At 27.9% G+C, this 63,638-nt stretch overlaps 8 protein-coding genes across 11 annotated transcripts in view; 5 read left to right on the top strand and 3 right to left on the bottom strand.

Annotated features, from left to right (window-relative positions):
* The first annotated feature begins 3,801 nt into the window (after positions 1-3,801).
* LOC113866966 (heavy metal-associated isoprenylated plant protein 39-like) lies at positions 3,802-4,928 on the top strand. 2 transcript variants are annotated; one of them, XM_027501815.1, is made up of 3 exons: positions 3,802-3,944; positions 4,305-4,380; positions 4,612-4,928. In XM_027501815.1, exons 1-3 carry the CDS (start codon positions 3,939-3,941, stop codon positions 4,926-4,928), a joined length of 399 nt encoding a protein of 132 aa, XP_027357616.1. In that variant the 5' UTR covers positions 3,802-3,938. The 2 variants fall into 2 exon arrangements, with proteins under 2 accessions (XP_027357616.1, XP_027357615.1); XM_027501814.1 differs by lacking the exon at positions 3,802-3,944 and having other exon boundaries at positions 4,296-4,380.
* Positions 4,929-10,813: 5,885 nt separating this feature from the next.
* On the top strand, positions 10,814-11,877 carry LOC113866968 (heavy metal-associated isoprenylated plant protein 39-like). Its single transcript, XM_027501817.1, has 3 exons — positions 10,814-10,887; positions 11,178-11,253; positions 11,356-11,877. The coding sequence occupies exons 1-3, from the start codon at positions 10,882-10,884 to the stop codon at positions 11,628-11,630; spliced, it is 357 nt and encodes a 118-aa protein (XP_027357618.1). The 5' UTR covers positions 10,814-10,881; the 3' UTR covers positions 11,631-11,877.
* A 5,464-nt stretch (positions 11,878-17,341) lies between these two features.
* On the top strand, positions 17,342-18,665 carry LOC113866967 (heavy metal-associated isoprenylated plant protein 39-like). The gene is made up of 3 exons (XM_027501816.1): positions 17,342-17,597; positions 17,888-17,963; positions 18,086-18,665. Exons 1-3 carry the CDS (start codon positions 17,592-17,594, stop codon positions 18,394-18,396), a joined length of 393 nt encoding a protein of 130 aa, XP_027357617.1. The 5' UTR covers positions 17,342-17,591; the 3' UTR covers positions 18,397-18,665.
* A 12,266-nt stretch (positions 18,666-30,931) lies between these two features.
* Positions 30,932-31,703, bottom strand: LOC113867774 (uncharacterized protein PAM68-like). The gene has a single exon (XM_027503238.1). It carries the CDS (start codon positions 31,566-31,568, stop codon positions 31,038-31,040), a length of 531 nt encoding a protein of 176 aa, XP_027359039.1. The 5' UTR covers positions 31,569-31,703; the 3' UTR covers positions 30,932-31,037.
* A 1,370-nt stretch (positions 31,704-33,073) lies between these two features.
* Positions 33,074-40,718, bottom strand: LOC113866626 (DUF21 domain-containing protein At5g52790-like). Its single transcript, XM_027501443.1, has 12 exons — positions 40,538-40,718; positions 40,378-40,454; positions 39,876-39,959; positions 39,677-39,790; positions 35,513-35,599; positions 35,296-35,435; positions 35,104-35,191; positions 34,781-34,854; positions 34,508-34,646; positions 33,839-34,066; positions 33,263-33,309; positions 33,074-33,152 (listed from the first exon to the last, which is right to left on the bottom strand). The coding sequence occupies exons 1-12, from the start codon at positions 40,716-40,718 to the stop codon at positions 33,074-33,076; spliced, it is 1,338 nt and encodes a 445-aa protein (XP_027357244.1).
* A 2,474-nt stretch (positions 40,719-43,192) lies between these two features.
* On the top strand, positions 43,193-43,900 carry LOC113866625. Its single transcript, XM_027501442.1, has one exon. The coding sequence runs from the start codon at positions 43,193-43,195 to the stop codon at positions 43,898-43,900; it is 708 nt and encodes a 235-aa protein (XP_027357243.1).
* A 3,963-nt stretch (positions 43,901-47,863) lies between these two features.
* Positions 47,864-52,775, top strand: LOC113866624 (DUF21 domain-containing protein At2g14520-like). Its single transcript, XM_027501441.1, has 12 exons — positions 47,864-48,053; positions 48,817-48,893; positions 49,175-49,258; positions 49,410-49,523; positions 50,150-50,236; positions 50,302-50,441; positions 50,513-50,600; positions 50,919-50,992; positions 51,211-51,341; positions 51,948-52,180; positions 52,482-52,528; positions 52,619-52,775. The coding sequence occupies exons 1-12, from the start codon at positions 47,864-47,866 to the stop codon at positions 52,773-52,775; spliced, it is 1,422 nt and encodes a 473-aa protein (XP_027357242.1).
* A 6,908-nt stretch (positions 52,776-59,683) lies between these two features.
* Positions 59,684-63,638, bottom strand: part of LOC113867530 (pentatricopeptide repeat-containing protein At4g21190) — a 4,676-nt gene continuing 721 nt past the window's right edge. Inside the window, exons 3-8 of one of the 3 annotated variants that reach the window (XM_027502912.1) lie at positions 62,611-62,670; positions 61,705-61,807; positions 61,474-61,572; positions 61,139-61,282; positions 60,658-60,870; positions 59,684-60,521 (exon numbers count right to left, since the gene is read on the bottom strand). In XM_027502912.1, the coding sequence (XP_027358713.1) occupies positions 60,183-60,521; positions 60,658-60,870; positions 61,139-61,282; positions 61,474-61,572; positions 61,705-61,788 (879 nt within the window). In that variant the 5' untranslated portion in view covers positions 61,789-61,807; positions 62,611-62,670 and the 3' untranslated portion in view covers positions 59,684-60,182. The remainder of the gene's footprint in view (positions 60,522-60,657; positions 60,871-61,138; positions 61,283-61,473; positions 61,573-61,704; positions 61,808-62,610; positions 62,671-63,638) is intronic. The other 2 variants (XM_027502913.1, XM_027502911.1) reach the window with 2 other exon arrangements.

The following is a 63,638-nucleotide window of genomic DNA, read 5'->3' as shown; positions in this document are numbered from 1 at the left end:
TAGAGCACATCTCTTTATAACTCGACAACATGCATATTCTACAATCTTTACAAATACAAACAGTCCTACAGCAAACAATATTCAGGTTTGAGGAAAGACCTTTACACCCATCTCCTAGTCATACAATCTCCAATCTTAGAAATCATAAGTTTCTATTCTACATCAAAAATTAAAAAAAACTAAACCGATTAAAAGTTAGAATATCATACCAGGAATACAATAGTACAATTCGTTTTCCAAATGCTCCAACCACTCGTAATGAGAAAAGAACTAAAGATGGTAGAGAGAGAGAGGGAGATGAGGGAGATAGGGAAAAATAGAAACTGAGGAGGAAGAAGAAGGGAAGGCACGATTTTGATCTATTTCGCATGTTTGTAACTGGTTTAATGAAACATACTGTTTAAAAACCTCAATTATAGACGAATTTTTTTGTTTGTAACTCCATTAAATGCAATTATAGATGAATTTTTCAGTTTGTAAGTCCTGCTCAATATTTTGTACTTTAGTTTCAAATTATAGATAAATTTTTCCCTCTTTAACGTTTGTCTGTGAGGTTACGCACTAAATGGTGGGCCATTTATAGACAAATTTTTTTGTCAGTAAATAGTTATATAAAAGGTCATAAATATGTTTTAAAATATAAACATAATTTTTTATCTGTAATGTTAGTTTGGGATGTTATGCGCTAGAAGGTAGACTTTTTACAAACAAATTTTATCTATTTGTAATATAGACAGATTTACAGATAAATTTTACAAAAATGAAAAAAAATTAACTTATAGTCTATAAATTTGTTTGTAATCAACGTGTTTCTAATAGTGGCAATTATTTTACACTCATTAGATAGTGGTAACAATCAATTAAATGATTAATAATTACTTTAACACAGTTAAATATAATTGAATTCACATGCATATAGACAATTATAAAAAAAAATTGAAGTTCTCAAGCTTTCATCCATATTATAATCTAACTTAATGATTCCTTCACATTTTACTTTCTTCAATTTTCTAAATCATTTAAATTCTTCTTATCAATCCAAAATTATTGTTGAATTTATTTAATATTCAAGTAATATTAGTGGTAGGTGTGCTTCCAATAATAGTCTCTGTAAGAATAATAGTAGAAGAGTTTAAAACACATCCTCGATGAGTGCACTTGCTTGTAGGTTTAAAACTTTTAAGAATACTAAAATCCGCAACACTAAATTATTACAAGCCAATTGATGCTAAAAGATGCATATATGTGGGAGATGCAAACTCGGTAAATGTGGAAGCAATTGGTATTTTAGACATGGTTAGACATTGGTTATTATTTGGATTTAATAGATATACTTTTATTGTATTGTCACTTAGATAAAATTTGGTTTCTAGTTCTTTATTCGACAGATTATATTAGTCTTGCTCATTTAAAAATAATAAGTTTCTATTATTTATGAATTCAATATTATTGGTACTAGTTTTCCAATATATTATGATAATTTACATTCTCTTGACATAATTGCATCTTATCAAGAAACTTTGCATGAGTCATCATGCAGTACTAATTGTAAAATTATTAAGAAAATTCAAGATCATTATAGTATAAGGATTAGGTTATTTTTCTAAATCAAAAATAGAGTGACTTGTATCTAATAGTATTTTGAATAATACAGACTATATAAACTTTAATATTTGTATAATTGTATTAATGAAAAACAAACCAAAACTAAGAAAACAAATGCATGTAGAAGCTCAAACGTCTTAAAATTAATACAAATGAATATTTGGGAATGATTTTGAATGATATAGACTATATAGGCTTTAATGTTTGTATCAACTGTATCAAAGAAAAGCAAACAAAAACTAAGAAAATAGACGCATGTAGAAGTTCAAACGTATTTTGAATGATATAGATTATAAAGACTTTAATGTTTATATCAATGAAAACAAACTAAAACTAGAAAAATTAATAAGCTTTTGATAAAGTGGTGAATAATAACATATATCATTCATCGATGACTATTCTAGGTATAAGTATCTTAATTTGATTAAGGACAAGTCAAAGATATTTTACCAAAAGAATTATATGTGTTAGATCTTCGAAATGTAGTAGGAGTATAATAAGTTATTTTATATTACTAGAGTCTCTAAGAGAAACATTAAAGATAACAACCTATATTTTGAATAGTATCAATTAAAGCAAATGCAAAAACACTTTATGAGTTTTAAATAAGGGGAAGCACGACCTTATGAACTCAAGAAAATAAATTGAACTTTAAAACTATTAATAGTTATTTTATTGGTTATTGGAAATGTTTCAAAGCTATAATTTTATGAACCTACAATTAAGACTATATTTCAGACAACAACTACACAATTTTTTTTGAGAATGTTAAGTTTTGGGAAGGGGGAAGAAAATATGGTTGGAGACAATATTTTTCAGAAAAAAATTGATTTATATTTCTAAATCGATTTGTGTTATTGCTTTTCATAATGTGCACATTAGGACACCTATTGTTAAACAAGAAAAAAATATAGAAATTCAACAAGGTAATATTGAATAAACCTTCTCTCAAGATGAGATAATTGTTACTCTTATGGAAGAAATTTAAAAACCTTAACAATCAATGTTATTATGTAGGTTCACTGTAGAGACAAAAATTACATGAAAAGTTACATAAAACAGAGAACCAAAATCAAATTAACATTATTGTACTTGTTTTCGATTTTGACCAAAGAAAGCATGAAGAGTTTCTCTAAGACATTAAGGACACAGTGGTACATGGTACAGATGGATGTTGATTATTAGTCCATGTAAAACAAATATTTATCATATGACAATAATGTGTTGGACTTTCTTTATTTAATTATCACTTAACAAGTTCAAAAAGTTACAGATTATATACTACCAAATCGCTTTTCTATAAAGACTAAGCCTAAAATCAAATAGCATTTGAAATAAGTCTATAAACTAATAAAATTAGCTTTCTTATAAAACATTTTTATTTAAATCAAATAAATTATAAGTTAATTAAAATAGTCACATAAAAGACTTAAGTATGTTTTTAGTCCTAGCATTTTAATGACTTTTTAGTTTTAATTCTTTAAAATAATTTTTTTGATTTAATTTTTTATTAATATTCTTTTAGTCCATATTACTGATTTAGTCTACTAAAATGTTGTCATGAGAGACTTAAAATAATAATTTGTTAAAAAATAAAGATAAAAAATTAAAAAAATTTGAAGAGAACAAAAATAAAAGTTGTAGAGACTAAAAATATATTCAAACTTATATCAAATTTGTTCACGTTGCAAAAGAAGTTAAGATGACAACTCACTTTATATTTTTCACTGGATAATATATTTATCTTTTAATTACTTAAAATATTAATTTATAATATTATATACATACTTATATATATATATATATATATATATATATATATATATATACTCTTTCATTAATTTAAAAACATGTTAACAATAAACTAAAAATAAACAACTAATAATAATAAAATTTTATTGAAAAATAAAGTATTTATTAAACTTTTACAACTTTAATAATAATTTTTTTTCTTAAAAACTTTCCTTGAGTGATTCATGAATCATGAATAAACAATGATGTGCCAGCGAAACAAAAAGCAACCAAGGCTCATGGAAGATTCCCAACCCCCATAATTATTACTATGGATCCATCCACGAAGGAAGAACACAACACGTTTTGGTTTGACCATGTTGACTCTCTCCACTGTTTATCTTTACCTTCTACTATATATTCTACCTCAACCTCACCTTTTCTTCACATCTTCATTTCAACTGCAAACATAGCTATCACTTTCACACTTCCTCTTCAACTCTTTCCTCTTCTTAGTCCCCAAGCTCCTCTTTGCCTTCCTTTCCAGTTATCACCAACGCTTATTGCTTAGCTCCTGGAATTTTAATTCATTCGCGAGGACAATGAAGGTTAGAAAATAGACCCTTAAGCCCATCCCCTTTATCTCCTCTATTTCATCAACTAAAATGTGTTTGGTTAAGTATATTTTAAGGAAATAATCGCTTATTTTTATGGGTTTTGTCTGAGAAAGATTTTAAAAAATAAATGGTTATATTTTTAAAATTCAAGCGATTCTAAATTTCCTACTAATAATTACATGGCTCCTTCGTTCAATTTTTAATAAGAATTGTAATTTTGTTCTGTTTCCATGCATGATTGATGAATTTTCTTTCTTTTTTCCCGGGTTTGTGTGTGATGATTTCCATTCGATTTGGACTTGGAAGTAATTGTTGGGTCCTTAATGCTCTTTGGTTTGTTCAATGATACAGAAAGTGGTATTGAAGGTAGACTTGTATGATGACAAGATCAAGCAAAAGGCTATGAAAGCAGTCTCTGGCATTTCAGGTATTGAATTTCGATTTCTTAAGCTTCCTCTTCTGCTTTGCCTCTTTGTTTTTAGATGGTGGAAAGAGAAAGAAAACAAAGAAGAAAACATAGCAAAAAAGAAATACCTTGTATTCATTTATGGGTAGCAAAGTGCCGTAAATGTAAAACATTTCTTTTTCCTTTGATTTATGTTAGTTGAATGGCTTTACATTATCCTCACTTAACCAAAATTATGTTAACATTTTGCAGGGGTTGAATCAGTGTCTGTGGACATGAAAGACAAGAAATTGACCTTAGTGGGAGACATTGATCCAGTTCATGTAGTGGGAAAGTTAAGGAAATGGTGTCATACTGAAATAGTGTCTGTTGGACCTGCCAAGGAAGAAAAAAAGAAAGAAGAACCTAAGAAGGTAAATGAGAAGGACTCAACAAAACCACCAGAACCTGTCAAACTTTATGAAGCCTATCCCCTTTATTATCACCAAATGAAACCATTGCAATATAACCAATATCATCAATATGTCACAAGCTCCCAAGAGGACCCTAATGGTTGTGTCATATGCTAAATTTTAGGATATCTAAGACTTAAATGTAAAACAAATGCAAAAGAAATGGCATCGTGGAAATTTTTGAGGGTTTTTTCCAAGTTTCAGATTGAAGGGTGAAGTGTGTCCAAGTGTACTATTATTCTGTATAAGAATTTGTTGGGTGAGGTTGTACAAAATTATGGGTTGTTATTAAAAAATAATAGAATTTGTTTGATTGAATTTATATTCAATGATGGTTCACAATTTTGAAAATTTTCTTGCTTCTACTGCTTTCAGTAATTAGATATACGAATAATATTGACTAAGCTTGAATACTTTATTTTTGTCAAATTAATGTACCTATACTCAGTATGTATCAAGTATCAATCAGTACACGTTGAGTACACTTGAATACATAAGTAATAGATTATTATTCTTTAATTTGACAATATTTCTGATAAATTTATAAATTATTTTACCCTTTTCTTAATTTTTTATATATTTATTTTTCTATTTAATCAAATCCATTCACACTTATGACATATGTGATATGAGTAGTTAAATTCTTATATCACAGATGTTTTCACAATAATTTACAATTATTTTATTCTTCATTTGTATTATTTAAAAATTAAATTAGATTACCCATACCTTTAATTCTTAAAATTTATTGTATCTCGAACCCGAATGTGTACTCATGCAACATAGAATATAGCTTATTGACTAGTTGGAGATTTTAAATAAATAACCTGTGCCTTTGTGGGTATGAAATTTGGAGACTGTAATGAATAAAAACATTTGGTTGGTTGTGTTCAAACAAGACTTACCCTCTTAATATCAAAGTAAGGCTAAAGACAATTAAAAATCCCTTTTCTGGTGTTAATTTGTAGTATGATATTCTGTTGGCATTAAGATTTTTCTCTTCTTGTGTTGAGATAAATAAATTTTTATCACTGGACTCTTCATCACATAGCTGTGTTTATATAATGGAAACAAGTAATGTAGGTTTAGATGGATCTGTAAATTCAAAACTAGTTACTATGGGGATGAATAAACTTTTATTCATTAGTTATTTGTGATCACCCTTTAGAAGATGTATTTTAGATAAAAGTAGTCAACATTCGTTGACAAATATTTTCAGAAGTCAAACAAAATTGCATCATCATCCCACAGATCAATTGAATAAGTAACTAAATCTATGGCTAATGTGTTGGAAAATAAAAGTTTCAGATTGGTTGAAAATAAAAGATGTTAAAAAATATAATTAAGTTGTGTACAAGTACAAATTACCTTAGGCATTTTTAACGAAGTAGTAAAAACGAAGTGAATCCCACAACATGAGGACTACCCCTAGGAATGTTATATTTGGAACCACACAACTTTGATTTCGCCACTTTGCATTTGGGTGAGATGAACATAACTTCAAATATAACACAACTTTGTTCTCCTTTTTTTCTTTTTAAGAGGGTAAGGTATGTGGATTTTGCTTTTTAAATTTTAAGATTCTTTTCTTTGGAAATTTGTTTTTCAATTTCTCTATTTTCTCAATTTATATGAGATTCAAGTGAGATACTTTAGACAAAAAGATTAAACCTCAATGGAAGGTATTTCCTTGATATTTCTTTTTTATTCAAATTTTTTGTATTTTTATTTACTATGTATTGCTGAATTTCTAAGTTAGGATAAGATGTATAATCTGTATTCAAGCTTATGTAATCTTTATTTTTGTGAATTTAATTTAATTTTTTTTATGATTGTATTGTTTTTCTTCTAAACTTGAATTAGTCATTTGATTATATGAATGTAAAATATTTTTAGACAATGAACACATTTACAGGCATACTTACATATTACAATTTATCTAAATAAAAAAATTTGAGATTGATGTGATTGTTATTAATTTACGTTTGTAAATATTGCTCTTAGTTGAATCTAGTTAAGATATTAAGATATTTATCTAAGAATTAATTTAAAATATAAAAAAATTAGTTAGATAATGTAATAACATATATATAAAACTCAGTTACAATTTGCAAATTTTTTTACATTACTGATGATCCATATAAACTTTGAATCTTAACCACACTTGTCAATGTGATTTTACATTGATTTGTGTTCATTTATTTATATAGTTATGTTTTTTTTCCTGTATTAATTTTTTTTTTGTTGCATATTTTCATGAAAAATTCAAATTCTTTTACATAATCTCGTTTGTTTTACATTATTTTATAATAAAAGAACTAATTTTATATTATTTTAAATATTAAAAGACTTAATTTATTCAAACAAAACTTAAAATCGATAAGATTATGTTCTCTGAAAGAAAAAAAAATTATTTTATATTTTAACTTAAATTTGATGTTTAGATCGGGTTGTTTTAAGACGTTTAAAATAGCTTCACTGTTTTAGTTTATTAAAATTCTGAATAAAGAATAATAATTTGAGAATTTGAAGTAAAACATTAATAAATAGATTAAATCTGCACATTTTAAAAGTTAATGGACTTTACTAACTTTAAAAAATTAATAAATTATATATATACTGAATTAAAGAGATAAAGAAAAACAATTAAACTTAAATTTTAAGGAATTCAACACCTTTTTACTGTTACAGATCATTAAAGCACATCGACAAATAAATGAATATTATAATATAAATTCGACTTTTTATGGAGTAAGTTTTTTCCTCTGAAAGTTCCCTGCTTCAGTATTTTCGTGGGATCCATCGTCGAAGGAAGGTGATAGTTTCCGACTTGTGATTGGCCAATTATTCGAATACTTTTCTCTTCAAAAATAATGTATAGCAACTTTAAAATTATACAAATATTTATGAATATAATGTTAGGGAAGACTCTTCTTACAGCGATGTAGATATAAAAAATTTTACATTGATTTAAAATTTTTATTTTACTTATATTTAATGATAATAATAAATTATAATCTATTATAAAAAAATTTAAACTTATTTTTGTGTAGAAAAATTCTGTAACTATGATATTAACGTGTCTTTAAATTGATCTCCGATTTATTGATTTGGTTTGCTTTCAAATTTTTCAGAATAGATAAATATTAATTTGGCTTGACGTGACTCTGAAAATTAATAAAAATAACCACATGCCAGCTATGATATCATTTACTAGACCTTTTAAATATTTCAATGGAGAAAATTTAGATAATGTTGTATAGGTACCTTTAGGATTATTGATTAATAGAAATTAGAGTTTTATCACGTATAATAAAAATTTATATTTAATGTTATTGTATATTGTTTTGAATAAAATTTTAATTAGTGAACATTATTTATAAAACTGTACTTAAGTTTTATTTTATTTCAATTAATTCATTGTTATTTCACGAGTCTTATAATATTTGTGAGACTAATAAAAAAAATATCTTAATTTGATTATAATTAATATGCATTATAATTTATATTTATTTATAAATTAATTTTAGATTGAAAAATTTTATTTTAATTTTTACATGAGTGCTTCGTTATGCTTTATCTCTGTCATTAACATTAATAAAAAAAATACTGATGTGACTTTGTATTAATAACTTAATAAATTGTATTTTTTACTAATAATATTACGATGAATACTAAATTGGAATAAATGTTAATTATAAGAATTAAATATGGATTTTGATCAACGATCTGATATTAGATTAATTTTCTTTAATATAATATTAATCTAAAAATAACTAAATATTGCTATTATAAACATTGTCATAATATACCACCCTAAAAAATAATTACATTTATATATAAAACTATTACAATGATTTATAACAGGATACAGAAAATTGTTCAATGATTATTGATGGTGTCACTTTCTTAGAAGGATCGGGATGAGCAAGAAGCAAGAACAATAATGATTCAAACATGGTTCCTCATTTAGAAAACAAGCAAATTAAAGAAAGTGTATGATTGCTTTGTGTGAGCTTCCAAGGCCAATAAATCAGAGTCACATTCAGATACCTTTTAATAAAACTTATAAAATAATATTTAATTAAGTGTGGCAAGCAAACTCAGAAAGTGCTGTCATATTGAAATACTTTCAGAAGAAATCAAATTCAGATGTTTTATTTATATTTAAAAGTCTATTTTTAGGAATCAAAATTTAGTTATTTAAATAACAAGAAGGAATGAGATATGACGGAGAAAGTTTTCATTTTCTTACTTAAATGCTCCACTGAATGATCATACTTCTAGAAAATTTATAACATCTTATTCATGAAATTCATATGACTAAATATCTACAAGTAATATCCTTAGTCAAGATATAATATATATTCAAGCTGATATTTACAAATAATAACTAAAAAATGTAGAGTAAATAATATTATTTTCAAACAGCATGCAAAATTTTGATCTTCAATTGGTATTGATTCTCTAGTTAGTAAAAAGTGTATTACATAGGTAAAGAATTAACTATAGTATCTAGTTTATTAAAAGTGTATCTTTAATTTAATAATACTATACAAGAAATTAACTTTAGTATTATAAAATATATTAACTTTCTTGATTATAAAGTTTTAAAGATATTTTATATCTAAAGTTAATCATATATGTTCAAATATTTGGATAAAAAGATAATAATTTAAAGATTTAAAAAATCAATAAAGAAAATAAATTTATTTAATATTTAAAATTTTAAAAAATTAATCGACTTAAGAAATAAAAATTTAAGTTACACACAATCTAAATTAAAAAAATCTAAAAGTATCATTAAATCCAATTATTTTTAGAATATATTGGCTTCATTTTTGTCTGGTTATTACTCCTAGTTCAAAATAATAGTCACTTTAGCAACTTTTTAAAAAAAATTGTCACTTTAAAATTTCAATGGTATCTTAATTTTTTTTTTCAATTTTACTCTTATATAATTATCACAAAAGTTTTAATAATTTGTAATAGTTTTATTTTCTCAACAACCACTTACTCGTCTTCTATCGTTCATTTATTGTTATCATCATTTCTAAAAAATTCTACAAAGGACATAATAAAAAATTAATAATAAATTTTTATAAAAATAAGATTATTAAATCTATTTTTTTAGTTCTTGTGTTATAACCTTTCTATTCTTTTTATTATTAATCTTTTATTTTTCTTTTTCCCCTTATTTCACTCCATCTAAATATTGAAAATTATATATTTACATATTAAAAATTAAATAATAAAAACTACTAACTCAATTTTTAAATATTCTCATCTATTAATCAGTAATTTTTATTATTCAACATATAAATTTAATAAAAATAATACAGTATTTAAAAAGAAGATAGCAGTGGTGAATTTTAGTAACCCCTCAATTATTTTTCTTATCAAGCATGTATTACTTTTATGAATAATTTCTTCAATAAAATTATATTATAATACAGAGAAATACTACTTAGAATTTTAAAACATTTATTAAGGAATTACAATAAAAAATTATTAATACAGTAATTTTTATTGTGATTTGAATACACCATTATAATTTTTAAAAATTATTTATTAATTTCTTAACTAATATTGTTAAATAGTAAACAGTATACTTATAATGCATACAAACATGTTAATACTTTGCTTCCCTCAAAATAATTGGCAAGTTTTAATTAATTCTATAGAAAGAAGATGAATTATTTTTTCGGTGAACAAAAGGGGGAAAAAGTTAGTTAAGTGGACTCCTACTTTATATGCTTGAAAGGTAAAAAATGCCTTCAATGATTGCTCTCTTTATAAGCTATCATCCATCACTTTCTATGAACTGTACGGTTGGTAGAGGTTGCAGAATTTAAAGATTACACGGTTTTTGCCGCGTAAAATCTAACACATACTGCACTTAGTCTTGAAGACCATGCTTTGTTAGTTGACTTGGGTTGACTTCAGAAGACCGTGTTCCTCACCACCTAGTATAAATCCTACTCAATCTCATCCAAACATATATCACAACTTCATTTGCGATAGATAAGCCAAACAATTTTAACTTAGCTCTCAATAAGCTTTAACAACAATGAAGGTCAGAACTACACTCTCATGTCGTGAAACCAATCTCTTTTACATCTGCTCTCCTTCACCTTAATCCATGCATGAAACCCATTTCTTGAGTTCCCATATGGGGCTTTCTTTACTATGTTCTATTTCCATGCATGGCTAATTCATGTCGTTGTTCATTCACTTTGTTTTTTTCTTGCTTTGATCTATTCTATAGTTTGAATCGAAGTACTTAACTGTTTACTTAATTTTATGTAAATTAGAACAAGAAGTAATTGCTGAGTCCTAATACAGCTTTGATTTGTTATGAAACAGAAAGTAGTGTTGAAGGTGGAGTTACATGATGGTAGAATCAAGCAAAAAGCTATGAAGACAGCATCTGGCCTTTCAGGTATTGAATTTCAATGCCCTCTTCCATAATTTATAATCACAATTGCAATCGCAAAATTACAATTTTATGAGAATTCATTGACTAACTGTAATAATTTTGCAGGGGTTAAATCAGTTTCGATAGACATGAAAGACAAGCAATTGATCTTATCCGGGGACATTGACCCAGTAAATGCAGTGTCCAAGCTACGAAAGTGGTGTCACACTGAAATAGTTTCAGTTGGACCAGCAAAAGAGGAGGACTCGCCAAAAGTAACTGTTCCTTCCCAGCCCTATGAAGTTTATCCCTTTATTTATCAGATGACACCGCCACAATATAGTCAAAGTTACTATGTTAGAAGTGTCGAAGAGGATCCTAGTGGCTGTGTCATATGCTAATTTGGATAATATTAGCAAGTTTGATAAAAAAAGACATCGTAGTGCCTTTGGTTGATCTTTTTTTGTTATGATCTAGATTGAATACTATAGTGTGTAGTATTTCAATTGGTATTGTATGTTTGGTTAAACTTTGTATGTCATCATTTTGTAAAATGTAGACGAAATTTGAGTGAAAAGAGTTCTTTTAGTTCTTCCTTCGATTATTAGAAATTTGTCAATTTACTACGAATATAAATTTAATGGAATTAAAGATCAAATCCATTATTCAAATCGAAACATGAACGTGGCTACATATGTTGTCAACAAACTATCAAGTATTGCAGAACAAGCTCAACATGAACAGTAGAAGAAATCCACCCCAAAGGAGAAATAAGATACCATTTTGTGCTAATTTGAAGTATTTTATGAGAAATAACATAACATTGATATCTGTGTGATTAACATGAAAAGTATATGATAAAATGAGTAATCACCGTCTCTACAATAGCCATGAGAGATTTGGCTAATTCCCTTGAACTTTACAAGCCACTATAGCCTCCTAACAAGTAATGGTAACCTCATGAGAGCTCAAAGTAGATAGATACCCATGACTCCTGAATCAATGATTTGGCACTTCGTTAAAGATTCAAAGGCAAATCCTCAGTGCCATGAACTCAATCGCGAGCGTTGTCCCTAGTGTATAATAGACTCTCAGATATTTGAATTCACGCTAGTTTATCACGTTGACAATGAAGCTCAGTGAGAATGTCATTTTTAAACGATTATAAAAATAGTAAATGTACATCTTAGAATTATCTATAAATGAGCAAAATCAGAAGTTAATTAATTTTATATGATCAATTTTAAAAGTATGTGGCATGACCTATTTTTTAATATATTTTCGTACTCATTTTCATATAAATAAACCACTATCATTTAATATATTCCCATACCAAAAATATAACTACATATATCAAAGTCTATTTATTTTTAGCTCATCCCTTGGTTAGTTTCTGAATTCTTCCCTAGTTAGGAAATTTTATCATGATCCTCGTATTTAAGTGAACCAAAAGTTCAAGAGATAATTTACTTGCAAAATTTCACAAGCTGATTGTTTGACATATTTATTAACCTAACGATGAGAATGGCTAAATCGTATGTAGCAATGGCTATACTTCAATAAAATTGTCATCCTTGTCAGAACGCATAAAGTGTAGCAGACCCATCAATTTCAAAGATAAAAAAAAAATACTTTGAAAAAAATAAGCTAAAATTCATAGTGGTCTAAGTTTTCAGTGAGAGAATATTGTAAATTATTAAAGAATAAAGGTTTATTTTATATCTAGATTTTTCCACTCAAGCGTTTAAATATTCTTTAAGTATCCACTTGGCGTGCAGAATTAAATATGAAATTGAAAGTAAAAATTAAAATTAGATTTCAAAATTTTAATTATTATATTTGGATATTTATTTAGAATTAGGATTATAATTCTATTAAATTCTATAATAACTAAATTTGACCCACTTCAATTTCTAATTTGTATTCTAGGAATTTAAATTTCTAAATATCATAATTTATAAATACATTATCTTTCTTATCTTTCTGAATACTTTATTTCCTAAATACTTTCTTCCTCTCTCTTACACAGTAAAAAGTATACTTTGAAGCACTTGTATTTAATTTATATTCTTAATTTTGAGAATTAAATTATATTTGTGAACATTTGTATGCTTTTATCTAATTTATGAAAAAGATAATTCATAACATAATATGAAATTTTAATGATAAACTAAACATAAAAATAAATTTAATTTCATAATTTTTGAAAAAGAAATACTAAGTTATCATTTTTAATAATTTATTTAATAATAATTTTTTATTTTTAATTAATATATTATTTTTGAAAAAGTTATTAAATAAAATTTTAATACAAAATTAAATTATATTTTAAAAATTTTAATTTTACATCACATTATAAAATTTGATTTGAACTTAAAATTATAATTTTAAATTTTAATTCTTTAAGTATGTCAAGCACAAAATTATAATTTTGAATCAATTCTAATTAGAATTAAAATTAAAATTATAATTCTAAATGTCAATTCTAATTTCATATATCGATATATAGTAACATTAAATATAAATTTTTATTAAATATAAGAACTATTTTTATTAATAATAAATGTAAAATAAGAAAGAAGAGAATAAAGAAAAATAAGAAAACATAACAGAAAAGAAGTAGTAATAATAATTAATATTATGAAATTATAAGGAGAAAAAAATATAAAAAAATATAAAAGAATATAAAAAAAGAAAAAAAATATATAGAAAAGAGAGAGAACAAAGAGAGAAGAAGAAAGAATTACAATATTATAAATTCAAATTTTTTAATGTGTATTAAAAATTGTTAAGAATTGAAGTGAGTTTAGTTGACATATAATTTCATAAAATTAGTCTACGTAATTATAATTTTAATTCTAAGTATATAATTATAATTATAATTTTAAATAGATATTTAAATAAGATAATTAAAATGATGAAACATAATTTCAATTTCAACATCCAATTCCTTGCACAGGCCTGAGTGCATATCCTTTACTGCATCTCCTAAGAGCTAATCGATGACGGAATGGACCACACACCTTTTTTTTTGAGGATGCGTAAAGGCTGGATTCCTAGGCAGTATCTTCTTCCCTCGCTTTCTGTGGAAAATGCAGCCCTCTAATTCAATAGCCTATATTTCACAGTGGTTACTGATCTATCGTTCATACTCAGAAGAAGCAATTGCATATAAAGTTGCACCAATAGAGGAGATGAGGTGGCTATCATACATAAGAAACCAAAGGAAGTAATGCATCCACCAATATATATGAGCCCAAAATCTGAGGATAAATTGAGTGTACATTTGAGTGTACACCTTCAATATTTAGAAATTTGGAAGACTCAAATGTAAAACTCAATAATTTTTACTCATTCTAATTTTAATTACTTGTATTTATTTCTTGTAATTCTTTAATTTTTCAAATCGATTCTCTCACTCTAAAATTTTATCTAAAAATTAATAAAAATATAATATATCATTGATTTATATAAATTTATAACTATTAATAGATAAAAAGAATTTATTATATTTTATTTAAATATTTTATATTTTTTAATAATTTATACAAATCATTAATATGTCATACTTTTATTATATTTTATTAAATATTGAATAATTTGAAGTGATAAAATTAATTTGAACAATAAAAATACTAGAAAAGTTAAACACAAATAATTAAAATTAAAAATATTAAAATAACATTTAAATTAAAATATTAAGAAAAAAATATAAATATACTTGATCTCAAGTGACCAAGAAACACTTGAGTAGGAGTGTAAAAGTGAGTTGGGTTTGATAGCTCACTTAATTCGCTAAAAATATTAGATCAAACTGAATATTTTGCACCTATTACTTGGTTGAATTTATCTCATTTTTGTCCACTAAAATGCATGCCAATGAAAGTTAGAGGCACATTAACCTGTTGGATCCATTTTTAATTTTAAAAAAAAATATTTATTGATATAAATTTTAAAAAAAAAATTTTTATAAATTTTTTAATACTTTTTATTTTTATGTTAATTTTAGATAGACTAATTCATTAGTTCATTGACTTTTTTATTTTATTTTTTTATTTTTTGAATAGACTCAAGAGAGCAGCCCACCTAGTTCACTAAAAATGGTAAACCAAACTAAATGTTTTATATCTATCGACTCACTAAAATCATTCTATTTTAGTCAACTAAAATACATGCTAATGAAAATTAGAAACAAGTTAAGGTGTTAATCTTTTTTAATTTAAAAAAATTATTATGATAAAATTTTTTAAATTTTTTTATAATTTTTATAACATTTTTATTTTTATGTTAATTTTAAGTGGACTAACTTATTAGTCCATTAATTTTTTTTTTATCTTTAGTGGACTAGTATGTGAACTCACCAACTCACCTTTATACAAGATTTTGGTCCCTCCTTTGTACCTCGCTTGGTTATAATCTGGAACATTTATGTTTTTTAAAGCAAATTTCATATACTGTATGAACAAAATTAGCTGAAACATTGTTAATTGTCATAATTTTTTAAATTTCATCTTGACAATATATGAAATTTAAAAAAAATAATTATTTTTTAAGTAAATAAAACTTTTAAAAAATAATAAAAATTATATTTTATATTTATAAAGTGTGAAACTAACGATTATGTGATAAAAAAAATCTAAAATAATAGTAATTATTTTATTTTAATAATTAGTTTTTAAAAATTATTACAAAAAATCAGTAAGTTCTGCGTGAGTCGGGACACCGTTGATCAGGTCAAGAAGCTTCTAACGCGGGTTTGGAGCGTGGACTGGTGGAGAAAGAATACAAATGGTATAATAAAGCAAAAAGCGACAAAATAATAAGGCGATAAAGTAAAAAAATGAAGACTAAAAATAAAAGGAGAAAAAATAAATATGAACTAAAAAATGAGTAAAAAATAAGAACTAGAAAAATAATAAACTAAAAAATTATTTAAACCATCTACAAAAACTTTCCTCCTTTCTTTATCTCCCTAAAATTTTGTTGTCAAACAGAGCCTTTGAGATTGAACACACGCAATAACAAGTTTAGAACTGTCAAGGATTTTTGTCAGTAGTTTGAATTGAACCATTCTAATTTTTATGTGCGAACTGCAAACAAAGACAGCAACCTTTTCATGATTTCAAACAACCACATGACGACATCATTTGGCTTAGAAGTGGCGTGGAGGTGTCAAAATGCTTTTCGCAGCTAAAGTTAAAAGAGATGTGGAGTAGGATCATCTGTAGCAATCTTGGTTTTTAAAATGATTTATGTTTATTTAAAAATAATAAATATTAAAATCATTAGATGGGATTAAAAAAATCAAGGGAATCTCTACTTCAAGATAAGTATTGATTCTGACGGAGGGTATTTAGAAGAAAAAATTAAAAATAAATAAAAATGATGTGATTATTTTCTTAAAAAGTTAATCAAAGTATAAATTAAATTAGAGTTTTGTTAATCTCTTAGAGTTGAGTTTGAGCATCTATAAATAAAAAATTTTATAAAAAAATTACAATGTTATTGTATTGAGTTATTGTATTAAAATTATAAAAATATAATAAATATTCTTTTAATAAAAATTTACTATTATTAAATGAATTAATGAAATCTATTAAATTATTTTTAAAATAATATATTTGAATTTAATGTGGAGATAATTTACAAAAGATGTGGCCAAAGAAATTGACACACGATTTGGCAGATTGAGAGCTTAAGAGAAATGGACTCATGGGGTGCAGGGACAAATGATGTGATTATTTTCTTAAAAAGTTTAATAAAAGAGTTTTGTTAATTTTTAAGTATTCATAAATAAAAAAATTTATAAAAAATTACACTGTTATTATATTAAATTATTATATTAAATTTATAACAATATAATAAATATTTATCTTTAATATTAAAGATTAAAATTAATAAAATTTATTAAATTAATTTTAAAATAATATATTTGAATTTAATATGGAGATAATTTACGAAAGATGTGGCCAAAGAAATTGACCCGATTTGGCAGATTGAGAGCTTCAGAGAAATGAAGGACTCAAGGGTTGTAGGGACACATCATTCTTGAAGGCATCCGTGATATTTCTTTGGTAGCAAATAGCAAAGCCAAAAGTGAAGACTTCACTCAAAAATTGGCTTTTGGGGTCTTACACGGCTGTATAATGCTGACTAAGTGACCCAAGAATAGACTTTATAATTGGCCTTGACTTCAGTTGACTTTGTCTCTATCGTAGCTATTCTTGTTTTAGTATATAATATAAGAGACCTTCGATTTTAACATATGAATTAGAACCAACTCTTAACCCTCTCAAACTCCTCCATTATCCCCCTTCCCCTTCCTTTGGATTTCCATACAAAGTACCCAATTTCAAATCAATATGAAGGTAACAATTTGTACCCTTTCTCAAGTTTTCTTTCCTTCAAAACCATTTCTAAAAATTTGTGAATTTTGCTGTTTCCATGCTTGAATTCTAGTTAAGAAGTATCATTTGATACTCAAAAGTTTGAGATCAGAGTTCTAGTGTCCAATTACAATATTGGCTATCTTTTAACTTTTTCCTTTTCCTTGTTTTTCCTTTTTATTATTTATATGATAATTGGTTTTGGAGTTTTCTTGCATAGACATGATTACAATCACAAGATTCTAAAAGTTCTCGAATTTTGTCTGTGACAGAAAGTGGTGCTAAAGGTGGAACTCTATGATGACAAGATCAAGAAAAAGGCCATGAAGGCAGTATCTGGTCTTTCTGGTATGCCATTTAAACATCCAATCATCTTTCTGTTGTTGATTATTTGTCTTTTTATGTTTATGAAATCAAGGGAAAAACCATATGGTACCCAATATTGAATGCTTTTGGGGTGAAATATTCAGGGGTTGAGTCAGTCTCTGTGGATATGAAGGACCAGAAAATGACCATAATTGGGGATGTTGATCCTGTTGTTGTAGTGGGCAAACTTAGAAAATTTTGTCATGCTGAAATTCTTTCAGTTGGACCAGCCAAAGAGGAAAAAAAGGAAGAAGCTAAGAAAGAGGACAAGAAAGATGAGAAGAAAGATCCAAAGGTGGAATATGCTGAACTTTTGAAGGTCTATGAAGCGTATTATAATCAAACTAGACAGCCATATCCATATTATTATTACAAAACTGTAGAAGACTATCCTAGTGGCTGTGTTATTTGCTAAGTCTTTATGGAGTTTCACAGAGATAATAAATGAGATCAAGAAAAGAAGACTGTAGTTGGAGTTGGAGAGTTATGGTTCATTTGAATTTTCCTTTTCCTTCTTTTCCTAGTTAAATTTTGGCCTTTCCTCTTGTTTTAGCTCAGAAAAAAGAAGAAAGTGGTGTATAAGCAGAGAAATATAATTTGTACATTATTTTGTGGTGTAATACAGCATATTCAAGATTCTGGTTTCCTTATCATAGAAATAACAATTGAGAGATGGGTTTTAATCATTCAGGTGTACAATTTTCAGTCTGCTGTTGAAGTTTTTCTTTTCTTTTCTTCTTTTAGAGTTAGACGTGCCATGGTGGCACTACAGAAAAAAATGTTGATACGACAAAATAAGGAACTTTTTTAGGGAAATAATTATACAATAAATAAAACTAAAAACAGTTTTAAAGGTGTAGTTGTATTTGAATACTCAGTTTATTTACCTATTAATTAATAAATTATTTTTAAATAATAATTTATGTTTAATATATATAATATAAATTGCTAAATAATAAATAATAAAAATAGTTCAATAATTTTAAGAATGGCTCTATTCTTGGTTGTTTGGTTCTTTAATTTGAATATAATAATGCCTTTCTTAATCTGAACAACATGGATCCACAGCAACAAAGAAAACCAAGATACAACCTGTAAGAATAATCACCACGCAGCTGAATCCGATGACGATAAAAATTGACGAGGATGATTATGATAATAGGGATTTTAGTGGTACCAAAAATTGGGGCATTGTATGTACCCATTTAATGCCGTAAATGTTATAATAAAAGCGATGTATAGCCCATAGAGTGACACTGGGTCTACTAGCTACAGAACAAGCCATTGGTGTGCTTCCCACAATTTTTTATTTCTTATCAAAGTATAGGAACATGTGATGCTTTATGTTTTTGAATTATATACCATTTGTACAAATTATGAAGTGTCAATATTTGCTATATTGCATTAATAAGTTTTAATTTTGGGTTAGCATATTAAATGGGACTAGACAACATTATCAAAATTTAGATTCCATGACATCAAGAAAAAGAAGGACCTTTTTATTTGACAATATCATGCAGAATATCCCACCATCGGTTTTTCTTTATAATGTCATCTCCATGGGTCCATACTTTATATATTGATTAAACAGCTGAAAAGAGTAAAAATCCTCTTAATTAAACTAAAAATACTATTTGGACGTTAATCAAAGTGCCTATAAAATAGGAGTTGTACCAAAAAGTTTATGTAAATTTAATTTAAATTTTTGCGAATTAAAGTAAATCCGAATATTCTGTTTGGTGTACGTATGGCCGTGGTGGTTATTAAAACCCTTATATATGAATAACTATTAGGTGGGTATTATGGATCTTTGTAATTAGTGTCCTCTTTTTTGGGTAGAATTGAGGTGACTTTAATGCGTGAAGTAGGGGAGACATGTAAGTGAATACGGTAAGGATGAGTTTTAACAAGCTAATTATAATTTTTAAATTATATTATTTTAAAATAATTTTATTTAAAAAATTCTCAAAGTGTCATTTTGATATCAAATTAAACTATTTCAATTGTTAATCAATTTAATTTTTTAAATAGTAATCCCATTAAAAATATATTTATTTGGTCAAGTGGTTTTATATTAAATATGATTTAACAGGTCTAGTAGCAAAATTTTATATCAGAATATTAATTGGAGGTGAATTTGATGTCTTCTTGTGTAGAAATAATTAAATTGAGTTTGACTTATTTGTTGTGATATTATTCTCACAAATTACTTAAGTTATCATAAAAAATTGACACATTCACACATTTGTCCGAGATATCATATTTACATTGAGAATACTCTCATCCTATAGCTAAAGAAATTTAGGTTTGTGTGAATTTATAAAATGAAGGATTTGCAACTTCCTTTAATGTTAAACAATTGGACTATGACTTAATATAAAAGTAATCATCCTTTATTTTTACCTTATGGTGGATATGGAGGGTTAAGAATGTTGATTGCATTGCTAAAAAAATTATCACAATTTATAAAATCATACTTGATGTAATGAATCTTACCAGCTAGTTTCATTTATATAAACAAGTGCAATGATTTCAAGCTCGCTTGAAGTATTAAGTTTATTGGGAGGCTGATCAAAATTTTGAATCCATCTTTAATATTGCTGGAAGTGTTTGGGAAGGTTTAAAAGAGTTAGTTTTAGTATTCTTATTAAAAATACTGAAATTTCTAACAATAGCTAAACCAATAATCGTGCTTCAGAAGTTGAAAATGACTTAGAATCTAAATACAAGACATCACTTATGTCACTTTGACACAACAAATGTCATAATTAAATCTCATGATGGAAATTGTTTCACATTTTCACAAGTATGCTAATGTCATTTGAGATATAAAAAAGTAACTGTGAAAAAACTGAAAAATTACCATAAGACACACTCTGCATGAAGGTAACACATCTGCAGATTTTTTTAACTAAGCTGGGGGCTTCTTTAGATGTTTTAAAGATTGAGTCTCACTTTTTATAAATTTGAGATTACTTCTTTACTCTAATGATAAGAGAGTTTCACATTTGATATTGTAATTTTTTCTATTTTTTATTTGTTTTTTTGTTTTTTTCTACCAAAAAATTACTTATATTTGTAAAAAGTATATTCTATTTAACAAAATTAATAAAAAAATATAAAATTTAAATTATTAAGTAAAAAATCACTAGATAAAAATATGAATAGAATATACAATAAATGAAAAAATTAATTTCAAAATTTCACTCTTTTGTTAAGATTTATAATTCTTTGATTTAATTCTATTAAAAATCTTTACTAAAATTTTTAGAATTTTAAAATTTAATATCCAAACAAAAAATTTAACCCATAAAATTATAATTCTTTTTTTTTAAATTATACTTAAAATATTTTATCTAAATATACTCAATTTTCATTCAATAATTAAACTCCTAGTTAGATTGAAAAATTATTTAGTATAGGACTTGAAAGAAATCTATTAAATTCGAAAGGATAATATATCAATAAAAAAATTTGAATATAAAAGTTAGAAAAAAGATGTTTGCTATTGTACTTTTAAACTTTAAAAGGTATTGGATATCCTATCTAAATTGAGGATTGTGATTTCTTTAGTATTTTAAAATTTAAAGAGTATTTACATTTTTTTAAAATAAATCATTAACTATATTATTTATTAATATAAAATTAACAGTCATAATTGTTTCATATGTAAAATAGCATAGAATATCTTCTCAATTTATAGAGCACAAATAAAATTTATCTAAAAATATCATAAACCAAAAAAAAAAAATAACGCTCTTGTAACTAATGTTTATTATTTAAATAATAATTTGATATATTTTTACTCTATTTGTAATGTTTTTATTTATGGATACTAATGTAATTCCTTTATACAAATGCTAATTTCACATTCACCTAAATAGAGTATTAATTGACATCCACAACACAAAACATATACTCTTTTCCTTTATACCACTACAAATGCTATTTTATAATTTTTTGTTTTCATAATTTAAAATAAGTATTTTAAATGCATTTTTATTTGTCTCTCTATTAGTAATTTATTAATTATCACCTTTATTATCTATGTGACATTGCTATGACTTATACAATATAACATATAATAATTATTTTATAAAATATGTTTATAATCTCAATTTAAAATATTTTATCTTTTAACTTAAATTTTATTTAAAAATACATAAAAATATAATATTTCAGATGTCGATTGTTTGAAAAAAAAATAATTTCCTAAGTTGTTACACTATATTTGAAAAAACTACTGTTAAAGTTTGTTGTACTTTGAAATTATAAGTTAAAGGTTTAATATTTTTTATTAGAAAATTATAGTTGGAAGAATATGCTTCAATTAAAATTGGATGATTATAAGAATTTTACTTTTTGACAAGTTCTTACGAAGTAAGATAATTTTTTGATATTTTTTTTTTTGAATGGTCATTGGAGCTTGACTTTTAGTTAAAAAGTTAACATTGATTTAACAAGTTTTATAAGGTAAAACTCTAAAATATTAAAATTAGTCAAAAAGAAGTTTCTCAACATGTTTTTTTAAAAATTTGCTAAAAGTTTGACAAAAATTGCTTTATAAACAAGTTGAAGAATTTCAATTCAAAAGATGATGGAAATATGTTGAAAATGTCAAATATGTTTGGACCGATTGCCAGCTGTTATCATTAGTTGGAGATCAACGTATGTGATAAAGGACATAGATAACATGCAAGAGCAATTATAAGGAACGTGCTTTAGATAGTTATTTTTAAGGTTTACGTGTTTTTCAAGAAGTGATATTACATTGTAATATAAATAGTATTTCGTTTCAGAGTCTAAGAGTAACAACTTTTTTACAAAAGCACTTGTACTAAAAAAACTCTACATGCTAAAGTTCTACGTTGGTTAGACTCAACAACCAAGAAATCAATCGTTCTTAGTATTGATTGTTTGAAGTTGTACATTTACATTTCTATAATTTTCATTCAATCAAGTTGTTAACTTTAATATTTTTAATGTTTTCCTTTATTGTTTACAATGCAATTCTTCTTCTTCTACTACTCCTTTCTATTTTAATTTTATGCTTTCTAATATGTCACGTTAAATAATTACATTAAGAACATGATAAGTCTGTATTTAGGGTTCCTTTTACAGCACATATATTCATGTTCGACCTTTATTTTATTTGGTCCTTAAATGTTAGTAAAAAAAACCTTTAAGAAAAAAGTAGGGCCAATATAACCAGATAGAAACTTAGAATTATATTAACAAAAATAGGTATCCTGCCTTAGGCTCTAAGGGTAAGGTTTTGGATGATTCTACTCTAGAAGAAGTTTACAAGTTAAGTTCTACCTGTCAAATTGCAATGAGAGTAGGTCAAAATGAGTTACTTGAGTCCAAATCTATAGAGAAAAGTATTTATAAACTTAAGAGACACATTTTCTGAAAGATTTCCTAAAGCTAAACCTAAATCTATGGATGTGAAACCTAACAAGGTCAAGGAGGATAATGCTCAAGCTAAAAGTTGGAGGGGCCTTAGTACTGAAACTATAGTCCATAACACATATTTCCAAAATGATAGGGAAATCATTGTTCTAATGTCCAAGCTTCAATAGATACTCAATAATAATTGTACATATAGCAAATCTATTCATAATTTATTAGAAATGAATCTTAAGTATTGGCTGAAAAACCTAATCAATGCAAGAAAGGTTCCCTATTGATAGGCCACTTGATATAAACCTTTTCTATGGATATTGATGCTTTTGTTAGCTTAGAAAAAGGTGTGAAGGTTTTTACTACTAATACTCAAGTTAATGAACCATATCCTGAAACCTCCAAGTATCTTACAAATGTAGCATAAATTTCTTGGTTTGTTTATGAACTATTTTTTCTAGAATTGTAGGAGTGCTATGAGAAGTCTTTTGCTAGGTTAGTAAATGATTTAATTGTCATCTATAAGCTATATTTTATTGCTTTCTTTGAACATTTGATTAGTCTAGATAAGGTTGACAATGTTAGAAGGAAAATTAAGTTAGTTGGGTCTAAAATAGTAGATTTAATTGGTTTTTCTAAAGGAATTTGGTATTTTTGGAATAAGGATAGGGTCAAAGCAGCCAGTTTGGCAAAATCTAGATTTTTTATCCATTCGAAAATCAATATCCCTAGTCATGAGGGTTAGGTTTTGTCCTACATATATGCAAGTTCTCAAGCAAGACTAAGAACTAAATGTTAGAAGGAATTAGTTGATTTTAGCTTATCTATTGATTGTACTTAGTGTTGAACTAGAGATTTCTATTTTTTTTCTTAATGGGACAGAAAAGCTAAAGGGTCAACCAACTATCCTAAACTTATGAAACAATTTGTTGACTATCTTTACTATTGTGGATTGCATGATTTGAGATTTAAAAGTAATCACTTTACATGGCAGAATAATAATCTTAAAGAAAGATTTAACCAGGTTGTGACTAATAATTCTTGAAATCAATATTTTTTAAATAGCTCTATTTTTCATACTCTTATTTCCAAATTTGACCATAGCAATCTCTGACTAAAGGTCAATTATAAAAATTGTGGTAAAAGTGTATTTGAGGTTTTAAATTCTTGAACTGTAGATTACTCATAGCAAATTTAGCTCTTAGGTTAGGAATTCATTATTAGAGTCAACCTCTTAAATGGATAATGTGTCCAATTTTAAATTTAACATTTCTAAATGGAATAAAATACATTTGATAAAATTTTCAAAAGGAAAAAATGTTTATTTAGTAGAATTAAGGGCATTTCTCGTAAATGGGCTAATGGAGATAACCTTTTTTTTTAACTAATCTCATGAAAACTCTTTAAAAAAAGTACCATCAAGTTCCAGATCAAAAAGAGGCTTATTGGTATCACTATTATAGAGCTAATTGGATTTCTTTAAAAGATAAGAATACTAGATTCTTTCATAAAGTTATTGTGTTATGTAGACATAAGAACTTAATTGAGGCCTTAAAAGATGAAGAGGGTAATTGAGTTATTGAACCCTTTAAATTAAGTCTATTATCATTAAGTACTTTAATAATATTTATAATGATCCCTCGTCACATACTTACAATCTCCTCAATCAAAACTCCTTTCCTTCTTTTAGAGAGTTTGATAAACAAAGACTATATTTTGAATTATCTTTAGAAGAGGTTAAAGCTTCTCTTTTTAGTATTGAAAATTTTAAATCTCTTAGGCCAAATGGTCTTCATGCTATCTTTTTAAAAATTAATGACAATTTTTGGCTTCTTTTATTTATAATTTTTTTCTTAAGACATCTTATGATAAACTTCAGTGAAAATTTATTTCTGATATCTTCCAATGAGTTGGGCTAATTATCATTGTATCTTTTCATTCTTTATGTTTTTGAATTGGAATAATGATCCTTTTGTTTCTTTTAAACCCTCTAGAGGTATCTATCAAGGAAATCCTCTTTCTTCTTATATTTTTGTCACGTGCATTGAAAGGCTAGCTCACCTAATAAAAGATAGAAATTTAAATAATTAGGTGCCTTTTTCTTTTGGCTCCTAAGGACAAAAAATTTCCTATCTATTTTTTTACAAATGATATTTTATTGATTACTAAAGAGAATATGTAGCAAGTTGAAATTATTCGTATTATTCTAAATGAATTCTATTCTTGTTTTGTTATTAAAACTAATACTAATAAGTCTTTTGTTTTTCTCTAAAAATTTTGACTCATCTTTAGTTCACAAAAGCTATAGTGGTTATTTGAAATTTTTTCTAACAACTTTGGTAATTATTTGAGTATTCTAAACAATAATACTAAGCCTAATAGAAAACAATTTTTATTCCTTATTGATGGAATTAGGAAGAAACTTTCTCTTTGAAAGATGAACTCTTTGTTAATTGGTAGTAAAGTTACTTTAACTCAATCTTATCTCACGAGTATCTCTTCTTATGTAATGCAAACTTTCTTAATTCTCATTTGTGTTTGTAATGAGATAAATAGCTTATGTAAATAATTTATTTAGGAATCGTTAGGAGGTAGAAAATGTCATCTTATAAAGTGGCAAAAATTTTGTAAGCCTAAAACTGAAGGGGCTTAAGTTTTATGGATATCCACTTATTGAACAAAGCCTGTGTAATAAAATTATGTTGAAAAGTAATCAATTCCTCTAACAACTTATGGGTTTAGGTCCTTAAACATAAGTACATGTTTAGTCTTGAGTAGGATCTGGCTATAATATATATCCAAAGAGATTCTTATCTTTGGAAGAGTCTCTGTTCTATTTGACTAAGCTAAGGCATTGGAAATGACTTGTCCACAAGAATATGGGCAGATAATTGGATTCTTAATATAACAAATTTGACTATCTATTCTATCTCCCATGTTTCAGCTGAGGAATTGGATTTCCTTGTGGCCATTTATTCTATTAAGGGAAGGTGAGACTGGGAAAAAATCAAATCTATACTTCTTAAATCTATATGTGATCTAATTTCTCAAGTTAACCCTCATATATTATCTAGTGATATGGATATTATTTTTTGACAACTGACTAATAATGAGATTTTTTTCTATTAAAAATGCTTCCCAGCTAATTTCTAATTCTCTCCCTAATTGTTCTAATGATCATACTACCTTTAAAAAATTTTAGAAGTGGAAAGACCTCCCTAAGATTTTTATAGCAACCATACCTGTTGTTCTCCTTTTGCTGCAAAATTATAAAGTATTTATTTGGGTGTCCTGTTAGCTACTCTTAAAAATAGCTTAGACCATTTGGATCAAAAGACTCTAAAAAAGTTGTTGAGCTCATTTTAAATATTAAAAAAATTATCTTTTTTTTCTTTTTTTAATATTAGATTTAAAGTCTATTAAATCTATTAGAGTTTATCATATTTATAGAAAAATTAATCAATATACAAACAAACTTGCCAAAATAGGTATTGAGTATTGTTATTTTACACTACTTTTGCGAAATTATTAGTTGATTATTTGCATGTGTTTCTTGAGCTTTAGTCCATAAAAGAACTTATTTAAACTTAAAATGAAAATAATTTTACAAATGACGTGCAATAATACTGAGGGAACTCTCCTAAAGCAAATGGGAAGGATGGCACCGACGGTTTATCTTGGTCTTCTTTGTTTCACAGTGGAAAGGAAAGAGCGTACTTTACGTCAGTAAGGAAGATACCTTTTACATATTAATTAATAGAGCTAATAATATATTTTTAATAATCCTTTTTTTAAATATACTTTTTATTATTAATTAAAATGTATTAAAAATTATAAAATTTATGTAAATTTTATTTTTAAATTAGTGTTTCTTTCTATTTTTTAGTTTTTAATAAATTTTAATTAATAATAAAAAGTATGTTATAAAATGTATTATTAATATTTTTTATTTTAAATGCTACAGTTACATGTACACGTATCAATACTTTTCTTAGTTTCAATATTTTAGTTCATTTTTATATGCATGTGACAATTTTATCAGCTTTAGTCTCTGTTTCGTATACTCAAAACAACAATCGAAACAGTTAAACGGGAAAAGTCTCACGTAGATATTATAAAATATTTTAGTCAAATTATGTTGATGTATGTAAAGCTGAATTGATTTTATTATATATAACTTCTTATGATAAAATAGAGTCTTCATTCTGAAATGTCCTTATTTTTCTTATCTCAATCTCTTTATCAATTTTCAATAATGTTTATCCATTTTTTTGTCATTATTTATATTTTGAAAACTATATCATTTTTTAAAATTTTTTAAATAGAAATAGTCGTATAATATATGATACTAACTAGTTAATTTGAATGCATATATTTAGTGGTTAAGATTTGTCCATCAAAAAAGATCCACAGTTAAAAAAGATGCAAGTTGTGTGACATAGACGGTCAATACCCGCAACTTAGTTTGTCTCTTTTTTATGGACCACACTTTATTTATCAATACAAAATGCATATCCCAAAAGCATGCATGAACCCAATGTTTGATTTAAAATTAAATATGCATATATATAGTTCCTATATGTTCTTTCTAATGACGTCTTCATTTTCATTTGATAAGTGATCTATGATATTGCAATCTTGTTTGTCCCTCTTCCAAAGAAAAAGAGAAATGTGGTCACTTCAAATTTTTTAGTTAACAATATTGTATAAATTTAGTCTCTTGTTAATTTATTTTTACTTTAAATATTTAAATATTTAATATTTTATTAATAATATACATCAAAATAATTAACATAATCTAAAACATATGAAATAAATAATTTAATTGCATTGCAATGTTACTCAATTCTTTTAACATTTAGTAATTAGATCAGTAAAAATTACATTCAACATATAATTATTCAAAGACTTACAAGTGTTGAGTTTTATTTACTAATTAGAATAATAATTTGACCACGCAATAAAATATTATTATAATTAAAATAAATGAAAAAATAAAACTCGCTTGTGTTCTCCATTGTGCACTCATAGTAGTTTCTCCATAAACAATTTCACTTTGCAAGGGTTGACTCCAATCTTGGTCTTCTTTTTTCTCAATAGACTAATCTAATATCAACTCATCTTCATCACATTTTTAACTTTTTGGCCATTTTCAAAAGAGGACACGGCTTTGGCAGTGGAATCTGAACCATTAGAGTCTTTTTCATATTTAAAAAATTGCAAATGAAATTTGTGTATATATTGTATAATGTCAAATTCAAATTAGGTTGACACACCGAAAGTTGTGTTGGACATATTATTATAACTTTGTTTGAAAAATATCTCTACAAATATTAACTAAATATCCTTATGCAATAAATTAACATCATCATCGCTTAAATTAATGATTTTTTTTAAAATTTTGCTGGAGAGTTAATTTAAAAAATAAAAAAAAATTATTTAAACAAATGCGAGAAGAATACTTATGATTCAATGGTTCTACTCAACTTGAACAACATTTTAAGAATATCTGTGATATAAGTCAAAAAAATTATAGTTTTTTTTTTATAAATTCTTCACACTTTTATTTGAATTCGTGTTAAAATTTCATCTAAATAAAAGTACTTGTGAAATTGCACGAAATACTATTTATTAATTTGAATTATTGTAATAAGTAGTGTCTAATTAAAAACCTCTATCCATGAAAGGCCCAGGGTTAAATTAGGTGCAAGTTGTACGATATAGATGGTCAATACCCGCTACTTAGTTATCAATTCAAAATGGAGAAATGAATACACACATACACACAAGTTTGGTTTAAATTATTTAATTCATGTGTTTGATTTCTTTTTTCCATTGTTTTTATCTCCCTTTAAATATATGATATTGTCTTATTTAAGTGAATTTATGAATACTTTTTTTATAAAAGAAGAAAAATGATATAAAAATTAAAAAAATTATAAGTTAAAAATGATTTACCTTTTCAAGTTTCAAATAAGTTAAATAAAAAGATCTTCTAAAATAATAGTAAAACATAAGTTAATTTTAACATATACAAATAATTTTATTCATTTTTTATTTTTTTTTATAAAAACTTATTTATATGTTCATTCAAACAGAACCTTCGTAATGTTGTGTACCCTATATATCGTCATTAATAAAAAAAAACAAAAATTGATAACTATGCTATTTTTTATTAAAGAAATAAGAAAAAAAAAATCGAGAAAGGATAATAAGATGGATAATGTAACATGAAGAGATAAGAAATATTATAATAATTATTATAAAAGAATATTACAACAAAAGAAATTGATTTTTGGTTAAAAAAAATTGATTTCAAATTATAAAGACTAAAATTGATTGATTAAAGATTTTTTAAGAATTTAATTAACTAATTAAAAATTATAAAAAATTAAACTCATTGATTAGATGTTCTTTAAGAGTTGATTTAATTAATTAAAATTTTTAAAAGATCAAATTGCTTAATTTTAAGTTTAGAGATTATTTAATAACTAAATTAATATATTGTTTTAGAAAATAAATTTTAAATTACCTCACTCCGTCACGTCGACCTGTAATATGTTAAAGCAGTTTGTTTGTTAATACAATACCATAAAAAATATCAATAATTAAATGTATTAAAAAGTAATAAGATGATATTTTCTTAATTTAAAAATAATTTTGATTAACTTAAAGACAATAATAATGAAAATGATATTTCATCTCACTAAATAAAGTCAAACATGGAATATTAAGATAAAAATATTAACAAAGCATTGGATTCGGATATGGGAAACGTCCAATTTTGATTCACTTAAACAAATCATACAAAAATATGCATAACTACACACTTCAATTATGCGATGCATTTTTCATAAACATTTCTTGAGAGTCTAAAAGAAAATATTAAATGATCAAAGAATTTCAATTCAAATTGTTGTCAGAGCATTATATCACCTTAATTTTTAATTTATGATCTTATTATAATAATTATATATATATACATAATTAAAATTATTTAAATGTTTATAAATATATTCTGAAATATTTATTTATATTTAAAATAATTAATGATATATTAAAATAAAGTATAGTAATGAAATATCGATCGCTTGTTAAATTGTGTGAAATTTTATAATATTAATTTATTTTATGAAAATTTAAATTTAACTACTGAATAATTAAAATTATGTTTAATTAAAAGTCTTTGTTTAAGTGCTAATTTTTGTTCTTCAGAAAAGATTAATCCTACACATCCATTTTTCCACACAAAAAGACAAAAAAGAAAAGGGAGCTTATCAAGATTTTCAAGGGAAATAGATGTGATAGATAACAAGATTGATTCATCCCCTTTCAAGAGGAAAAACAACACACTACTTGAAATATAGAGCTATAAGATTGCACACACTTAACAAATCTGCATCCAACTAGCAAAAGAGTACTCTGATTTCAATATCCAATGAAAATCTCACAAATATTAAATTAAGCTACTGTAAGGCAAGATAGACCAGTTTTATAATGTGCTTTATGAGTTAGGATAACAATAGCAACAACAGCAACAACTAAGGTTCTCACTTTTGAAATGGTGCATAATAATCACTTGAGGTACACAATATAATTAATATCTTGCAACATTGTAAACCCATAATACAAAATTATGATCATCATCTTAGTCTAGCTTTCACTATCTTCTTTCCACATTTCTACCCAATTGTTTTGAACTTGTTCCAGCCCAAGAAAAGAACCTTTCTTCTCTGAATCCAAACTTGTAGATAGTGCCCCATATGCAATCCCAATTGTGGAAGCCCCAAAAGTTAATAATGTTGTCAAGAACGGGACCCATAGTGGCGCATCCCACACTTGTCTTTCCTTAAGTTCACCAAAAAGGTGCAAGAAGGCCAAACCCAACCCCATTGGTACTCCTACACAAAACAAGATTCTACCTGTTACCCTGTACATAACTTCCTTTGGAAGCTCATCATCTTCATTGTTTTTCCCTCTGTTGGGTTTCCTAGTATCGGTTTTGATGACATCATTTTCAACGTTTGAAGGTCTAGTGGAGAAGCCTTTGGCACTTGCATGTGGCTTTAATGTGCTTAATGAGGGGTGGTTCTGATAAGGGTGAAAAGATGGGAACTTTGGTTTCCATGGAGTGGATTTTGAGAGATTGAGAATTGGGTTTGATGCACATATGAGAGTTTTCATGGCTTCTATGAATGTGTTTTAGTTGTTCATTATTCTTTGGAATTAATGGAGATATTTAATTGACCATATATCTTATCCAAAAGAAATGGATGGTCATGAAGCTTATGGTTCTATAGCCTGAGATATTTTTTAGTGTTTCTCTTTTTCCTTGTTATATATATATATATATATATATGGAGTGTGGACTATGGAGTTAGTATTGATATTTTACATGTTTATCCTTTAGTTTACCTCAGTACTGAGTTACGTGACGGACATGAACATGTCACATATGGTTTTTGCAATCAAGGATGGTAATGTAGTGATTGCGATTGTTATACAGAAAATATTTAGAGAAAGATAAAAAAGGAAGAAGAAAATGAAAAATGTCAAATGAATAGTAATATTATTGTGGTATGAAGAAATAAAAGATGTTAAATGAATTGTGATATTATTAAAATATCTATAAATCATAATCATTGTTATATTAGTCCTCCTAACATTTTCTTTACCTTGTTCTGTCTGAACAGGTCCTATTTATGTCTTAAATAATGAGAGTAAAGCAGGTTTTTTCCTACAAGATTGGGCTCAAGTTGTCATTTTATCCAAAATACCAAATTTTATATCCCTTTATATCTCTTCCTGTCCCACTAATTGGAATCTGTTCCACTTTCTTCACTTCTCTATTTTCCACAATACCAAAGGTAGCAATTGTCCTTTTCACATTGTTTTGATCTGTTCTGGTTTTTTATCCTGATCTTCTTTATTATAATTTTATTCCTAATAGGGCCACTACTTTTCAAGTATTATTTATTATTATCTATTAAATATATATTTTTATGAAATTTTTATTATTATCTGTGTATGGACCTAATTGATTTAAAATATGGTTTGAGGATTTTTGTAAGCCTTAGAGATTTTTAATTTCCAGAAATTAGTATAACATTTTAGATGAATATAAAACATATTTTTATGAGTGAAGGTATTTAAAAAAAAATTAGTTTTATCTATTTAATGACCAAGGTTATACAATGCATACCAAACATAAGATAATGTTATATTACACAGTAGGAGATCATATATGGTCTAACATCAAATATTATATAGTATCAAAATATTAATCAATAAGATATAATATTACCAACTTATACCATCGAACTTTATATTTTATCATGCATGTAAGTACTGAGAATGTGTCAAGAGTGAAGAGGTCAGGAAATGGTGACCTCATAATGTATGAAACAGCAACTCTTAATTAATGGATTCTAATATCTACATTTATGCACACACGTGTGAAGATACACATATGAAGGGGGAGAGAGAAGACATGCATTAGGAAGCTCATATAAATCACATTTATATCTACTTTATTTGCTTTAATTGAATAACAAATGATGTTATTTGCTTTAATTGATATGTAGAAAATCAAATGATGATGTTGAAATAAAATTGAAGTATCCACATATGAGTTTCTGAAATGTTAGAGTCGCTGAGACTAAACAAAATAAATATTTTTTCAAAGTTCTTTAACAACGACCAGAACCAGAAGCTCTCCTTGATGATCTTGATTGTGACTTTACTGATTGCAGCAGGTTAATTCTAATGCTGAAAATAAGAAAAATTGAAGCATAAAATTTGTTAATTGCTATCAATTTATTTGGGGGGAAACTGAAATGAACAGGGTAACTATTGAAATTCAAAGTAAATTTACTCACTTCTTTTGAACGTGAACATATTTATCAGTTTCATCCAATATGTCTCCCTAAAAGAGGATCACAATCAGCATGGAAATAGAAAAGATCACTACCAGTGGTGTCAAAAATGGAAATAATCAGAAGCTTCACACTTCCAACACATGATAAAACATTTCATTAAACTCCTAAGGGCCAAGTTGATAGTTGGTAGTTCAAAAATTTAAGAAACTAAAGTGCAAACCAAAAATTTGACCAACTATATCTACCTTAACAGATAAAACTTAGGTGCAATACAATAAAATCCTTTTGGTGCTATTCCCCAATCAACACAATGAAAGTCGAAACATATGATTGAGGTAAAATTCAAGATTGGAGAACAGTACCAATAGTACTTATGAAACTGCACCTAAGCTTTGTTTTGTCCAATCTTAACCCAGATTCTCTTAATCTTTTAACCTCCTAAGCAGAACCATGTTTGTGCTATCAATATCATAAACTAAAGAAGAGAACTGCATCTAATCCCACAAATAGGAATATGAAGTATTCTGCATTATTGACATGAAATTAGAAAAACATATAAAGCTATAGCATACTAACCTGTAACAGTTCCTCCATAACATCTTCCATTGTGATGATGCCAATCACCTCCTCATCCAGAACAGCTGGAAGAGACTCTATTTGTTCTTGTGAGAAATATTCATTTTCTTGCTCCCACTGGCTGGATTCTTGACTTAATTCATTCTCTAGTTCCATGACATTTTTTAATGTTGGACTATGAAATTCTGCGTCACTGGAGCATACAGTGGATTCATGAATAAAGCTTCTCTGACTCTCCAGGACAAAAGAAGAATTAGATTCTGCAGATCACAGATTGACAAACATAAGTGATTTTTCTCATCCAAGAAACTGTAGGGGCTTTTCGGTTTAGAAATTTTCACTTTTAATTAAAAAGTTATCACCTTGTTTTTATTCTATTATCTGTCTTCAAAGATTTTTATATGTATCAATGAAAAAAAAAGAAGTTTTTTTCCGTGTTTCTTCTTCATATCTTTGAAACAAAAAACAAAATGAAAATAAAGTAGCAGTTATGTAATTAAAAGTTAAAACATAAAATATTTTCTAAAACCCACATATTGCCTTGTATTTTCTACTTTTGTTTACCAATTCAGCTTAAATAAAATGTTTGATTTTATATGATTCCATGTCTAAATTCCATAAGATGTTGTTACCTTCAGCAATCTGAGCTGGGTTTTGATGAGTAATTACATTCAAAAAGGTAGGTGTACCCCCAGCTTGAGCTGCAGTGCTCACTGTGTCCTTGTTGGATTTCAATACAATAGCCATATGGCTATGACCTTTCTGGAATTGATTCATTATCTCATATAGTGGCCAACTTTCATAAACCCTGTTACAGAGTTATTAAATGCACAATATCATGTAGTTTAGTATAGTAGTGACTACTGCATTAATGAAAATCACAAGCAATATTGTATTTGATGGCCAATCCTGATGTTAAAGCTTAGGTATTAGTTCTATTACCTAGGAATTTTTCTGATAATCAAATTCTTGATTGGGGTCTCATCTTCTGGGCGGCAGAATATTAAATTTTTAACCTGTGCAAATGAATTTATAGCAATACTATATGAATACAGAATATTATTGAGCAATGTTGAGAAACACAAGCTGATATATGCAAGTAAAAACATTGTCTCAAATGTGAAATGGAAGGACTCTTGTTTGCCTTCATTAATTGGTATTAATATAATGAACAAAACTGTATTACCCAACTTATATATTCAAGATTTATTGAAGAAATTGCTTGAATTCATCATATTTCCCTGTGTAATTTCTCAATTTCTTACCAAGATGAGGCCAATAATATTTGTTGGATGTCCAGAATGTATAGGTATGCGACTGTGACCTTTGCTCATTATTTGTGTCATTGTATGCCTGATGACAAAGGTGAACTGCATTTATAGATGGGTGGCTGGGATAAAAAATAAATTATACATATCTGTTTGATTTCAAATTAAGAGTTATGTGTGACACATTACATGTCAAGTTTGGAATTTATATCAAGAGAAAAAGTTTCAGAAATGGGGGTCATTGCATCTTTAGCTGTCTTTTGAGTCAAATCCATAGCACCTGTGATTATAGAAGTTTCATGATGGGACAACTCTCCACCTTTCCCTGCCTGCATATGAATATTTTAGCTATTAGTTGTACACATATGACCAATTTAGTCCAAGTCAAATATATTATGAGGAAAACCTCATTTGCATGCAAATCCACAAATGTCTTCAACTCTGATCTTCTCAGAAGAACTGAATGCTCTTTCCCTAGAACACAATCCAACAACTGCAAAAATAGAAAGATACTTAGATATATTAATCAGATTTAAATATTTTTTTTTATCCTTATATTTTTGTGCGACTCTGATTTTAGCTCCTAAAAAGAAAATATTGGTTTCAGTCTCTCATTTTTTTTTTTAATTTGCTGCTTTCGGTTCCTACTGATCAGATCACAAAATAAAAATTGATGCAAGTCATAATGTTTTTAGTTAATCACATTATTACTAGAGACTAAAAGAGTTTATTTTTAAATAATTAGATACTAAAATCAAAAGAATTTGTTTTAGAAACAAAATTAAGGTTTTCTTTTTGCCTATTTAGGATAAACTTAAAATCAAATTATCAAAATAGAGTCTTCGTAAAACATATTCTCTTTTCAGAGTAATTTTTGACGAGTCTGATTTCCCTACAATAACTGCAACCCACAGTTAGTGTCTTTTACATTTTAATTTAAGAGAGAAATTTTCGTTTAAACGAAAATGTAAAAAATGGCTTAACTGCAAGGTGAAATTGGTGCCAAAAAGAGAGAAAATTTAGGTCCATTTTTTGACACATAATACAATTATTGTCTTTATTGCACTTAATTATTTTTTAATTTTTTAAATGTGTACTGTCCCAATTAATGTCAACACTTGCTTGGACTGACACGTGTCAAATGTAAAAAAGGATTAAATAAATTTAAAATTGAAAAATTAAGTCCAGTTAAGGTAGAGGACTTTACATGACACTTTTAAATAGGGATCTAAATCTCCTCATATTTCAGCCCAAACATGAAGGTCATGTTAGTATATTTTAATATTTTCTTATGTGAATACTAATTTTTTTTTCTTCTAGGGATTGCCTCCAAAATTTTTGAAAATAGATATATATAAAAATAAAATTATTTTACATAAAAAATAGAAAATTTTGAAAAAAAAAGATTTGTCTCCAAAAATAAAAATTTTGCAGTGTGCAGATTAAAGCCCAGCACCCACAATGAACTTTAAAGTTAAAGAAAGAAAAACGATAAATTCAGAGATCCTCATAATAAACCCTAAACGAACCAATATAAAAGACAAGTAAAGGTTTTGAAGGAAAGAACCATTTTTTTCTAGAGTAGAAGGAGATTGGGAAATAGCAAAATTTTTAAGAAAATTGAGATATCTAAGAAAAGCAACTAGTGTTTGGAGAAGGAAGTAGAAATTTTTAGAAGGAACAACTCAAATCTTTAGAAAAAAAAATTTTTTAGAAAAAAGAGAGCGACAAAATTTGTAGAGAAGGTACAAATTCCTTTGAAAGATCTTATAAAAAGAGAATATAGAGAAGAAACAAAAAATCAGCGCTGTTTGGCCACCAAAAGAATCATTATGGTCACTCCTCAGCAATATTTCGTCAGTTTATTCTCATTTCAGGTATTCCTTTGCTCTCATTCTCACTGTTGAACGTTTCTTGAATGATAAAAGAAAATGTTACATGGACAAAGGCAACAAAGTTACAAATGATGAGAAACGAAAATGTCCTGGCTCTTATTACTTTGTTTTAAAAAAAAATTATTATTATTTTTTATGTTATTTAAATATTAATATTTTTATTGACCGTGTGATATGAATGGATTGGACAAGTCCCTGGGCCTAAAGCTAAAAGTTAAAAGCTAATAGCCTTAATTACAAATCAACTTTTTTACTCCTTTTTTTACTTGAATCTGAAATCGCATGTTTTGTGGTTCAGTGAGTCATAATCTTGGTTATTTTAATTTCATTTATTAATTAATTTAAAAAATAATAATGGTAACAGAATAGTTAAATTAGATTTAGACACTATTCAAGTCTTGATTTATACAATCATATTACATTCTCACTACATCTTGCATGTTATTTATTTATTTATTTTAATTATTTATTTATATTGTTCTTTAATATGATCATCTTTATTGTATTGGATAAGTTTTAGATGTTGATGTAATTTAATTTAATGTTCTATATTCTCTTATTTTATGGCTTACAAATTATATTTTTAATTTATTAAATAAATGCATAATATATAAGTGTATTAATTTATAACATTAACGTGTAGTTTCTCTATTGTTATGTGTTATAAATTGATAAAGTCTACGTGTACCTACGTTACCGAGGCTTTAGATAATATTAATTTATCATATGTTATCTTTAATTAATTAAAAAGATTATCTAATAATCAATCAAAATATATTCCCTATAATCACTATTTTACTAATCAATCAATAAAAATTATTTTATTAACACAATAATTTATAATGTTAATGTGTAGCAATTATACCTTTACGAGTTATAAATTATTAGAACCTATCCGTACCAACCTTACCTTAGGTTTTATACAACATAAATTTATTAAACAAAGTTTTAATTTTTTTTATTCATTTCATTAAATAGAATTAATTTCATATTTTTAATTTTCTTAAATCATACTTCTAATTTAATAAATTAAATAACCAATCTCTTTTTCATTTTATTATACAAATTTTCGCAACATCGATGTGCGATTTACATTGTCATCGATTGTCCAAAATTAAAAGAGGTTTATGTATAGCTTACTCTATCTTAAATTTATTTCAACATTAATCATAATCAAAATTAAAATTCAAATACTTTATTTACGAATAAAATATTTTTTTTAACAATTTGCAATATAGTTGTGTGATCTTCTTTCACTTATTGTATTGTTTCTCGTAGGGTATATGTATAATTGTGTTATCTTGTATCCTAAACATTATAATTTTATGAAAATAATTTTAATCTCAAAACAAATTTTCTTTACTAAATTTTACTTTAATTAACCAACTTCATAATTTTTTAGATAGAATTACGTGACTTTGAGTTTTCCATTGCACCTAAAGATATATAGGAGCGAGAACCGGACCTGTTAATTCAAAATAATTTTTAAAATAAATTTTCTCTTTATTAAGATACCCAAATAATATCTCAATAAATGATTTTTCTTCTTCTAAAGTGAAAATAAAAAAAAAAATTGTTGTTTAGGGATTAAATAAATATTTTTTAAAATTAAGATGAATTTGCATAATTAATTTAAGGACCATTTTTAAATGGACGTTGTAGAGTGCTAATACCTTTCTCACTCGTAAATGACTCCCAAACTCATTTTTTGTTTCAAAGATCATATTATTTAAAAAAAAAATTCAAGATTTTCTTAAAAAAATTTTAGTGGCGACTCCTCTGATATTTTGAAAATGTTTTTTTACCGTACCGTTGCAACCTTCCGATTGCGACAGCTCCCTCATGTCACAGACATGAGAAAATCTTTTTCCCTTAAATAGTATCAAATTTGTCAATAATGACACTAGTAAGTCAAGGACGATACTAGCCATGATTACACCATGTAACAGGTTTTAAACGGTTAAATTGACTTCTTCTTTTTTTTTTCCTTCTCCTTCCCCTTTGTTCTTTATGACAACCATGAAAAAATGAAGGAGAAGAATGAAGGCAAAGAGAAGGGAAAGGAAAGAAAGAAACCCCAACATGAATCTATTATACTACGTGATATCTTCTACCCTTTAGTATTGATTTATTCTTTTGAATTTTAAATTTATTTAGCCATTTATTTGACATGTGTCGGTCCTAGCAAGTGTTAGTATTGATTAGGAGGATATTCATTTTATCAAAAATTAAGTCTTGTATGTCATGTGTCAAAAATTAACTTAGACGAGAAATATGTTTTACAAAGACCCAATTTTAGTAATTTATTTTTAAATTAACTCTAAATAGGTAAAATTACTAAAATCAAAGTACATGAAAATACAATGATAAAGAAATATACTCAAGCATGTTGATTAAATCTTCTCAAAAGATGCCTTTATAGGCAAATCACCTTATATTGATATAATCACGAATTTTTCCTTGAGAAACTGAATGAACGAGTTCAATCTCGGATCCAATCCTTTTATGATGTTCATTATAGGTAATATAGTTATGAGTTGCTGAATGAAATAGTTCTGTTATTTTTTATATTGGTGCAATGAATCTTCAATTTCAAATGCAATAAGAGACAGCAACATACATTGAACAAATCTAAACAATAATAGACACACAAACATACATATCAAATAATTTACCTTACTAGCTGGATAGGTTACAGGGAAGAAGATCAGCAGAAGCAGTTGAACAAAGGGAGCCATTATTGCTCCTAAAGTTAATCCATATCTAGAGCATATGGCTTGAGGTAAAATCTAAGATGATAAACATGATGTGAGTTAATTTTAAAACGTATCTTATATAAACATTGTAGCTGCATTTTGTCAAAACAAACATTACCTCTGCAAACACAGTCACCAAGGGTGCCGACATGAGAATAGTAAACCAAGTTGGGATGATTGAGTCCATAAAAATTGGCAGGGCCTTGAACAAAAACAACTAGAGTCATTCTAGTGACATTCATTTACATAAAAACCATTCATAACCCTTCCTTTAATTGCTAAAAAACATTGTTTTACATAATATTAGAGCCTCCTTGGATAAGCTATTATGCAAATATAACTCTTATTTGAAGTACTGCAGTGTCGAAAATTCTCTTTTCTGAAATGTTGCAGTATCATATACATATTCAATACAATATTGATACCTCTTAGACACTTTTTTAACATGCATCATGCAATTTGTAATAAGTGCTAGTTTATGTGATGCAAGGATAACTCGCGGAGGGAACATATTAGAGATGAAAAGGAAATCATTTGTTGCCCTTGTATATCTTTAGCAACTAGTTTATGTGATTATTTAACCATATTAACTAATATATGTGCTAAAATAAACAACATACCTCCATAGCCAGTGATTTTCCTAGAAGAAGGGTACACAGGACAAAATGTCCATTCTTTACCAAAGGTTGAATCCTTTCTGCAAATTAAGTAAAATAGTAATGCCAATTAGGCTTAGATCTTATAAAGACTCAAGAATGTAGTGACTTTTAGAAGATAAACCTGCATTCTTTCTGTCTTTTGGACGACCTGCCTTAATAAGAACCTCAAGATCAACATGGCTGAATGACAATAGTCCTAAAGCTAGGCCAGATGCAATACCTGCAAGTGCCACAAGCACCAAACATATAATAAAAAACACCCAAAAGTTTAGCTCACAACATGGGAATTCATATTCTCTCATTGTGTGATTGGATGAAGTGTACTAATGTTGGGAAGTGTGGTACAAAAGTGATCATATTTATTGAATGGTTCATTCATAGACTTGGCTCTTCAAGACAACTGGTTATGACTAATTCTTTTGTTTGGAGACATCGTGACAATGAGGAAGAGGATAGAATATAGATACAAATAAGCATTCGGCACAAGTGGCTAGTAACCAAAAGCTTAAATATGCTGAATATGTTGGTTTTTGAGTAAGGAATAGCATTTCCAATGGAATGAAGTACAATAATGTAACGTTGAAATACAAAACTATATATTAAAAAAATGATTTTGGTTTAATTAAGTTTTTGATTTCTCAAAAGTTTGCAATTTTTCTACTGAGTCCCTCATTTTAATTTTTTTAAATGAGTTCTCCATAAAATATTTTTTATTATAAAATGGTCCCTTTTATTTATTTATTTTTCTATTTGAACCTCAAAATATTTTAAAATTTTCATTTAGCCCTTCATTTTCGGAAAACCAAATGAAAAATTCATTATGTTTTCAAAAATTAAATGAAAAACTATTAAGCCATAAAAGGATTATTTGGTAATTTATTTATTTTTTTCATAAATGACCCATTTAAAAAGACAGAAAGAAAAATAGTTATGGTGCTATAAGCTGGTTCATGGTGGAGATATCATAGTAAAAGACTTGAATGAGAAATGAAAATAAGACAAGAATTTAAGGGGTTGAAAAATACTTTAATAATGATATCATATCAATCTTGAATGATTAAACATGAACAAAATTCCCCATTTTTTTGTTGGCCAAAACTACAAAGCCTTTTAATTTGACTCAACATTGTAGCCACTTCAATTAGTAAAAACGTCTCCTGAGTACAAAATTGTCGTGTTGGAAGTTTAAGTTCCCTTGTACTAATTAACCAGAAAAATAAAAAGTTCAAATCATATTTGCTGAAAACCAATCTAATGTTGCATACATGAAATTTGATTTTGATTAATAAAAACACTGGCATAATAGATAGAAGCTCATTATAAATGGAGAATGCAGATCATTATTAATAAATGGAAGCAGAGAATCATTATCAAAGATTGCATAATTTGCATTCTCCAGTATTTCAAGTTTTTGGTTCTTTTCTTCAGAATGCGACATGCTTGCCGCCTGCCCAACCAATATTTATCAAAAATAAAATTCTAAACTCAGTTTATTTGTAAAGTGAAAATTTAATAAGTTATTTACCTTTAGTTGTTATAAATTAATGTCGTTAGGTATTTTAAATTAAATCAATAATATTAATAACTACTTCTTTTGATACATATAATTGAGTTAAAGATGTCTTATAATAAAGTACAGCTGGGCAGTATTTTTGTAATATTACTTTCAACTTTCCATAAAGGTTTGTGTGCGTTTCTGTCTCAGCTAGCTACAGTTCAGCTGTGATTATCTGAGTCTTGTCCAGATTATTACCTCAAGAATTATGATTCTTAATGAGCTAATGATTGTAAGTCAACAACTTGTTTGAATCCTTGGATTGGAGGATAGATAATGGAAATTCCCATTTATATATTATTCGATCACAGTTAAATTTTCCGTATGGTATGATTATGATTTTTCACATTTGAGTAAATTCAGCCCAACCTCTTAAATGATTTGGCATGCAAAGCAACAAAATTTCTCTAAGGCCTCCAATACAACAGTTAAAGTATAAAGGATGTGACATGAGCTTGAAATCCAACAATAATTGATCAACATTATTGAAACAAAAATCCCAAGCTAGCAAAGCAAACTATTCTTACTCACATTTATTGGATTGTAATTTTATTTTGCATATCCAAGATAACTGAATGAATTTATAGTTTCTTGACACCTTGGTGCCTTTATCAAAGGATAAAGATAAAGGGTCAAAAGAAAAAGAAAAAGGGTGAAGAAGTGGCAGATATATCTTCAAGTCCTTTTGCTTTCTTCCCTTCTGTTCGGTCCAGCATAGTGGGACCAAAATGAATATTATTATTGAACAACATTTTTCCTCTTGTGTTTACGAAAAGATTTGGTGAAAATACATATATGCATCATTTATTCATATCAACTTTTGACTGGTGAGAATATAATGTAACTAATGATGAAACCAAGCAGAATAAACCGTGCGCAACTTATTAAAGTACATTCTTTTTCCTTCCAATCTTGCTTTAACCAAATCAAATTCACCTAAACTCTAGAGAAAGAAGAACTTTTATCTACTTTTCAAACATAACATGTGACACGAAAATTGAATAGCCTTAGAATGTTGAAACTTGTATTACTCTAATATTCTTCATAAGAATTTCTCCTCAATTAGAAAAATCCACCATAGAACATCTTTTTCTTTTCATCCCCCCAAGTTTCCCGCTCTAGAATAATAGCCTCCAAGCAAACTAGTTACCTTATATATCACTTTACTAAGAAAAATACCATAACTGTTCCATCATAGTTCATACAGATTCCTAGTCCAACATGGGAAACTGCTTGTTGGGGGGCATGTCAGATCCTGAAACAGTGATCAAAGTGATAACATCAAATGGTGGCATCATGGAATTCTATGCTCCAATTACTGTGAATTGCATCACTAGTGAATTCCCTGGGCATGGCATATTCCCAAGCCATGACCTATTTTGGAAACCACTAAGCCAATTTGATGAGTTGGTGGCAGGGCAATCATACTATTTACTGCCACTAAACAACCAAGGTGAACACCCTTTTGCCTCCGGTGGCAGCGGCAGCAACCACGCTGTGGTTGCCGCCCGGCAAGGCCATATTCGTTCTCATAGTGTTCCTACAACCCCTCATCCTGCACCATATAGAATGTCCTTGGACTACCAACACCACCAAGGAGTGGGATTGCTGAAGAAAACATCAACAGAACCTTTCTCTTGTAGGACTAGTATTAGTAATAGCAAAGCTATTACTAGTACTAGTAGCAGGTTCTGGAAAGTCAAATTGGTGATAACTCCTAAACATTTGATGGATATTTTGTCACAAGAGGCTCTCACTAAGGAGTTGGTAGAGAGTGTTAGAATTGTAGCCAAATGTGGGGTTGCTAAAGGTGGCATTTCACCTTCATCTGCTGCAGTAAGCATACTGTCTGATCAATGGAGCCTTTCCAGCAGTGGTAGGAGTGCTTGTGATTCCTCTAAGATTGATGCTTTAGTGGTAGACATTTAGTACAAAGTATGAAAATGATTTGTAATTGACACTTTTTTCTGTCTCTACTCTCTTCCGCTTTGGTTACTTAACTATTTTATAATTGTCATATATGCTTCTCTGCTTATTTTGTAAGAGTTCAGTTTAGAATCTCACTGTCATATCCTGTATAATCTCTGTGCATTTGTTGTATACTAGTGGTGGTGGCATGTCCAAGGCACAAAATGAATATGTATGTTTGCTTAATTTTTTGTACTGTGTTTGGATTTTAAGTGTGCCAAATCAAGCAGGATTTTGCTACAGAAATTGAGATTACGTGTGAACTATATACTTCTGCAAAGGTAGTTTCTGCAAACTTTGCAGAATAATGCTGCTTATAGTTGCACCTAAAATGATTAAATGATGTAACACTATTTATTATCTTTGTGAATGATAAAATGATTACTTTGACAGGAATGTTATAAACATATTTGATTTGATTTTTTTAACACCCTCTTATATTGAGTCATGTTGCATAATTTTCAACAATTTTTTTCTAACACAGTATATTGATATTGATATTATGATTATTTCAACAAGATATTAGAAACACACTTTTTTAAATAATAAAATATGTTAGCACACATTATTATTGGATCACATCAAACACTTATTTCACAAGGAATGTGTTGTAAAGAAAAAGACGTAATTCTATTAAAAAAATGTGTAAAGAATGTTATAGTATTCCTCATTCTTTTAACCAACCATTATTAGTCTAACTAAAATGCAATTCTTGTGTAATAAACTGCAATATCACACAGCATTAAAAGATTCACTAATTGAGAACTTCGAAGGCTTCATAAGCCAACTGAAAGATGAATGAGCGTAATCATAATATTATGGCCAATGAACGAATAAGGTGGAAAAGCAAATTAGATTTGGAAAAATTGTAATTATAGTACTTTGATTACATTTGTCACTTTGTTAATTTATTTCTATGAGACCTCTCGGTTCTCACAAAAGTTACAGGGAGGAACCAACACACAGCTAGTATTATTGTTAGCATCATTTTAATACATAGGTGTTCGATCATAACTTTACTCACATCGCAATCAAGATCAAAGTTATTATGGCATAGTTATCTTGATTTTACTGTGTGGCTCATGTTCATTTATTGTGATAATTCAAAATAAAATGCCAAATTTTTATTTTTATTTTCATGTAAAGACCCAAACAGATTCACGTAAAATTAAACAAACATATGTCAAATATGAACTGAATTTTAAAAATAATTTATTCAGCTAAAAAAATCAACTAATTATATGACTCATGCAAAAAATAAAGACTGAATCATTAATTTATTTTATATTTTTTTGTATAGATATCAAAAAATTTTATATAAGATTTAAATGAAAAATAGAGTTTAACAGAGGACCTAATTTTTATTTAGTGCTTGCTATGGTACATAAATTTAAGAGGATATTCTATATTATTTTTAGATTAACAGTTATAATTTTTTCATTATTTTAAAATATAAATAATATTAATATTTTTTAATTAAATTGTTAATCTCACTGCCTATTTAATAGTTATAATTGTTCTATGTGTAAGAGAGGGTATCGAAACTTTTCAATTAGAGGGAGTAATATTCGATAAATATGACTCAAGTTGGATTGAAATATTTGATACTTTCTGTGAGAAATATTTGCAACATATTCATTACATATACTTTAATTTCCATTTTATTGGAATCGATCAAGTCCAGGTAAAAACTCAGTCAACCATTCAAGCCGTCGACAGTGTTATAGTTAATTATAATGAAAAATGAATTAATGAAATTGAACGTAATTTCACATTATTTTGTTTAGTTATTTTCAATTGGATAAAATATATATGTAATTTTTATAAATGTAACTTTATTTTATTTTAGTCTTTTAATTTTTTAAAATAATCTTTATCATCCTTATGCTCTATTTCGATGCTGTGAAATTTGAGAGGAGAAAAAAAAACATAGCATTTTCTTAAATTTAAATAACAGGGGAGAAGCGAAGCCTCTGCTCTCGAGAAATTATCGTGTGATCCGAGACTACGTGGTTTCAGCCACTCAAATTTGAACACGTCTTAAAATAGATACGTGTTGCTTGTTTATTGGTCAGGACCATTTTTTTTTTCTACTCTGAACTTAGGGCCAAAAAATATGAGATGAAGGAATGTATGTGCATATATATATTTTTTAATGTTAAAATAATATAAAAATTGTAAAAAATAATTTTTTATTAAAAGCGTCACAATAAAATTTTAGGTTAATTTTAATCTTTATAAATATTTTTAGTATAACTCAATTATTTTTTTTATTTTTTATTTGATCTAAAAAAAACTATCACTTATTTCAACTTATTTAAATATTAAATATTTTTACTTTATTGATTATCTTCTTTTTTTTCTCTCCTCTTTCGTGCATTTTTATTTCACTGACTCATGTTAAAATAGTTTTCTCCTTGACATAACAAAACGGTCTTTCGATGACATAATATATATTTAATTATATTATATTAAAATATTACTAACATGACATAATTAAATACATAATATATTACAATTAAGTAGTTATATGGACCATAAAAAGTACACAAGAAAATATAAAAATAGAATCCAATCGTATTTCATAAGAGTGAAGTTTTCAAAAATTGTCTTAAGCACTGATTTAATAAAAATGTTATTTTAAAGGAAAAAACTTTCTTTCTTTAAACAAAGAGTTTTACTTAATTTAAGTATAACTGCCTAGTTCAAGAGACACAAACTAAAAATATATTAAAAAAAATTAAATATACTGCAAAAACTTTTGACATTGTTATCTATTTATGAATTACTATGATAACAGGAATCATTAATTTTTATAATAATTAATATAAAAAAATACATCTAAAATTTATTTTAATTAATTAACTGGGTAAAAATCTTTATACTAACAGCTCATTAAAATTAAACTCAAAATAAAAACTATTTAAAGGGGAAAAAAATGGAAACAAAATATTAGAAACTAAGAAAAGATGGTTAAATAACATACATAATATTTATTTATTTGATCCTTAGATCACAAAGGACTATGTCCTAACAATATTTTTTAAATCAAACAAACAGTTTGAATGTAATGACAATCTCACAGCCCAAGCAGAAGCATTGAACAATATTCCTTTTCTAACATATTTGGTGTGTTCCTTCACAAATACTCGTACAAAAGAATCAAGAGTTCTCACATCACTAATTTTTTGAGTGCCGGATTCAGCTTATTATAAGAAAATCACTTGTTCATTTTTGTTAATTTTTTAAAAAAATTTAAATTTTTTTTAATTTAAAATAAATTTTTTTGTCAAAAGGTAATTTGACTCGTTAATTTATTTTTAAAATAAATTTTGTTGGGTTTTCTTCAAGCCGACCAACAAATCATATATAAAAAATATTCAATTCGTTTTCTCTATCACATTTTTCTTTTTATTTTCTGAAACCTTAAAAAAAAGACAATAGTGGTTAACAAGTAATGAAAAATTAAATAAAATAATTAAAATAGACACTTTAAATTTTTTTTAAAAATATTGTAATTTTTGAAATTTAATTATTAGACCATGTAACGCAAATTGAAGGCTATATAAACATCACTTTTCTCAATTATATTTGGACAGCACATTTAAGTGTCAAATTTATTTAAAAAATTGAATATCCTTTAGAAATCTTTGTCAGTTTATTTTTAAAATTATGTACACCTTTCAAATTAATTCTGTTCTGTCAATTGCTTAACTCTGCCTCTTAGAAATCTCCCAAGAGTCAGGAATTTATGATTTGGGACCTTTGATCCTAATGCTGGGGTACCCCCATTTGTATATTTAAGTATGCAGGCATCTTGCTGAGAGTTATACACTTGGGATTTGCTTTGTTACATGCCATGTTGCAATTCTTGTCATTGATATTTTCTTATGCTTCTCCTACTGCCCCCCATTCAAAGAAAAGATGAATCTATACCTTGAGGAAAAGGCACCTTGTTGTGGAACTCACTTTTGGATTTCACTAATCATTTGTTGGGCTTCTCTGTTATTTGCTGCTATCACATCAGGTCTTGCTCTAGGACTCTTGTCCTTTAGCCAAGTTGATCTTGAGGTTCTTGTTAAAGCTGGACAACCTCAAACCCAGAAAAATGCAGGTAGGTGATTGCTTTTTGTTTAGTGTAATTTTCTTCATTTAAGAGTACCTTGAGTCCCAAGAAAAAAAAAAAAAAAAAGAGGAGTGAATTAGCTATGATGTACAGTATAGGTAGGGCATACAATTTTAGTTAAAAATTAGAAGTCTATTATAAGATGATATGTTCAGAGAAATTTGTAAAGTGAAAAGTAAGGTGTGCTTATAAGAACTTCTCTACTTGAATGAGTACTTTTATAATTCAAAAGTGATGTTTGGAACTTTTGCAGAAGTTATTGAAAGAGCTATTAGGGAGCTAATTTCAAGAGCTTCTATTTTTGAACTTTTTTGGAAGTTGTTGCCAAAAAATTATTAAGTATATAAGATAGTTTAATTTGAATCAACAGTGGATATTAATTTACACATCCACTTATTTTAAGGGAGTTAAATCCCAAATAATATATATAACCTCATAAACATGAAAAAAAAATTATGAAAATGTGAAACCTCATAAATAATACAAATGGATCACTCAGTATTTGAGGAAAAAGTTGAGTTGGTTCTTATTTTCAGCTTAGACATTGCAAGTACAATACAAACTAACATTGACTAGTACAATCAAATTTCATGGTGTCTAATAACCTTCAAATTGGGCAAATAACTAACCAAAAACACAAAAGTTACACTTAGCTAGAGACTATTATAGAAGATGAAATTTGGGGGATGAAACTCTAAACTCTTTACTCCTCCATCTTATCAAGTAGTGAAAACATTTTTTTTATCTGCAGCGAAGATTATGTCCATTGTTAAGCATGAGCATTTTCTTTTATGCACCCTCCTCATAGCTAAATCAATTGCATTGGAGGTAAGTTACCCAGATCATTTCAAGGCCTTTCATCTGATTCAAAGTAAATTTCTATATACTAAATGAAGACTTGAATTTTATTTGCATTACCATATATTACCCCAAATCCAAGTATACCTTTGGTATGATTGATCTAAAATGCTTAAGGGTATGTTACTTTATTCATTTAATCACATACTGAGTAAAAGGATATGCCCTTTTAAGTTCCCATAGCCTGTATACATACATTTTTTTCATGCTCATGTTGAACAGTGCTGATTATAAAATTTGTGTTATTCAAGGGGGTTTCTGTTTTTATGGAGAAAATGTTCCCACAGTGGCTTTCTGTCTTAATATCAGCCACACTTTTGGGTATCATTGCAGAGGTGAAATTTCTGTAGCAAAATGAATTTTACCATATTTATTTGTATGCATTCGTGTATATATTTAAGTAAATCATACATATATAATATTTAAGTACATCATACATATATTTGTGTCCTTTATTTAATTTCCCATCTAAGACTTTGATCTCAGATTATCCCTCAAGCCTTGTGTTCTCAATATGGTTTAAGTGTTGGAGCAAAAATGTCCCCTTTTGTTCGAGTTCTCATGCTGATTTTCTTCCCAATTGCATATCCACTTAGTAAGGTAATCCTATCTTTATTGAAATAAGAAGTTACTCAAGTTGCATTACTCACTTGACAATATCTTATTGACTAAGGATGCGCTTGGGAACATAGCTTAATTTAGTTCTTATTCAATAAGCTCTTTTTATATGGGGACTTATCCTATAAATTTGACCATAAAACTTCCTAGGATTTAAGAATGCTTATTTGATAAGTTATATTGAGAAACTTATTGAAATAAGGTGAAAAAAGCTTATGGGAGTTATAAGTTATTTTCATAAGATCTTCTAAACAACCCCTAATATGATGCCCATTCTAAAAGGTTCCTTGGCTGGCCAAACTTCTGAACATCATAGAATGAGAGGCACAAAATTAGAATCTTCAATGAACTTAGCTAAGGAAACCATATTGTATCACTACACTCATACCTATTGCCATAAATTAATGCTACTATATCATGCTACAGAGCATCAAAATTCGGATGTGACTAAATGAGGATTTTTAATTTGTAATCTATATTATTAGGACCATTGCGTAGTTAGACAATATGGCACATAAACAGGATGAACCATAGACACCTAGCCTAAATGTTAGCTTTTAAAATTTTTTGTTTTCTTGATTTATATGTTGCAAATCCTGCTATGGTAGCTGTTGGATTGGCTGCTTGGCAAAGGGCATACTGCGCTTTTAGGACGAGCGGAACTAAAGACTTTGGTCCATTTACATGCCAATGAGGTTAGCTTGTTTTACTGGTTAGGAATTTTATTAACATATTGTGATATCCTCAAATCTATTGTCAGGCAGGGAAAGGTGGAGAGTTGTCACTTCATGAAACTACAATAATTGCTGGAGCTTTGGACTTAACACAGAAGACTGCTAAAGATGCTATGACACCTATAAGTGAAACATTTTCTCTTGACATAAACTCCAAACTTGATATGTATGTCCTGCATGTCTACCACTCATGTTTTTAAGTGTTACCTTTTCTAAACTTCATTTGCTTATTTATAGGCAAACAATGGGCTTGATAATGAGTAAAGGTCACAGCCGTATACCAATCTACTCTGGAAAACAAACAAAGATTGTTGGTGTTATCTTGGTAATCAATCAGTTTGATATACCCGTGTGTACTTCTGTTTGGACCACTTTCTCTGAGGAACTTCTATTATTAAAACATCTGAACAAATTTTTCTGATCTACAAAAGGATTATCCAACATAAACAGTCATTTAATGATAAAAAAACAGTGTATAATGTATGGTTTTTTACATGCCACTAGAGAAGCCATTTTAGTACTCACTTTTGTCAAGTACTCAAGTGACCAAACAGGATGGCTTTGCTCAAAATTTCTGAACTATATAATTAGACCTTACTTCTTGGTATATATAACAGAACTGCCAGTTTTGACCTTGATTTAGGTCAAGAATTTAATCTTCTGTCGTCCTGAAGATGAAATGCCAATTAAGTATATGACTATCAGGAGAGTTCCTAGGTATGGAATCTTTTCCCTTATTTTTCCTGTTGATAGAGTAGCTTTGAGTGGAACAAAAATCGTTAGGTGACAATCGTTAGGTGAAGATGGCAAAAAAATGAAACAACAGAATTATTTAGCAACCACATTGCTCATATCATATGTTCTACTAATTGATTAATCTTATTAGTAATCTGTAATTCTGTATTTAGCTTATGATGTTCCTCTTTGGCTATTAGAGTTGGTGAAGATTGGCCACTATATGATATACTGAATCAATTCAAGAAGGGTCAAAGCCACATGGCTGTTGTCCTCAAGTGTGAAGAGAACATCAAAACTGCTGCAACTGATACAGAAGGCAAAACGCCAGGTGATTTGTTCCTATACAAATTGTTCACATTCAGAATCAATACCATCAAGTTAGTAGCCAAGCTAGATTTGAGCATATCACACATCATTTTTCATTTTTCACAAAAAAAAAAATCTTTAGGAGTTCAATAGTTGTGTAGAATTTGTTAGATAAAAAACCATTTTTGAGCCATTACTTAATAGCTTTAGCTTTTGGATGGCACAGTATTAGAACATTGAGGAGTTCTAGGAAAACACTCTCTATCACACTTTATTATTGGCTAAAATTTATTAGAAAGTACAAAAGCATGGGTGAGAATATTAAATTAGGTATGGAATGGAACCGACATGATTTTTTTGATTTCTAATAAATTTTAGCCAATAATAAAGATTGTTTGAAAGAGGGTGTCAAAGAATATATTACTAGCATTTCTCTAAAACATTTATGGCTAAGTCAGGAAGATTTCAATCCTTACTGCCCTTTTCACTCTAAAAGTTGAAGTTAGCATAAGGTAGTGCCCTTTAAGCCTAAAGAGAATTTGTTTAAGCTTTTGGGATAGTAGCTTCTTGCAAGCATCTAAGGGTGTAACTCTGGATTTTGCAGGACTTCGCTCATTGTATGAACTAGGAGATTATACTAGCATCTCAACTGATGCATCAAATTGGCATTCTCAAGAAACAGAATATTATAGTGCAACACTGAAGAATGTCATGAGTCGAGATGCTGACTCAGATCCACCACAAAGAAGATCAGAAAAACCTGATGCAAGTTCATCATTTGAGAATTTGGAGTCTTTTCTAACAGATGAGGAAGTGATTGGGATAATAACAATGGAAGATGTTATGGAAGAGCTACTTCAGGTTAATGTTACTATGATACTACAGAAATTTTGTTTTCAATTCAATGGAAACAATTATATCTAAGCAATTACATTGCTATATTTGGTGGAAACCAAATAATATCCTCCACTAAAATACAAGATAATTTTGTTGTAATTTTCACAGATCATAGTCACTCACTCTCCTAATTAAAAAGAAAATTACTTATTCAATATTCACTATTAATGTTAAATATAAGCAGCATGTGTTTACACAACCATTGCTTTTCTAATTTCTTGTATTGTAAGATTTGCTAATATATTATTTGTTTTCATTACTCAAGGAAGACATATTGGATGAAACTGATAAATATGTTGATGTCCATCAAAAGTAAGTACAGTTTCAGTGCACATAATTCATAAACACATTGGATACTAATAAAGTTTATATCTTATTTAATGATTCAATATCTTGTTTCAGTATCAGAATCAAACTGCAACATCCAAGAACAGTGTCATCAGCATCAGGATCCTCCAGAAGAGCTTCAAGTTCTCTTCAACAATGGAGAAGTTCAGACGCATCTCGAGTTTGCTTTTTAACTCCTACATATATTTCACCCATTTCTCCATCTAAATAAAGCAAAAAGGCCAGTTCATATTACTTCCGTTGTCCTAAAATGTTTTTCTTTTAGTCCCATATAATTCATCGAGTATTATGACATTAATGTGCTGCATATTTGAGAGGATGATCATAAAATGTGTAAAACCATATAAATTTGTAAAGAAAAATGCACTTTATACTCCTTCCTTCCCTTTTATTTTCCTTGGATGTTTAAAGTTTTGCATAAGAATTAAGAAAATAATTAGAAATTTAATTTGCATAAAAATTATTATCTAATTCCTTGTTAAATTCCACGTTTACAATATTATTTTGAAAGAAAATACATTTTTCAGCCAAATACATGATTAATAAGGATACAACAACAACCAAGTTTTATCCTAGAAGCTTATATGAATCACACACAATACCATTAAACTCAGTCAAAAATTAAATTTTTAGAAATCTAGTTAATCAAAAGATATCTTCTAATAACTTCGTTTAACATTTTTTTGAGTCTTGACGTGGTCTTCTTTGCATATAACAAATCACTTTAGACAATTTTTAATTATATTTTCTTCACTATAGGACCAATATTTCTCCTATATTATTATTTTGTATCATGTCCTATCTCATATACTCACTTATCTATCTTAACATTCTCATTTTTACGACTCCCACTTTTATCTCATGTTATTCCTTTGAAGTCCAACATTCACTACTTGCTGGTTGTATTGTAATACAATCAAATTTTCTTTTTAACTTGATAGGTACTTTACAGTCACATATAATCCATGATGTCTTTTTCTATTTTAACTACTCACCTTATATTGTGTGAGTAACATATTCTTTAATTTCTTCATCATTTTGTATAATCGATCTCAAGTTCTTATAATTAAAAACTTGTGATATAATAATCTCTAATTTTTGTTAAACCTACAATACATATAGAGTTGTCAAAATGGGCTTAACCTGACAGGATAACCCATTTAATCTACTAAATTTGGTGAGTAGGCTGAGTGATTTGGATTCAATAGTCCGTTTAACTCGCCCTGTTTTAGCCTGCCAAAATGCAAGCTAAAATGGGCTAGCCCATAAGGCCTATTTTTTATTTTTAAAATTTTAAAAATAATTATTTTATAATTTAATATTAAATTTTAGTAATATAAAAATATTTTTTAAATATTTTATTATTATTTATTATAATTTTTTTTTAGTTACTTTTTGATGGATTGACCCATTAATTAAATGGCCCACCAATTATTTTTATTTTTTTTTCATTTTTTGGTTTTTGGCAAGTTGCCTCGTTAGCCTACCAGCCCATTCTTAAATGGTCGAGCTAAAAAACCTAGCCTATTTTTTGACAGGCTTTTAATAGGTCGGGGTGGGTTGGGGCGGACTGGCTCATTTTGCCATCTCTAATGCATATACTCTAATTATTTTTACTCAAGTAAAATCTCTTAGATTTTTTTAAAATTTCTCTTCGTAACTCACGTTTAACATTAACTTATTCTTTTAAATTTTCAACCAATACTATATAATCTGCAAAGAGCATGTATTGAGAGATAATTTTTTATATGTCATTTGCAAACACATTTAATACTAGAAGTTCTTAAATACTCTTTTAGAAGCTCTCACACATTTAGTTACTCCTCATACATCTCTTAGATAGCCTAAATATGTTACATGAACCATTTTCTTTTCTAAAGCCTTCTATAGTACTTCTCTTGGTTGGAAACCAAAATTTTTCTTTCTTCATCCTTAATACATCTAACTTGATTCAAATCTCTAGATTTTCTTCCTTTACTTTTGGCAATTTTATAAATCCTCCTTTTTCTAATACTTTATCCCAAGATCTTGATAAAACCCTTCATTTTCACTCACTAATTTTTTTTGTCTTGTTTCTTGCATTCCAATACCTTATCCAATTTTTAGCATTATTACATATATATAAAGTCTTAAAAGACATCTTCTCTCTAATCTTATTTTACATACTTTTCATTCCACCACCATGATTCCTTGTCTGTTGGTCCAAAACCTCTATATTCACCTTAACCTTTTTTTACAACTTTTCTAACCTTCATAGTCATATTGTCCCAAATAATGTTAGCACTACCTTGTGTCGCCTAACTACCCTCTTATATTAATTGTCTCTAAAAGTCCATATATTTTTCACCTTTAAATAGCCACCACTTAATTCTTGGTGTAACGCCTTAAATTTAATTTTAATAAATAAAGAATTTCACAAATTTTTAAAACAATAAAATTTTCATTTTCAATCCGAGTTCTTCAAACATTCAAATAAAAAAAAAAAGATTACAAATCATATCAAACAGTTGCTACAGGACTTATTCAAATACAATAGTTTTCAAAATGATATCCTAAGTCCTCTAGCAATTTCATCCACCCCTTCACTGAGTCTGGTACTGATTGTCTTGATTACCTGAAAAATGAATGTAAGGGTGAGTACTCTACACTACCCAAAAACATACAATCAACGTAAAGTCTCACCTCCAGAACATTTCCAATACATTAAACAAACACAATTACAGGCAGTATTTCACATCCATAAATACAAAACACAAATCCATGCATACGCACACCAGCCACACTCACTGTAGCATTGTGATCACAGATTTACACCATGAATAGTCGCTGGTTACCCCCGTCTTATGGATACCATGTGGACAGTCACGGGTCGCTCAGCAAATGTAATGGTCAGAGGTCTAGTTAGAAAGAAAGTGTGTGGCCCGTGATGCACCCGTTCCACAGTCGGTGTCACCACCACCCCTTCTTCCCCAAGGTATTTCTACCGTCCTCATCTCCTACACTCCTAGTGTATCGCTGAACTATCTACAACACATTATAATGGCGCTAACACACCCATTCACACATATTCCATTCACGCATGCAATAATCATGCTTATACACAACACACAGCCCACATTGCATTCAAATACACGGCACTAGGCCCACATTCATTTCACATTACACGGCACATAGCCAACATTCATCTATATTACACAGTACATGGCCTACATTCGACTATATCATACGACACTTGGCCCACATTTGTTCACACACCGCAATATATAGTAAAATTCCATCAACCACATTTTTCTCATCCACACACATAATATTCACAGCAATTTCCTATCCTCTAGTCAGCCACATCAAAATAATCAACTAATTAACGATAAATCACATACAAAGAGTAGGGTAGAGTCCTCCCTTACCTTGGATTGACGTTTCACACGCTAAATCCACCAAGACATGCTCCCCTTTCATGGATTTCGTCCTCCAAGCGTTCCCCACTTAAATCCAACCTTCAATCAAGCACCCGAACGACTTTAGAGACAATTAATCAGTGAAAAAAGGCTTTGGGTATAAGAGGATCAAAGGGAGAGGGAGAAATAACTCTCCCCGAACCCTAACACCTTTTAAATCCTTTTCTGGTCGCGACACTCTCGCTACAACGAGATTTTCTCGCTGCAGCGACATGCCCTCACGCTGCAGCGAAAATATCAGACAAAACTGCACTCTGGTTTCTGCAGAATCTCGCTACAACGAGACCCTCTCGCTACAGCGAAAATGTACCCAGAAATGCACCCCAAACTGTCGCTCTCTTGCTACAGCGAGAAGGTGACAGTTTTAGTCCTTCCTCCTAGGGTTCTCTCGCTACAGCGAGAACAGCCCAATATTACCCCTTGCTTTTAGGTACTTAGCCCATTTTCAGCCCAACTAGTCATGCATGCACATATATATACACATATTTACAACATATATCTAAAAAAATACACACATGAATATACATTCATATTTATATAATTATCAATAATTAATATTACAAAATTTGGGCCGTTACACTTGAAATATTAACTTGTCAAATTATCTGTTTACTAGTCTTGTATATCAAAGTATGCAAGCTGAAATATCAAATTCTTTAACCTTATTTTTAGTCCATTTTGTTTCTTGAAGGGTTGATGTTAAACTTTTTACGAATCATAGTGTCCACAACTTACAATGAATTTCCTATCAAAGTACTAATATTCTATAAATCAAACCTAAACACATTTTGTACCAACTTCTTTACTAATATTTATCTAGTCAAATTTGTGGACCCTTACTCATTTAATACACATTTGAGCACCAATGCAATGACTCTAGCTCATTTGGCATTGTACTCAAGTCATATAAAAAATTTCTACAAGTTTTACATAGATTGTTGAAGCCTTAATGTAACTCTCCTTTACTTGAGCTTGAGATTGGCTATGGGGCCATAGATAGAGTTTATTAATTAACAAGGATAAATATTAAAAAAATTAATTATTCATTAATTTTATACAATGACAATAAAAATAAATATAATAGAATTGTTGAAGTGTCAAAGAAAAAAAAAGATTAGTTTATTTATACATATTTTACTGCAAATCACATTTAGGTTTTTGAAAATATTTATAGTTACACTGAAAAAAACTTATGTTGCATTTTTATGTACTAAAATGAGAGGACCCAAAATGGGATGAAGTAAAATTGAGGGATAGGATTATTTCATGTATTTGATTGGACGGTATGGAGGGATGAAATTAAAAATTTCAGTGAGACCCATGATTTTGTATTTCATCTCCAATGATTAGAGAAATGTACTAGACACTTTTTTTTTTTGTTTATATTTGATATTTTATGATTAATTTTAATACATGTTAATTATTTATTTCTAATCTTTTTTATTTTTATCTCTTTTATTTTAATCCATCTAAACAAATATATCTTTTTAACTCTATTTTACTTATCCAGAGAACTTTCTTGTATATAATAATAAATTAATTTGAGGTTCGGAATGTTTGGATAAGAAGCCATCTAAATAAAAGCATAGATGGTAACCACCAAAATGAAAAATTAAGTCCAACATAATTCACATGAGCAAAAGCATGCTCCTTAATGGCAAAAGTCGAATAAATGCATCTCATACATAAAAACTAGCTTTATATGGATGGATAATTAAATTTATATACAATAAAATAAGTCCTTATTGCTGAAGAATCCAAATGACTTAAAGTACGTTTTAATTTTAGTTATTATCATTTATGAATTACGGTTTTATATAATAAAAAAATTCTTTTTATCTAAATTATGATTTGAGACTCAAATTTTAGTTCACATATATTTTATAATCATAATTATATAGTTTGTGAACAAAATTGTATTTAAATTAAATTAGGTTTGCAGTGTGCAAATTATAATCTAACCATGCCATTAAAGCCAGCTTTGTCTTTTAGTTTAGGTCTCATATATTAGTATCTTGGGATACTCGCTAAATTTTTTTTATTAAAAAGTATTATTAATATATTATCTCATAACTATTAATGTATAAAACAAAATTACCTGTCTATTTTTATTTTTATTTTTTGTTAGTTTTCTTTTCTTTCTTTCTTTCTTTTTTGGTTCAATTTTCGCTACAACCTGCTTAGTTCTGCCCTAAGAAGAAATGCAGCAACTTCTGATGGAAGGTTACTATTTGCACCCTTTTTTTTATTTGCAACCTTTTTTTATTTTTATAATTTGTTTTTTTTATAAATATCCTTATTAATTTTAGAGTTAAATCTTTTAAAGTTAAGTAATATAACAATGATCTATGTTTTAACTTATGCAATTAAATTAATCCATACAATTGAAATAATCTCATTACAATAATATTATCTTTTTCTCTTTATCTATCAATTATTAAAGTTAGAATAATTGTATATAGGTTAATGACAAATTCTTTCATCAATCCTTTTCATTAATCTTCTTAAGGTTTAGATGAAAAATCATGTTTAAAAATCTTTTTATAAAGTTTTATTTGCAAAAGCAAGAAGCTTCCAGAATTAGGTTTTCAAAAGAATAATTTACAAGCTTATTGAAACTTTAATTCTAGAATCTTGTTAATTATACTTCTAGAATTGACATAATCCATTATATTTTAATTACATTGATTCCTGTATTTTATCTATAATAGCACTCTCTCTCTTCCCTCAAGTCAAACATCTACCAAAGAAGATAAACAACAAAAACTTGTGTCATTATTATATCAGTTTTCCTATAACTGTAATTGATTGTGACAACAAAATTCTCTATAACTATTGAATTTCTTGAGCATTACATAAATATTTTTAATAACTAATTAAAATTTTATTTTATGACTTTTTAAATCAAAAAATTTATCTTTAAAAAAGAGTAAATGTTATACTATTTTTTTTTGCTAGAGTAAATGTTTTATTAATAATAATATATGTTATATTATTTTTAATAGGACTAAATTAGAAAAGAAAAGATTTAAAAAATAAAATGAAAAAAAAATTACAATTATAAAAAATTAAAGATTTATTACATGAGAAAGCACGTGATTTAATGAGAAAAGTAACGAAGTTAAAAAATATTTCTTTATCTCTTATAAAAATAAAAAATTATTATCATTTAAGATAATTCCTAAAATCACTCATTTAAATAAGGTGTCGGATTCAAATCTTATAAATGAAAAATAAAAAAACTTCATCCCCCAAATAAAGCTAGTCACGTCATGCTATATATTCTTATGAAAAAATACACATAATATAAATAAAAAATAATATATAAAAATAGAAAATTTAGCTTTATTTTTAACTTTCAAATTTAAATAATTATCCTCGTGAGTATAATTGTTTCAAATCCAAACTAATTATATTTATACACCCATGTTTTTTTAACTTTCATTTTTTATTATCTTCTTATCGCATCATATATTATCCATATATTTTTCCTTTTCTCTCTCACTAAATAGTCATTATTTTTCTGTTCCAAGTTGTGGACTGACTTATGTAGAATATATACATATACACACACAGCATGCCTCACCAAATTAGCTCTTTGATCAAAGAAATTCATATTAATTAGATTTTATGATTCCATGATGTGGTCTTGTGTTGAGAGCATATAAAGCCTAATTTCCATTAAGTAGGGCTTAAAAAATTGAATTGTTGAAACTGAATAAAATGTACTTTTCAGGAAACAGGTGGCACTATATACAGAGGGAAATAAATGAAAAAGAACACAGTTGCAGGAACAAACACTCTATATGTGTGGTCTATCATTAAGATCAATGGCTTGAGTATATATGTACCATCAAATACCAGTAATGACATGATCGAAGGAAGTCAGGAGTAGAAGTTTTGAATTATCAAATAGAAAATTGAATGATAGTGGTGTATTCAACAAGTGTAGCAGGTCAGTAGGTCACTCATCAGAGTGCATACAGCAGAATCTTGATGCCTTCACTCTATCTCCTAGTAACTTGAAGGAGATGGGCAAGTAAATGATGTTCCAACTGTGATTAACAGCAGGCTATCTGCAAACTGAAACGTACAGACAGTGATTTTATATCATTTTTCTCGCATTACACCTCTAAAACTGGTTCCATACTGTCGTCACACTAATCATCTGAAATTTGTTCAGGTTCGGCATCCTGTTCGGATTGTTCCTCATCGATTACATCTGATGTATTTCCAGATTCACAATTCCCATCTAAGTCCGAATTTGGTTCTACATTCTTATGCCTTTCTATGTATGTGTTGACCTGATTAGACTGAACTTGCACCTTGACTTTTACACGCTTTCCTCTGATGTATCTATATTCCCAATTCGGTGGTGGATATTTTGTATGTAACTTTTCATATTTGTCTAGCATACCCAACTCTTTGAAGACATCTCCAATCATTGAGACAACAACAAAATTAGGTCGAATACAAAGCTCTTCCATGTCTGCAAATATCTACAGGAGAAATCAAGAAGTGAATATCCATGATGTATTGAGTCTGACGTACCTAGTATAAAGTAAACATCTAGTTATATTAATATAGGAACGTGTAAAGTTGACAACTACTATTCAAAATCTCAAATCATAATACCTCCAACATCTTTTCATGCATGCCTCTCTTACGGTAGATAGATATCATTTTATCAAAAAATCTACGAGGCAAGCTTTCCATGTGCTGCATTAATAACTTTGTCCAAAGCTCTTCAGCTTCATCAAGACGATCATCCTCTGTTAAAGCATTAAGTAATGTGAAATAGCTTCCCATTGTCTTTCCTTGACCTTTGCTTAACATCCATTTTGTTACCTAAAGTGCCAAACGTAATTTGCATAAACTGATATATTTAGTTCATAGGCTATCCTCAGATGGAATGTGCAGCTAAAGAAGTCATTTTGAAGAAAAGAGAAAAATAATTGAATTAAACATGGAAAACAAACTAAATTTGGGCTGAGCATCTATCTTTAGAGATACCAAAGCAAAGGATAAGTGCAACATAGAAGAAAGACAAGAGTTTTGCAATACAAGGAAAAAGAATGTTAAAACTTAATGAGGATACACTTCTTTTTTGAAGTACCTGTATTACTCGCTTCCACTCTTGTTCATATTCTAGGGTCTTCAGTGCCTTTTTCACTGTAATTAAAGGGAACTCTAATTCCCAAGCAACATAGGAATCAAGAGCTCCATAAACTTCCTCTTTGACATTTGACAGTTCCTTAATCTGTGTAAGATGTTATAAAAATTACTTTTCCAATGCAAAACATCCAAGAAAAATGAATCTGAAAGTTTCTGAACAAAATGAGAATGTCACAACTCACAACTATTCAGATATCAGTGAGTAAACAAAAAATGAAGCTTAAATTAACAGGTTAACGAGAGAAATTAATACAGGGAAAGCAAGGAAGAACTTACAGACTTAACAAGCTTAGCAGCCTTGGAAATGGTCCCAATCTTTTTACGGGTCTTCCATACTCGGGGATATCTTGGTCTTGGACCTTTTGCAGCACATACCTGATATTAAAAAAAGAAATTCAGACAAACTCACCTACCGCTTCATTTCCTAGAGCTAATATAATTGGAAGGTAAAAGTATTCCGTCCTGAAAATTTTGGTTTATAAATAACCATAGACCTTAGTATCTTACCACGGTGCCTCGTGTACTTGTTGATATTTTAATTGAGTCAAATGTTTTAGCAATAAGTAGAGGAGAATCTGTCAGTGCAAACATCTTCAGGACCTGAGAAACTCTAAAATAGAAGACAACATCGTAAGGACATAAACAATTACTAGGACTTACAAATAGTCCAGGGGTAAATTAATTTTAGCATTAAATAAGGCACTTAAGATTATGCTTTTACAACTTATATGACTGCCTGTTTGATCTTGGTGGGAACTTTTTCCCATAAAAAACAATTAATGGCGTGAAAATTGCTTTCAGTATAATCATTTTGAAGACAAGCAATTTAGCTAGTTTTTTTTTTTTTTTTAATAATTTCCAATGAACCTTGCTTTTAACAGACTCTCAATAATTCACCTTCTCTTACCGTAACATAAACATAGATTAAGGTGCCAGTCAACCTGATGTATAAAAGTAATAATTGTTAATGATTTTGAGAAAACCAGAAAAATCATTTTCTTTAGGGAAAAGTTAAAATTTTACTCCCCAGTATATTTGTTCATGTACACTTTGGACCTTGACTTTTGAAAGTGTGCAATACGATGCCCTATATTTTTTAAAGTGTGCAAAAAAGCCCTTCCATTACTCAGCTGTCTAATTTCTCTGTTTCTTGAACAAAAATAGTCCCAAAAAATGTCTACTACTGCAAAAAGAAGGGTAAATCCAGTTTTATATTGGAACATGTCATACTGTAAAATAGATTTTAGAAGGAAAACAAAAAGCACTAAAGAACTTCTAGCAGGATCAAGTATCAACAGCCATATTTCTAAACTTGCAGCTTCTCCTATCACAATACATTTATTTCTTCCAGCAATGAAGACATGCATATTCCAAATTTACATTTGATATGGCATTAATAAAAATGCAACCAACCTGATCAAGGGTCCAAACAAAATTTGGCTGAAATTTTGTCTGAAATGTGAGTTGACCTACCTGGCAACAAAAAATTCAAAAAAAAAAAATTCATATAAAAATAGATGGAAAGATTCCAAACTCGAGAGAAATGAGAACATATTGCTCTCAACTTCAGACTTCAAAATTCATTACAAGTTGCTTAGAGTCACAAGCTCTGTTTTGAGTTTTTAGATGCCCTAATTTTGCTTAAGCTTAAGGGAATTTTGCAAAAACTTTAATTTTCAAATCCTCATATCTGATCTGCAAGAATTTCGAAATAAGCCATAATACACTCATGGACAGCACAGGGAAGCATATGACTTGAATCATTGACCTTCTCCAAACAAAGAAACTATGGGAAATCATGTTGAATGATCCATGAACTGAAAAAAGGGTTAAAAGAAATGCATAAACATAAATGGACTTAAACAGACAAAAAATGTCACAGTCCATGTAAATCTAATAATAATGGTACAAAATGCTGCACATCAAACAATAATTTTCTAAAAATATAAAAGTTGGTTAAAATGAAGTTCAAGACAAGAAATTGGTGAACCAAAGAAAATCAGGGATTTCATAGTCCTGGAGTAGTTTGAGGAAACTTGGAGACCGACAACTCCTTTTCCATTGAGGTAAGGAGTATTTAAAGAAGAGTTCAGTAGTAACTTAAGCACATTTCAGCTGTATTCGCAAATGCTCAACTGTATCTAATGAGAATATATATAATACATATGCTTCATTATAGATCATTCTATAAGAGAGAGATGATATTTTATTTATTGTCATTTGTCAATATTTTGTTTCATTAGGGTACAGTTTCCAGGCTTGGCATTTTAAACCATAAAAGTTCCCTCACTAGCCTGAATTAAACAAGTTCATCAACTGCAACCCAATCATGGTAGAAGGCATGACCCAAACCTGTCTCTAGTTAGCTTCGACCAGTTTTGGCATGCTTTCATATGGTCTTATTACTTAAATTTAAACAAGATCAGCTACTCAGTACTCAC

This window comes from Abrus precatorius, unplaced genomic scaffold (genome assembly GCF_003935025.1).
Source record: "Abrus precatorius isolate BTA unplaced genomic scaffold, Abrus_2018 Scaffold5, whole genome shotgun sequence".
Lineage (NCBI taxonomy): Eukaryota > Viridiplantae > Streptophyta > Magnoliopsida > Fabales > Fabaceae > Abrus > Abrus precatorius.
The sequence above is the reverse complement of the archived record's forward strand: the minus strand, read 5'-3'. Positions and strand labels throughout refer to the sequence as shown.

Coding starts and splice junctions, on each gene's coding strand:
- LOC113866967 (XM_027501816.1), top strand. Junction 17,964..18,085: donor GGCAGTATCTGGTCTTTCTG/GTATGCCATTTA, acceptor TGAAATATTCAG/GGGTTGAGTCAGTCTCTGTG.
- LOC113866625 (XM_027501442.1), top strand. CDS start 43,193: ATGGGAAACTGCTTGTTGGGGGGCATGTCAGATCCTGAAACAGTGATC.
- LOC113866624 (XM_027501441.1), top strand. CDS start 47,864: ATGAATCTATACCTTGAGGAAAAGGCACCTTGTTGTGGAACTCACTTT. Junction 48,054..48,816: donor TCAAACCCAGAAAAATGCAG/GTAGGTGATTGC, acceptor TTTTATCTGCAG/CGAAGATTATGTCCATTGTT. Junction 50,601..50,918: donor AGATTGTTGGTGTTATCTTG/GTAATCAATCAG, acceptor ACCTTGATTTAG/GTCAAGAATTTAATCTTCTG.
- LOC113866626 (XM_027501443.1), bottom strand. CDS start 40,718: ATGAGAGAATATGAATTCCCATGTTGTGAGCTAAACTTTTGGGTGTTT. Junction 35,600..39,676: donor TAACCTATCCAGCTAGTAAG/GTAAATTATTTG, acceptor CTATTTTTGCAG/TTGTTGGATTGTGTTCTAGG. Junction 34,647..34,780: donor ATTATCAGAAAAATTCCTAG/GTAATAGAACTA, acceptor ACTCTGTAACAG/GGTTTATGAAAGTTGGCCAC.
- LOC113866968 (XM_027501817.1), top strand. Junction 11,254..11,355: donor GACAGCATCTGGCCTTTCAG/GTATTGAATTTC, acceptor ATAATTTTGCAG/GGGTTAAATCAGTTTCGATA.
- LOC113867774 (XM_027503238.1), bottom strand. CDS start 31,568: ATGAAAACTCTCATATGTGCATCAAACCCAATTCTCAATCTCTCAAAA.
- LOC113866966 (XM_027501814.1), top strand. CDS start 4,296: ATGATACAGAAAGTGGTATTGAAGGTAGACTTGTATGATGACAAGATC. Junction 4,381..4,611: donor AGCAGTCTCTGGCATTTCAG/GTATTGAATTTC, acceptor AACATTTTGCAG/GGGTTGAATCAGTGTCTGTG.